The sequence below is a fragment of the Cyphomyrmex costatus genome, unplaced genomic scaffold (assembly GCF_001594065.2).
Source record: "Cyphomyrmex costatus isolate MS0001 unplaced genomic scaffold, Ccosl1.0 scaffold75, whole genome shotgun sequence".
In the NCBI taxonomy this organism is placed as follows: Eukaryota; Metazoa; Arthropoda; class Insecta; order Hymenoptera; family Formicidae; genus Cyphomyrmex; species Cyphomyrmex costatus.
In genome coordinates this window covers 694,379-763,912 of record NW_017280322.1, presented here as the reverse complement: position 1 = coordinate 763,912, position 69,534 = coordinate 694,379, and the positions used below count along the sequence as shown (strand labels likewise).

The 69,534-nt window shown below is 31.6% G+C and overlaps 11 protein-coding genes and 1 pseudogene across 16 annotated transcripts; 7 read left to right on the top strand and 5 right to left on the bottom strand.

Moving 5' to 3' along the window:
• Positions 1-3,411: 3,411 nt before the first annotated feature.
• Positions 3,412-11,330, top strand: LOC108780880 (popeye domain-containing protein 3). Of its 2 annotated transcripts, XR_001940912.1 has the most exons (10): positions 3,412-3,845; positions 4,700-4,815; positions 6,787-7,048; positions 7,172-7,539; positions 8,092-8,249; positions 8,363-8,465; positions 8,611-8,751; positions 8,883-9,048; positions 9,675-9,950; positions 10,355-10,424. XR_001940912.1 is itself a non-coding variant. In XM_018548704.1 (9 exons), the coding sequence occupies exons 3-9, from the start codon at positions 6,826-6,828 to the stop codon at positions 10,420-10,422; spliced, it is 1,227 nt and encodes a 408-aa protein (XP_018404206.1). In that variant the 5' UTR covers positions 3,412-3,845; positions 4,700-4,815; positions 6,787-6,825; the 3' UTR covers positions 10,423-11,330. The 2 variants fall into 2 exon arrangements, 1 of the variants encoding a protein (XP_018404206.1); XM_018548704.1 differs by lacking the exon at positions 9,675-9,950 and having other exon boundaries at positions 10,355-11,330.
• LOC108780838 (uncharacterized) lies at positions 5,502-6,242 on the bottom strand (annotated as a pseudogene).
• Positions 11,331-13,381: 2,051 nt separating the features above from the next.
• Positions 13,382-14,934, top strand: hoip (NHP2-like protein 1 hoip). 2 transcript variants are annotated; one of them, XM_018548774.1, is made up of 2 exons: positions 13,382-13,672; positions 14,366-14,934. In XM_018548774.1, the coding sequence occupies exon 2, from the start codon at positions 14,366-14,368 to the stop codon at positions 14,744-14,746; it is 381 nt and encodes a 126-aa protein (XP_018404276.1). In that variant the 5' UTR covers positions 13,382-13,672; the 3' UTR covers positions 14,747-14,934. The 2 variants fall into 2 exon arrangements, with proteins under 2 accessions (XP_018404276.1, XP_018404275.1); XM_018548773.1 differs by lacking the exon at positions 13,382-13,672 and adding an exon at positions 13,729-14,112.
• Positions 14,935-17,083: 2,149 nt separating this feature from the next.
• LOC108780950 (ALG1, chitobiosyldiphosphodolichol beta-mannosyltransferase) lies at positions 17,084-19,387 on the bottom strand. Its single transcript, XM_018548799.1, has 6 exons — positions 19,111-19,387; positions 18,630-18,972; positions 18,359-18,555; positions 18,091-18,264; positions 17,427-17,541; positions 17,084-17,341 (listed from the first exon to the last, which is right to left on the bottom strand). Exons 1-6 carry the CDS (start codon positions 19,385-19,387, stop codon positions 17,122-17,124), a joined length of 1,326 nt encoding a protein of 441 aa, XP_018404301.1. The 3' UTR covers positions 17,084-17,121.
• An 819-nt stretch (positions 19,388-20,206) lies between these two features.
• elg1 (enhanced level of genomic instability 1) lies at positions 20,207-24,853 on the top strand. 2 transcript variants are annotated; one of them, XM_018548717.1, is made up of 7 exons: positions 20,207-20,287; positions 20,562-20,894; positions 20,976-21,496; positions 21,640-21,956; positions 22,170-23,322; positions 23,475-23,889; positions 24,080-24,853. In XM_018548717.1, exons 2-7 carry the CDS (start codon positions 20,595-20,597, stop codon positions 24,842-24,844), a joined length of 3,471 nt encoding a protein of 1,156 aa, XP_018404219.1. In that variant the 5' UTR covers positions 20,207-20,287; positions 20,562-20,594; the 3' UTR covers positions 24,845-24,853. The 2 variants fall into 2 exon arrangements, with proteins under 2 accessions (XP_018404219.1, XP_018404220.1); XM_018548718.1 differs by having other exon boundaries at positions 20,256-20,287; positions 20,513-20,894.
• A 1,580-nt stretch (positions 24,854-26,433) lies between these two features.
• Positions 26,434-29,379, bottom strand: eIF3l (eukaryotic translation initiation factor 3 subunit L). Its single transcript, XM_018548765.1, has 3 exons — positions 29,308-29,379; positions 27,736-29,193; positions 26,434-26,616 (listed from the first exon to the last, which is right to left on the bottom strand). Exons 1-3 carry the CDS (start codon positions 29,326-29,328, stop codon positions 26,482-26,484), a joined length of 1,614 nt encoding a protein of 537 aa, XP_018404267.1. The 5' UTR covers positions 29,329-29,379; the 3' UTR covers positions 26,434-26,481.
• Positions 29,380-29,678: 299 nt separating this feature from the next.
• Positions 29,679-31,638, top strand: LOC108780916 (developmentally-regulated GTP-binding protein 2). The gene is made up of 5 exons (XM_018548755.1): positions 29,679-29,875; positions 30,037-30,344; positions 30,437-30,867; positions 30,954-31,155; positions 31,312-31,638. Exons 1-5 carry the CDS (start codon positions 29,812-29,814, stop codon positions 31,396-31,398), a joined length of 1,092 nt encoding a protein of 363 aa, XP_018404257.1. The 5' UTR covers positions 29,679-29,811; the 3' UTR covers positions 31,399-31,638.
• Positions 31,639-35,736: 4,098 nt separating this feature from the next.
• Positions 35,737-47,210, top strand: LOC108780909 (eisosome protein SEG2). Its single transcript, XM_018548744.1, has 7 exons — positions 35,737-35,758; positions 37,686-38,002; positions 39,086-39,592; positions 45,012-45,286; positions 45,667-45,864; positions 45,942-46,232; positions 46,661-47,210. The coding sequence occupies exons 2-7, from the start codon at positions 37,690-37,692 to the stop codon at positions 46,805-46,807; spliced, it is 1,731 nt and encodes a 576-aa protein (XP_018404246.1). The 5' UTR covers positions 35,737-35,758; positions 37,686-37,689; the 3' UTR covers positions 46,808-47,210.
• A 2,356-nt stretch (positions 47,211-49,566) lies between these two features.
• LOC108781021 (methylglutaconyl-CoA hydratase, mitochondrial) lies at positions 49,567-51,623 on the top strand. The gene is made up of 3 exons (XM_018548884.1): positions 49,567-49,920; positions 50,077-50,876; positions 51,347-51,623. The coding sequence occupies exons 2-3, from the start codon at positions 50,128-50,130 to the stop codon at positions 51,504-51,506; spliced, it is 909 nt and encodes a 302-aa protein (XP_018404386.1). The 5' UTR covers positions 49,567-49,920; positions 50,077-50,127; the 3' UTR covers positions 51,507-51,623.
• Positions 51,624-52,037: 414 nt separating this feature from the next.
• Pmm2 (phosphomannomutase) lies at positions 52,038-54,168 on the bottom strand. Its single transcript, XM_018548885.1, has 5 exons — positions 54,067-54,168; positions 53,538-53,637; positions 53,208-53,402; positions 52,859-53,126; positions 52,038-52,624 (listed from the first exon to the last, which is right to left on the bottom strand). The coding sequence occupies exons 2-5, from the start codon at positions 53,622-53,624 to the stop codon at positions 52,359-52,361; spliced, it is 816 nt and encodes a 271-aa protein (XP_018404387.1). The 5' UTR covers positions 53,625-53,637; positions 54,067-54,168; the 3' UTR covers positions 52,038-52,358.
• A 572-nt stretch (positions 54,169-54,740) lies between these two features.
• Positions 54,741-58,385, top strand: Sgsh (N-sulfoglucosamine sulfohydrolase). The gene is made up of 11 exons (XM_018548654.1): positions 54,741-54,858; positions 55,209-55,338; positions 55,405-55,541; positions 55,613-55,763; positions 55,931-56,169; positions 56,296-56,415; positions 56,513-56,710; positions 56,806-56,975; positions 57,095-57,241; positions 57,338-57,455; positions 58,132-58,385. Exons 1-11 carry the CDS (start codon positions 54,741-54,743, stop codon positions 58,155-58,157), a joined length of 1,554 nt encoding a protein of 517 aa, XP_018404156.1. The 3' UTR covers positions 58,158-58,385.
• Positions 58,386-62,529: 4,144 nt separating this feature from the next.
• Positions 62,530-67,700, bottom strand: LOC108780911 (protein tilB homolog). Of its 3 annotated transcripts, XM_018548747.1 has the most exons (11): positions 67,459-67,700; positions 66,715-66,780; positions 65,331-65,498; positions 65,096-65,249; positions 64,701-64,808; positions 64,396-64,512; positions 64,013-64,120; positions 63,161-63,254; positions 62,976-63,103; positions 62,735-62,827; positions 62,530-62,657 (listed from the first exon to the last, which is right to left on the bottom strand). In XM_018548747.1, the coding sequence occupies exons 1-11, from the start codon at positions 67,536-67,538 to the stop codon at positions 62,547-62,549; spliced, it is 1,227 nt and encodes a 408-aa protein (XP_018404249.1). In that variant the 5' UTR covers positions 67,539-67,700; the 3' UTR covers positions 62,530-62,546. The 3 variants fall into 3 exon arrangements, with proteins under 3 accessions (XP_018404249.1, XP_018404248.1, XP_018404250.1); XM_018548746.1 differs by having other exon boundaries at positions 62,976-63,254; XM_018548748.1 differs by lacking the exon at positions 64,013-64,120.
• Positions 67,701-69,534: the final 1,834 nt, after the last annotated feature.

Genomic DNA, 69,534 nt, shown 5'->3' with positions numbered 1-69,534 from the left:
TATAGAGGTACGGTGACCATACATCCTTTATTGTAAAGTTTCTTTAAAAATATATGATTACCGTATATATATAGGCATATTTAGTTACATAAATAATAAAGCCTTACAAATTTTGATAAATAAATTTTAACAAAAGCTTTAAAATGTACAATATCTATAGGATACCAGCAAACGAAGAAATGAGGAATAAATGGTTACGAATAATCGGTCGTAATCTTTCATATAAAGGAGCCAGAGTTTGTAGTGATCATTTTACAGAAAACGATTATCATGACATAAATCCTTATACAAAAATCAAAAGATTAAAGAATACTGCTGTTCCTTCTTTGACCCTACAAAAAAAGTGAGACAAGATTCTTTAATTAAGACTAATATGTATATATATATATATTGAGAGTTCAAATAATTTTTAATAATAAATCTATAAATTATTTTATACATTTCTATTTAGAATAGATACAAAGAGGACATTATTATCGTACCAAAACATTGATGTAAATTTTTATAATAATTCTGAAATTCTTTTTGAAAATGAAAACAATATTGCACTTTACAATTCAGAAAATCATAGAACTAATGCAAGCAATTATAATATTGATACCAAAGAAAGGTCAGTATACACATAAGTTTGAAGATACATGGGATCTATCATTTTAGAACAGATTCTTGTGATAAAAGCACTTTTGATGGTTAGCTATTAGAGAATAGACATGCAAATCAATTGTCATGTCTATATATAATAGTGTATTTTACTGGCTGCACTAGTGTGCATTAGACGAGAGCAGTGTGTATCACTTAGCGTTTTGGTACATAGGGAGATGATGCACACTGTTTTATTAGGAAACCTAGTGCTGAATTCTTGTACTTGAATGCAAAAATTTTACACGAGCTTCAAGAGGCAGTATCGGTTTAGTGCAATATGGTAGCACGGCAGAAAGTTGAAAATGCTTCCAAAGTTTGCGTTTAAACTACTTGATTTGCTGTCTTTATCATTATCTAGTAGTAATGATGAAGATGAATATTTTGAAACTTCACTAAAATTTGTAAAATTGAAAACTTTATTGATTTGATGCATATGTGTACAGATAAGGAGTAACACACACAGACACTTTATTATTATTAGTGCATTTATTTTTATTCATATTTATTTTTTTTAACTAGGATGCATCTAACTACAGGTTTTCTATATAATGTACATATATTTATATATATATTTTTTAAGTAGGATGCATCTACTACAGGTTTTCTACATAATGTACATATATTTAAGGAAATAATTTGGTAAACTAATTATTATTTTTTTATCTTTCCGCTTGAAGATGACTCGAACTGAGTCGAAACGTCCAGTTAATCTTTATTATTTCAATTTTTAATTTTTAACTGTTTTATATGTATTATTGTTTTTGTATTTGTAATTTACTTTGGCTCCTTGCCCTTTTATTAATATTTATTTTTATCTTAAGAGCCATTTATTTACATTGTTTTTATTTTTTTTTCAATTCTATAAGAACATAGTCTCAAGAGATTAAATCTAAATATATATAAAATTATTACCAATATGAGCTAATACTAGTTGTTTGTGTGAATTATAAGTAACTTTTATTGTATGATTAAAAATCATACAATAATACAAATAAATATTTCGACCTTTTGTTTAAGTCCTCGTCAGTATGATCAAAATATCAAAATTTGAAAAATAATCTAAGTCATGAGAACACAATGTACATGTTGAGTGAGATTGAACCTCGAATTTTTGTAAATTTGATATTCAACAGTAAGAAGAGTGAACCACACAATGCACCGATTGATTTATTAAATTAATTGATTTAATATTGACGAGATGTTAAATCAATTTTGATGGCTCGGTTGTTCGACATGTAATGCGTCATTACATGTCGAATGACCGAGTCAACATTGATTTAACATCTTGCCAATATTAAATCAATCAATTTTACATATTAATCAAAAGGTCGAAACGTTTATTTATATTATTGTATGATTTTTAATAAAGTTATAATTCACGAACAACTAGTGTTGGCTCACATTGGCAATAATTTTACATATATCTAAATTTATTTTTTATGTACATTCGTCTTTATTGTCGACAATCTACACGGGAATAACCACAAAATCCAAAAAGTCATACAAATTCCATAATTCTATTCACTTATCAATTTATTGTATAACTCTGTTTCACTTGGTTAAAAATTTAACGAAAAATATCATAACTGATTTTTTGAAACAAACGCTTAATTCTTCTACCATAGTGAAGTTTACGAGCCATTACGTGGCATTTGAACATGAAGCTGTGTTTAGCTAGGAGTGCAAGAAATTCACATCTTCAGCAACCTCGTGCAGTGGTAGCTGCCAGCTGCCACTGAACGAGTTTGTTCGTGCGCACTCAGTGCGGCCCAGTAAAAAACGTTATAAAATTTAATTAATATTGTATATTAAATTTTTTTTCTCTATTGAATCAATATACAGTTGTATTTAAATTAAAATAGATATATTTTGAAATTTGGTAAAAAAATGAGATAGATAGTCTTAGGTGCAGCGGTAAAGTATAGGTCTATCTTTAATAATGTTTATACTTTCGAATAATATTTTTATTTGCAGTGGAACAAGTAATGAATTAGAATTGACTCAAAATACAAGTGAAGATTTAATTTTTCTCTTAAATTCTGAACAAGAAATGAATGCTACTTGTATCAATAATCAAGAAAAAACTTGTGTTTATTTCGAAAATAATATAAATGATATGAATAAAAAGAGGTAAGACAAACACGAAGGAAAAAAATAATTTTTATTTTATATCTTGCAAATACTGTAAATAAACATTTTTTTAGAGAATTTCCATCATCTAATTTAGGAAATTTTGAAATAAATGAAAAAATTTTAAAATCTTCCAAACACACTACAGAACGCTTCACAAAAACAGATTTTTCATCAGAAGAAAAATGGACAGCGTTTCTAAAATGTATTGCTTACAATAAACATGCAAATAGACTTATGCGACAAAAAAACAAACGCTTGCAAAAGAAGATTTTGGTATTTCAAGATATGTTGCAAGATTTGTTGAGAAAAGTTTAATATTTGAAGTATCTGCTCATTATGACGTTGTATTAAATAAATTACTAAATTTTTTATTATTGCATTAACGTTATTAGTCTTGTATAATTAATTTTGGTGAAATTCCATATTAAAAAAAAAAAAATTAATAAAAATATGAACTGTGTCTTACGACATTTATATATTTCAATCTATGTATAACGATTCATAAAACTAGAGATGGGAGGGGGTATACACGTGCGCCTAGCTTTTACATCAGAGAGAGAAGGCAAACTTTTTCTCTCTCTCTCTCTCTCTCTCTATATATATATATAATTACATTATGGGTATAGCGCATGATCGTACGCGCAATCTATATTTACTATGCGCTGTGTCGGCTATGTCGTCGCCCTCCCCCATTGCTACCATCCCGTTTTCGCGTTCGCCCCCGCTCCGGTCCGATTGTGGGCTTGCGACCAACGTCGCTCGCAAGGTGCAATCGCCGCATTAGTTGACTGGTTTGACGTTTCCGTCACGAGCGGTGAGAGGTGCGCGATCTAGCACGATCGCAACGGTGACGCGACGCGACGGTACAAGCAAGCGAGTTCGATTTGTTTCGCGTTTATTACGCGCTATCGCCAGTTTCGGCCAGTTTTAGCTGAGCGATTAGGACCGATCCAACGGCATCGATAATTTCCTCGGATTCCCTTTCCTCACGAACGACGGTCGTCACACCATCGTTCGCCCTCTCGTCTGTATGCCTTGCGTACGCCCCCACCGTCGCCGATTTTCCATGAGTAAGTTATTTATTGATTTCGAAAGAGATACTCTTAATAACCAGCGTCACGACAACGGCGACGACGGTGAATTTAGGAGAGTGTATCCACGACAACGACCGAAGTCCGCAAATTCGAACGGCAACTTCTCGTGTCGTCCGGCCGCCGTTTATATATCGCGATTTGTATAATAATCTCGTATAAAATATACGTATCTTCCGTGCACTCGGCGGTCTATCTCGACTTCTCTATTTCGAGTTTCAGAATGGATATTATCCTGAGATCGCGTGTATAACTGAATAAAATGGCAGGCCGAAAAGTACTTGCACACATGTGCATTACAAATGTGCGCCGAACGAAATGGGGAACAGGATCGTGGAAACTGGATTAAATCATTCTCGCGGTGATTTAAATGGTCTCAGTTCACTTTAGTTACTCAAAGAATGAGTATAAATCAATGTTCGAGTATCTATCCCGCCTGAAACTGAAACATTATAATAGACATGCAAGATTAATTGTCTTTTATCTTGTTTGTAGATATTCTGAACAATCCAATCTCTGAGATATAAGTAGTAATAAATTAAAGACTTTGCAGAGTCAGAAAGGATGCCAGTGAGTGATAAAATCTTATAATTTTTACAAACTTGTCATGTTGTCTTCCACTGATAAATCCTTCCATGACAACTGCAAAGGTCTTGTCATTAGTAACAACGATAGATAGTTTTATCTAATTTATTATTTAAGTATGATAGAAATTTAAGAGAGACACAATTATTTCTTATAAGTGATAATTTTATGATATAAATCTCTAGGAAACATTAAATTCTCTTATATTTTTATACGATTGATCAAACATTTACTTGTATGCATTTCAGGTGTTGATATTGTCTTCCCACAGCTGTTGGTGATGCAAATATCCTTCCTTGATTTGAAGTCTGCAAGGTGGTTCTCATCGTCCAGTTCCAATTTTAGCTGAGATTAATACAGAAATGTAAGCAGTAACTAAACATTCACAAATGACAGAGAGCATTTGCTTTTATATTATTTAGAAATAAGTATAGAATGTAGTCATAACAAGCAATTTAATCTGCATCATTAATACAACATGAATGTATAGTATTGAAGAGATTATATAAAACTAAAATATAACTACTATTGCACACATACACACACTCACACGCAAGTATGCATACAATACATATGGACGTATATACGTGAGCAATTTGAAAAGTTTTTTAAGTTAGAAAAAAAAACATTTTTTCGGGAAAGTTTCATTTTATTTGTCAATATAATCTTTTAATTCAATATACTTAGTCCAGCGGTGCTTCAATTTTTTCAAGCCGTCCAAAAAGTACGATGACTGAAACTCTGCAAAATAGACGTTTGTGGCGGTGATGACCTCCTCATTCGACGCGAATTTCTTTCCTCCGAGCCAAATCTTCAGGTTTGGGAACAAAAAGAAGTCGCATCAGGCCAAATCTGGAGAGTATGGTGGATGAGGCAGCAATTCGTATCGTAATATTCGATCAATTTTGCGGTAGCGATTGCGTATGAATGGGACGGTGCGTGATGGAATAACACTTTTTTCTTGGCCAAATGAGCGTTTTTCCTTCAATTCTTTATCGAAACGGCTCAGCAAGTCGACGTAGTAATTTTCCGTAATCGCTTTTCCTCTTTCTAAGTAGTCGATATGGATGATACCTTTAGAATCCCAAAAATGGTGGCCATGACCTTCCCAGCCGATGGAATTGACTTTGCTTTCTTTGGTTCACCAGACAAAGTCCATTGCTTCGATTGTTGTTTTGTTTCGGGTATGTATAATGGTAAATCCCATATTTCGTCTACGGTTACATATCGACGAAACAATTCTCGTGAATTGCGCTTAAACAGATCCAAACACTCCTTAGAGATGGCCATACGCACGCGTTTATTCTCCACCGTAAGCAAACGCGGCATCCATCGCGACATCAGCTTTCTCATGCTCAATATTTTATGCAGGATATGAAATACCCGTTCTTCTGAGATGCCTTATACCATCTCTACTATCTCACTCAATTTCAAACGGCGATCACTCATAACAATATTTATTGACCATTTCTTCGTTGGTAGCAGTTTTCGGGCGTCCACTGCGTCGTTCATCATCGGTGTTGATACGATCACGTTTAAATTCGTTTACCCAAAAACTGATGGTTGGTAATTAAAGAGTAGATGTGCTATGAACCTCCTGCAACTCTGCTTGAATCTGCGTAGCTGGTTTTTCTTTCAAAAAATAGTGTTTTATCACTGCACGAAACTCCTTTTTATCCATTGTTGAAAAAATGTTTGATTTGCTTTGTTTGACTGCTCGTAACTAATGATTAATGGACGTAATTGTCTGATTTGACAGCAACCATAAAAGATGATGTACTTTTTGGCCATTATGTCTTTTTTGCGATACGCACGCGCTATCTTTGTGTGACTTAAGAAACTTTTCAAGTATTGCCCACATATATTTAAAATTTATTATATCATTAATTTATGACTTAATTAAATGTTGTGTTACTTGAATATATATACAATGTGCAAAAGTGTAATTTTTATTTGTATTTTAGATGAATGTTATTATGTGTGGATAATACATGTACATACATAGATAATATAAAAAATATAAGATAATCAAAAGGCTCAGTTGAATAAATCACAAAAATAAAACAAGATGCCAATGTGAACCGACACAAGTTCTTGGAGATTACAATTTATTAGAAATAAATAAAATGTATACGTTTCGACCTATGGTTAAGGTCCTCCTCAGTACAAAATAATATAAAACTTGGATCGAAGCATATACGTTTTATTTATTTCTGATAAATTGTAAAAAAAGTGCACTCCAAGAACTTGTGTCGGCTTACATTGGCATTTTGTTTTATTTTTATAGATAATATAATTTACAATAAATATACCAATAGATTTGCATGTTATATAGAGCGAAACAAATACAGTCCAGCTTGGTGGTAATGCGGGGATGTGGATCTGCTTCGACCCAATAGGAAGCCGAATAGGCTGGGGTACTTACATTTCGTTCGTTATATTATTGTATTGGACCTCTATTACCATTGATGCCAGCCTAACGAATGCAGCGGCGTCCAATGTCCCTCGTAATACCGTCACGTCGGATATATCGATACCAGCGTCGGCACACCACGAGAACGACGAATGCAGGAATGTGACCACTGACAATAGAGAGGGTATGTCTGTCAATTTATCACAGTGAGATCATAGTGTGTAAATCGAAGAATAAGTTCTTTCAGATTGTGATCATTTATTAATTTATTTGATCGATGAAATATATAGTTTTCATGTTTATATAGGTACTGGACTGTCAGTGGTCAGCCATGGATCCGGTTATCCTCATTCGCCGATAGTGCCTCCAACCTTTCTGAACGGAGCTCTTACCTGCCAACCCTATCAAGGAATTTACGTGAATCACATCTACTTTCAACTCGCAAATGCCTTCTTCCTATTGTCACACCTTGCACCAAGCGGCATACATGGTGTACTTTATTTAAGGTGCACTCTACTCGTGGGTTGTGCCTTTCTTGCTTTGTGGGGCTGGACAATAGCTTGCTGGTTGGATGCTGCTCTGTGGAATGCTCTGTTTGTTGCCATCAATTTCGTCCATGTATGCACGCTTCTTTACAAGCTCAGGCCTATCAAGTTTACAAGGGAAATTGAAGAGGTAAGTGAAGATCAAATAGAAAACAATGATTCGTGAGGAAGTATTAATTATTTACGAAATTAATAGAGAAAAAACGATAGTATATTTTTTTACATTTAACATTAAGTATATTATGAAAACATGCTCATTTATCTTTATTTTTTAGAATTATTATTATACATTTCTTATATATAGGTGTGTTCTTGAAAAACAGTATAGTTAGGTTAAATCACAGTACAGTGATTTCTGTGTAATTTGCTTTTATTTGACTGTAGCATTTACATCGCACACAAAAAATTTTGATTTTTATACTGTCATTATAATAATATTTATTGTTACAAAAATGACATTTTGTTTACTCCCTGTCAAAATCAAGTGATGTATGACATAAAATTTATGTTTTATTTAATAGAATCTATTATTCTTCTTGAACATTAGCAATTAATAAAACAATTAATATATTTACAGTACAACAGATAAAGTTTTGTTTGAAATCTTTGATATGTACTTATTTAAAACATTCACTTAAAATCTTAGAATATAAATATTTTACAGTTGTCTTCCTTTATGTAGGTATACGTTGCAGTATTCCAGCCATTACGGGTGTCACGTCATCAATTCAGAAAAGTATTAAATTGTATGAAGATCATTCGCCAGTTGAAATATCAAGAAGTTTATGCACAAGAAAAAGTGACCAAAGTTGATTCTTTATCGTTGGTGTTGTCGGGAAAGTAAGAATGCATTTCTTAAATTCTTTAGATTTATTCATTGTGTGTTTTATATATATAATATGTATAAAAGCTCTATTTACTTACTAAAATTATTTTTTTCTCGGTCTTTACAGACTAGTTGTATCACAAAATGGAAGAGCATTGCATATCGTCTTCCCACATCAGTTCCTGGATTCTCCAGAATGGTTTGGTGTCTCGACAGATGAATACTTCCAGGTAAATTGTTATTTATAGTCGATATTTTTCATATTAGCGAATTTTCTTATTATAATCAGTTCTTATACAATATCTTTTTCTTATCAATTTGATTTCATAATTTCAATATGTCAGATATGTTTGATATTATTTTAAATTTACTTAGGTGTCTATAACAGCTATGGAAGAATCAAGGATATTATTATGGCATAGGGACAAACTAAAATTAAGCATAATTAGCGATCAATTCCTGCAGGCAGTGTTTGATCACATTTTGGGCAGAGATGTAGTTAAAAAATTGATGCAGGTATATTCTTTTTTAAAAGTCTTGATAATGTAGAATGTTTATTATGGTTTGTGAAGTTATAAAATTATTATCTATTGAAGCTTAATAAAAAAATTTCAATATGTGTGTCTTATCATATTTATTTGTAATAGGTGAGTGAAACGATGGCTGCTAGCAGTCATCAGCAGCAGAATGGACAGATAATTGGTCTGGGTGGTATTGGAGCCTTAGAAAATGACGCTGAGACAAAACTTTTTGTTGTTAAAAAGACTGGTGATAGTCAAGGAATTACTGCTCTCATCAGTCGTCAACTTCAAGGTACGTATACATTTCTTTCAATTTTTATTTTTGTTAATATTGAAGAATTCAACTAAAACACTGTGTACAAAATTGATTTTTTGTATTTTAACTTTTATTAGTATTCTAACATTCTAATATTGAGATAATTTTTTTTCTTAAAACAAAAGAAATTGTATATCTGTATCTTGTTTATTTTTTAGAAATTTTTGTCAATCCCTTTCTATGTATAATTAGTAAAATGCACATTTTCTACATTAATCAGGCATGCGCATGTTTTATATGTATCCAGTTTTTTCACTTTTTTAATATTATTCTTATGTTTTTAACACATTCATGATACTATAATTTTATAGTAAATTTTTGTTTATTACATATATTTTATAACTTGTCATGTTAAAATTTTTGTGAACATTTTATACAAATGATAGCTCTTTACATAGTATGTACATGTACATTTACATATCATGATTTGACATCTTTAAAATATACAATATATTTTTTACTTTAAAGTAATATAGTTTTGATACATAATGTCTTGTTATATTTGTCAAGATTTAGTAATATGTCATAGATATTTGTATTCATTTATATGCACTTTTTTTTTTATGATTTTGCATCAACTTTTGATTTTGCTTTGGAAATAGAAGAAAGAATGCCGCTGCTGTACACGAATCAAGAAGTATTGAATAATACCCTTCACCATACGAACCATCTACGTGTGCCACCCTGTACATTTCTCCCGCACCCTATATCGAACAACGTTCAGACTTCGCTGTAATGTCCTTACCTACCGATCGTACAACACTAGCACAAAAATCGTATGTGACGTACATGTATGTTCCTGCAATGGATGCATATATATTACACAAATGTCGCAGAATAATTCCATTAATTGTTCTTCCTGGATATTGTATCAAAAGGTGAGTTTCTTTATGTTTTCGAAAATTCTTGTACACGATAAATCCAAGTACACCGTAAAGTAGTACACCCATAAACAAGATACGTTAAGCACATTTGTTTTAGAAAATATGTTTAATTCTGAAAAATTTTGATAATTGAAAGGAGAATGGTATATATTTCGATTCTTGCGTAATTCTTATCTTCTTTCATATTTGTAACTGATTTGAAAATATTATAAAACCATATATTTTTACTTCTAATATTCCATACCTATCTCTACAACTTTATTATAAAGAAGAAAATATAATTATAATATATAATACGTGTGTGATAATTCAAATATGTTTATTTAAAAATTTGTTTATTTATCTGTATCTTTTATATTATGATTAAAAATTATTTAAAAATTGCTCTTAATTTACAGCGGCAGGAGATCCGAATGCTTGGAGATTGGGAAGAATCGAAGAGACTGATCACGAAACACCCGTTTAATGAAATGATTGTTAAATCGATGTCATCCTCGACAGTCAATATAACGCAACACCGGTGTTTTTACATAATGCAATTACAGGAAGCTGATATTTATTGTGACTAAATAATGTGCATATTGAAACTGCGTAGAAAAAATCGAACTTTCTCTTGCCAATTATTAATTTTCCCAGTGGCTAGTCAACCGATATTAAGAGAAAATTCCATTGTTTTGTAGCGTATGATAAATTCAATTCTAGTTTATAAAGCAACTAATCAATAAGTTTATGCTTCCAGTGTATTTGTTGGGTATGCTTGAACATATTAAATTTAAGAGTGGCTATATATTTATTATTTACTCCATTAAAATATTTTGGTATGTGTTCTATGATGAATGAATAATGGATTAAGACTTTACAAGTATGCAAGTGTAATGAAATGAGGGTGACATATTCACAGCGGCGTAACTTCTGTTAATGCGGGGTCTGTGATGTCGTAATGGGACTTGATAAAAGTGTTAGGAAGGCCTAGAGAAACTGATTCTTTCCCATACCCGGAAATAGTGCCTTTTTACTTACACTTCCTTTCTTAATGTTTTCATGGAGAAAATGTGTACAATATACTATATGCGCCATATAACTTATATATTTATTCAATATATCTCGTAGAGTTCTCCAAATGTCGCTGTTTTACATGTTTGAAGATCCATGTTGTGATACTGTTAAGCAATCGATGTTCACGAGTCAAAGAGGCACAAGAAGTTACGCCATTATTAACGCATTGAATATTACGAAGTATAATATAAAGAACATTGTTGCGAAATTTATATCGCTACACTGCTGCTAGAGACGCCGAATCGCGTATACAACTTTCGATACTTAACATAAAAAATTATTACGAATTGCTACAGAATAATATTATAATTACGAACACAATGCATTGATAAACTTAACATCAAGTTAATTTTTTTGTTATTATTTTACTTACAACAGTGCGTATCGTTGTTTTATATAATTAGATAAGTGAAAGTAAAAAAAGTACTTTAAGATTAATATATTACGTAAAATAAATCGAAGGAAAATTGTTAAAAAAAGAAAACGTCAATAATGATCGAGATAAAACAAATACAATAATCGGAACAATGAGACTTCAAATAAAGGTCTCGCTTTTAACAGTCAAAATATTTCGGTAATCAAACTATCGAATAAATAAACACTTTGGAAACAATTTTTGTTTAATCTTTAGAAATATTACATTGAGAAATAGAAAATTGTTGAAAGATATCGAGATTAAGCTCACTTAAAGTTGTAATACATACTTTAAGAAGACTTTTTATATATAAAGTCATAGAGTTCTGAATAATACACGTACATATTCTATTTCGGATATTACCGACAGTTTATCACATGATGTAACAATTGTTCTATATTATAACACACGTATATTGCATATCCGTAATTCCGATAACGATATTTTGAACTGAAAATATTTTATGTAGCGAAGCGAAATACCGAAATGTAGGAATGCCTTTTGATATGTATAAACATGAAATATGCAGGACCATCAGAATTAGTATTTTTTGCATATGATCCATATATGTATAAATAGACAAGTATTTACTTTCTATGTGAATATGAATTATATGTTATTGAATCTTTGTTGTTTATTATCTCTTATTGTTATTATTTTTGTACGTGAAATTGTTTTTAGTACATAGTTAGAAATAAGAGCAGAGAGTGGCTGATGAGAGTTTGAGAAATTTTAATCATATTGGATACAATAAGAATGCGGATAAAATGGCAGCGTGAATAAAGGAAGTTAGTTTTAAAAATCGAAGTAATTTTATTACATTTCTTTGTTCCATTCTTCTTCCTTTCTCTCTTATATTAATATTGCACACAAGAGATATATTGATATATCTTTTGCAATATAAGAATAATTAAAAGATCAAATAAGGAGCAAACTAGGGTACATACATCATGATGCCAAACAAACGTTTACGAGTGAGTTTTTCAATTTATCGATTGATCAATCGCATTATGCGCAAATGCAGCGTCTGCGAAACAAAGTTTTAACTGTGATTGATGAATTAAAAAACTCGCTCTAATACTGCGTTATAAAATGCAAATTGATGCGAATGACAAAATGTTGAAAAAATACGCGATTCATTTTTTTAAATAAATTCTCTCGCTATTTTTCACAAATTCTAAAATTTAAATTTAATGTCTCCGTAAGTTTCCTACAAGGATAATGTTACCTTATATTTAAATTAATTATTCTAATATATAATAAATAAAAGAAATAGTAAACATTTTCCTCCTAACAGAAGAACGTGTGTTCTTTTTGTCACACACGATTGAAAAGAATGCAAGTAATTGTAACAATTAACCTATAAAAATATTTATTCGAATTAAGATTTGGAATTTTAATATTTTTTTATTATTTTGGTGTCACACACACGGTAACATAATCAAACGAAATTAAATAAAATTTCACAAAAATAAATAACGCTTACGCATTAATAAGTATTTTTGAGACATTTTATTTTCCAAAAGTCCTCGGAACCTTGGTATTACCGCAAAAAGGTCTCTAGAAAAGCGATCGTTATGATCAACCGCTTGCGCAGTGACCACTATAATACTAATTTTAGTCTATTTCGGAAAAACTTAGTTGATAATCCCTCCATATACTTGCGGGTATTCACATCAGGGGATTTCTCACATCTCATTTATATGACTGTCCAAAAACTAATTCCAAAGCCCTTTATCTGCGGCGGGCTGTCGATCGCGTCTCGGATGAGGAGGACCGTCACATTAGATTTTTGCAAGCTATCTCTAGTCCTTCAGATACTATTTGTCGCTTGATTCTAACTTTCAGCAATGCCTGCAATCATGGTGCAATAAATGCTTCTAATCTCAAACTCGGCGCCTTTTCGCGACTTCTGCGCAGACGCATTTTCCTGCCCCCTCCTCATCCTCCCGTCCTAGCGGAGTATATTGCTCTGCTCTGCTCCGTTCGGCAGTTTCGGCCGTTTCGGCACTTTCTCGCGAAATTACTGAGAGATTACTTGATGCGAGCATTTGCTCCATCTTTGGTGTCGTATCGCACTGCTTCCATTTCAGTGAAAGTCAGGGGCGTCAAAAGTTTCATGCATAAAATTCGGAATAAAAGTTTTTGGACGTGATCTGGTCGCGCATCGTCCTCCTATTCAATATCTTAAATTATCATTAATTAAAGAAGAAGAAGAAGAGAAAGCTCGACTGGCGATTATACAGTGAGTAATTTCGCAATATTTGTCTTTTATCACAAAGCGTGCTACTCACGGAGTATTAGGAAGGAGTATCGACTCTGCAATTTACTGTAAGCACCGCAGCGGTAAGAAATTCGTGGCGCTTCTATCGCTGAGAACCCGTTTCTTCCGGTTGTGGAGGTGGAACCATGTCCACATGTGTGTGGTACATGGGAGTATTGCGACTCATTTTCACTTAATATTCAATAAAACATGGTGAAAAAGTGCTGTGCAATAATAAATTGTAAAAATAGACAAACTAGTTCCAATAATATTTGCGCTAACGGAAGACGGTCGGGTCCTCAACTACACAACGCCTCCTATCGGTGAAAACAAATTGAGGATCGTTTTTAGAACGAAAAAGCTAAGGAGTCGATAGTGTCGATACTCTTTCCTAATACTCCGTAGTGCTACTGTTGTTTGAGGTTAGTTTTCCCACGTGGAAATATCGCGAGTTGTTTGTATATTTGAGAACATTTTCCAGTAAGGCACACACACAGTGAATCATTACATTCTTGTTGTTGTTAAACAAGGATAAAATAATTCACTGTATTATACAGTGTCCTTTCTGGAAAATAAATCTTTATATTAGCCAATATTAGCGGCCACAGACTTCTGTTATATGAGCCTTAAAAAATTTGTATACATTCACATACATAAGTGTGATTTCTTTTTCAGATGGATGAAGTATCGCCAAAGGCATATCCACTAGCGGATGCATCGCTAACTATAAAAATATTGAATTTGGTACAGCAAGCATTGAGCTATGGTCAACTAAAGAAGGGTGCAAACGAGGCTACAAAGTCCTTGAATCGTGGCCTGTCTGAGTTTATAGTGATGGCTGCAGATACCCAACCATTGGAGATCCTGCTCCATTTACCATTATTGTGCGAAGATAAGAATGTACCCTATGTTTTCGTACGGAGCAAACAGGCCCTAGGACGAGCTTGTGGAGTTTCAAGACCAGTGGTAGCCTGTTCAGTATTGGTCAATGAAGGCTCACAATTAAAACCACAGATCAAGGCCATACAACAAGAGATTGAGAGGCTTTTAATCTAGATGACATCTATCTATTTGTTAATTTTAATACCTCATTATTAGTGACACATAACGTAAAATCTTTATTGCTACTATACTATTTATAAAAAAAAAAAATATTCAATCTTTTACGTACGGAATTTTTTGTATACAAAATAAACTTAAAGCATTAATAAAAAGTCGAACAAAACAAGTTTGTGTTTTTTCTATATAATGTGTTTTATTTTAATCGCCCCAGGCAAATATTTCGAAAAATATGGAAAATACGAAAAAATGTTTTAGATAAAAGTTGTATGGTTTCGAGGGAGACATAAGATTATGATATTAATTTGACCTTAAATAATTGTATGAAGGTTACATAAAGATCACTTTTAATTTCTTATATAGAACACCCCATTCTTCATTTTATTTTCTTATAGCTTTATCTCAAAAGAGAGAGCTTTCTAAAACACTATAATAAAATATTTTTTATTAAGTACTTTTCAAATTATAATGCTTGAAAGTGTCCAATGGATGGCTAAAACCTCTTGAATGCTGTTCAGGATCATGATCAGGATAACATTTGTCAAGATCAAGGTCACTGGAGGTTGTAAACTCTTATTTTCATTTTTGCACTAAAAATTTATTTTTATACGTAAAAATGAAAATAAGAATTACTACCTCCAGTGACTTTGACCTAGAGTGTTAAACATTAGACAAATGTTATTCAGGGGGTCAATCACGTAACTTTTTCTCTAGGGCGGAAACGTGAAAACTTTTATGAATGTATGTATGATCATATACACACATACATGCAAAAAATTTTCACTTTTCACATTTCCGCCCTAGGGGAAAAAGTACGTGATTGACCCCCAGACCATGATCTTGAACAACATTCAACAGGTCCATTTTAGCCGTCCATTAAACATGTTGGGTAATGCTAATGCCGGCACATACGTGACTTTCAAACCTCATAACTCGAAAAGTACGTCATGAAAAAATATTTAATTATAGTGTTTCGGAAAGCTCTTGAGATATATATAAACTATAAGAAAATAAAATGCAAAATGAAGCGTTCTATTTAAGAAATTAAAAGTGGCCTTTATGTGACCGTCATACAATTATTCAAGGTCAAATTAATGGCACCGTCATATGTCCCCCTCGAAACCATACAACCTTTGTCTGAAACAATTTTTCGTATCTTCCATATTTTTCGAGATATTTGTCTCTCTCTCTCTAGAGCGATTAAAATAAAACACACTATATATACATATTACAAAAATGAAAACTCCAAATATAATTGAACAATTTAATCATTGTAGGAGTATTGTACTGAGGATCAAAAAATATGATTCTTTTTTGAAGTAAATAGGTGTAAATTATCTCATACCTATCAACTTAGAGATAACTTATCTACATCTATCTACTCCAAAATAGGACCTCATTTTTGCTCCAAAGTTAACATTAATATATTAATGTAGAAAAAACAGTTATCATACATTTAAGAGTGTGATCTATTTAACGCTACAAATGCTTTAAAGCATTGTCTGATTAATCTATTTGTAAAATTTTTTTTAATTTTAATCAATAATGCAACGTCAAATGAATCGCACCGTAAAGCTGGAGCAAAAACTTTAGCATAAAACATGTAAGAGACTCAACCAAGCAGAATATAAAATGAAGAACTTTGATTAGTTGATTTTCTTATACCTACAGCGTTATACAAAAAATCTGTGCTTCTTAAGTGTTCACACTAAACTAATTCTTATTAATTTAATTTTGCACAGTCTGAAGAATGTAACTGTGTTGCTGACCTCACTGTAACAGAGAAATTATGTAACGAATTACTAACATTGATTCGACAAATGTATTACACGGAGAGAAATATGTTATTCATCGGATTAACAGACGTGATAAGCTCGATGGAACGAAATTTAGTGGAATTTATTGTACTTGCTGAAAATTCAACTCATTTGATGGCACCATTGAACTTTCTCACACGTTTGACAAAATTAGCGGAGATAAAAGATTACAAGATACCTTACATTTATGCATGTAAGAAGGAACAACTTGGTCGAGCATGTTGTATATCTACCGGTATAAGTGTTATTGCGATCAAGATTGGATCTTCTTATTTCTCAGAGAAAATTGAAGATATCAAACATACAATAATGAAAATAACATCAAGAAAATTAACTGTAACTTTATAATGTTCTTGGTTCACTACTTTTGAAAAAAAATAAAAATGTTAAAATCAAATATAATTTTATAACATTAATGATCTACATTTTTACAAATAAAAATCTTATACTTATTATACATTATAAAACGTAATCAAATATTCTTATATATTAATGTAATAAATAATTATCACTTCCAGTTTATGCTGAAAATACAATGGAACAATACAATTAAAGTCACTTTTGAAAACAAGGCAACACATTGAGCTTCCAATTACTGTGCCAATCATTATCATTTTGCTGAGATGTAAACATGTTCTCTTGAAATTTTTCACGTAATTGTTGTTGTGCCTTATTTTCGGGGAAATCTTGAAACCACATCTTCAATTGTTCAGCCAAATCCTTTTCATCCGTGAACACCAAACTATTCTCATTGTGTTTTACTAATTCGGATAAGCTAAACAATAAAATACATTTTTTCTCTTAGTAAACAGACTGAATATATATAATAATTTTAATAATTATATTAACCATATTAATACCAATTAAAATCATATGCGCAAACTGGTAAACGGCAGCCAAACATGTCAACAACTTTCATTGGTAAATCTAATCCACTTGATGAGATATGAAGACACACACCTAAGTCTGCACTAGCTGTTTTAAAAATAAAAAGTACTTAAAGTAATTCTATATAAATATTTGATAAAAAATGATTATTGTATTATATTAATTCTGTCAGTCTATTCAAAACTATAAGATCATATCATTTAACTTGTGATAGTACTATGGTAGTTTACTAAAGATTGCGTTGTAAGTCTGAAAAAAAATTTCGGCGTACATTTAAGAGTCTACATATGTAGTATATAAATTCACACGTAATATATAGAAACAACCGACATTTAGTTTGACCGTTATGGCAGGTTCTCATCAGTATATTTATTAGTTTAAACTTTCATGTCCAATAAAATTTGATATCATATCATTTAAGTTATTATGATTAAAAAGTTTTGAAGACAAAAAATGTTCACATACATTAACACTCATATTAATCAGATAGAGTTATAAAATATCAGAGAAAAGTTTTTAAATAAAATATTAATAAGAAAATAAATTTTATTTTGAATCAAATAGATCCGAACAGCAAGGTTGAAAAATGTCATTTTTTATTAGCAACAATATATAGAGATATGAAATGTGTAATACCTAATATTTTGGGATAATCCTCATTCTCAAGCCATGGCATCTTTATTTCAACATGCTTCCATTTTTTTAAATTAATGATAGCCATATAAAAATCCTTCAATGGTCCTTTACCTGTTATTGCACAAATCAAATCTGGCAAATTTAACTCACTATTTTCACATGCGTTCTCATATTCTAAAAAAATATAAATATGAAAAAAACATTACAAATTTAATTTTTTTAAATTATTGTAAAAGATTGCCAAATCTATCCTTAATAGAACATATACCTTGTAATGCATTTAGTAAAACTGAGAAATCTTCATCTTCAGTCCAACTAGTACTAGATACAATAAAACCTGATCTTCTAGGTAAATAAGGTACTGATATATTATATTTTTCAGCTAATTTTTGCAGAAACTCATTCTTCTCTAAAAAAGTTATTGGATGGAATTTATCTATTGGTCTATCATATAAGACCTTTGCTCTGTAATAAAAGAACTTATCGAATAAACAATTTGTTTTAAAATATAATATATAAATATAATAACTAATGCTTACTGGATAGTCCATTTGCTTTCTAAATCTTCCTTCATTGCTTTGCTGACACAGAAATTATGATTTGCTCTGCAACCAAACATCGTCTCAATATTTTTTGCTAATCTAACCAAGATATGGCTTTCTCCCAAGCTCAATGCCATGACTGAATGGGTGTAATTATGCCAATCAATCGTAAATTGTGCTTCTGTGAGAAGACAATAAAACCAGCATACTGGAATGGTTGGTATTGCAGGTGGATTTTGTGTTATTATTGAATCTGATAGACGTTTACGAAGTAACAACCATAAAAGATTAACCGTTTGCCATATCACTTTTACTATATAACAAAAAAGACGTGGCAATTCTGAAATAATAACAAGAATGCAATTGTTACGAAAATCTATAAACAAATACAAAAATATAGAGAAACAGATTAGAAAGTGAATGATATAAAATGTATCATAAGGAAATCTGTGAAAAGATGACAATATCCAATTCGTACTATTATGCAACTCAGAAGGAGGCGGTCGCAGGTAGTGGATCTGCACGCGCGCATTCTCGCTGATCTCCTTCATTGGTGGCGAACCAGGATAACCTACAACGTCCACGATGAAACCTTCCCGGGCGAAGGAAATCGCATGATATTGCATTCGTGGACTTCTGCCAATGTCACCAAAAACCAACACGCAAACATTATTGCCGGATTTTAATTTGTTCAGGCAGAATTTGCGCACAACGAAAAGAATCAGCGGGAATAGCAACAATAATAGCATCAACATTTCGAATATTTCGATTTCTTCTTTTTTTCTTTTATAGAGAAAATCTAAGAGGGGGTACAGCCATTAGAAGCGAACCTATCAGACAGGGGCAACATAAAAACTTAATATTACTAAAGCCTATGGCGAGAAACACACACTTTTGCATAATGCATAAAGCATGTGCATAAGGAATTTCATTGGCCCATTTCCTTAAGCGGGGAGCACAGACTTTTGCATAACGCATAAAGCATGTGCATAAGGAATTTCATTGGCCCATTTTCTTATGCATGAGTCAATGGACCAATCAAATTCTTTATGTATATGGTTTATGCGTTATGCAAAAGTCTGTGCTCCCCGCTTTATGCATGAGTCAATGAACCAATCAAATTCTTTATGTATATGGTTTATGCGTTAAGGTACAATTTCATGCTGACGCTTGACGCTTATTTTTAGCGTCAAAACAGATCACGTGATACAAATTGACGAATATTAAGCATCAATTTTGATCACATGATCTGTTTTGACGCTAAAAATAAGCGTCAAGCAAGCGTCAGCATGGAATTGTACCTTTATGCAAAAGTCTGTGCTCCCTTTTTGGGCTTTATGCGTTATGCAAAAGTGTGTGCTGCGGCCTTAAGAAAAAGATAGCCATCTACTGGAATAAATGCAAATTATGGAATTTCTTAATGAGTTTTGGAACATAGTATTTAGGTCTGTTCTTTTTAATTGAATTTTTGCACTAGTTCATCTTTCTTCCTTTTCTCTCCAGAAGAAGAGAAAAGGAAAAAAGATGAACTGGTGCAAAAGTTGAGCTAAAAAGAACAAGCCTATTAATAAAAAGACTTAAAAGATATGTTAAAAAGGCGGGAAGCCGTGATCATGTCGTGTCATGCAAACATGCGATTGATATTGTGTTGCACTGTATGACCCAAAAACGAACAATATAAATATTTTATGTATTTTACTCGAAATTGCAACGCGAAAGTAATATTTTCACGAGTTTTGTCGTTTATTAGTCGACACCGTGCATGTGCATATCATTTTCGTCATTGATGTGCATACCGAATCATTTCGTTTTTAACGTCCGTTAATTTTTCATCATTGGAATATTTCCACTACTTTCGAGAACTTTTGCGGAAATCGAAGAAAGAGAAGAACAATGGTATTACGTTCTTAACGGATCGAGAAATTACAGATAAAACAGGAAAAAGGATACTGAGGTCAAAGTATGAAAGACATCAAGCAATATTTTGACAATGGCAAGAATATCGTTGATAAGGAGACCGATACTGATCTAGACAATGTGAAAGAGGAGGATCAAGAAGAAATTATTGCAACAGGTAAACGTAAGCGTGTGAGGATCCGGATATCAAGTGTTGGTTCTTCAAGCAGAATGTGTGACATAATTGAGACTAAGAGCAATTTAATCGACAAAACACCTAGTCCATTCAACGGCGAGATAAACAACGGTCAAAAGACTTTGCAAAGTGGAACGTCAAAATCAGATGTAAAGCGTCATCTTAAGAAGGTATTTTTTTTAATCTTAAGAAGAATTACAGTTGAGATGTCAGTTTATTGATAAATTTCTACGTTTTTTCTTATTTTTAAGCATTCAAAATCCACTGTGGAAATAAATCAAAATCAGTCTGAAGAAACAAGGAATATCTCGCAAGAACAAAAATTAAATGAACAGATTATTGTGAATTTGGCTAGTTCTCTTAACAATAGTATTAATTGTAATGATGAGACCGATTTAAACGAAGAATTTTATGATGGAATTGGTTCTCAACGGAGAGAATCAAATGCTTTTCAGGTTCTGATGAGTCGTAGTAAACCAATACAGTATAAATCACCACCAGAAGAATCTATAGACGACAGTGAGAGTAAAGAAAAATCAAAAGAATTCAGATCCAGATGCAAAGATAAGCTCATAGCTTTAGCTGATAAAAGAGGATTTTCGAAAAAGAAAATAGCTGAAATTGAAGAGGGTGAAAAAATAGAAAAGAATATTGAAAATCGTATAAGGTTTTTTAAAGGCGAGAGTAAAAGTAACATACATAAAAAGGATAACAGTTTTGAATTATCAATAAAGACTAATAAACAATCTGGAAACTTGCTAAATTATTTTAGGTAGTATCTAAATATTATAATTATCTGTTTAATTATATATAATATTATAACCTATATATTATACTGTTAAATTATACTAATAATTAAATTATAACCTATATATTATACTGTTAAATTATACTATTGGTATTTTTATCATACAGCAAATTACCCCTGGGATTGACAAGTGAGGATGCAAAATGTGTATCTACTTTTATTGTAAAAGCAGATGTACATAGAACTGATAACTCTGATACTGAACCTGTGTGTGTGAGGGACCTTAAATTAAATAAAAAAGATCCTAACAAGAAATGTTCAAAGTCAGAATTAGATCTTTCTACAATGAATGATATTCACGTCATAGAGTCTGAGAATTTATTTTCTCTACAAAAGGTCAAACAAGATGAACAGAAAAGAGAAAAACCTCGTTGGTCCTTGCGCATAAAGTTACATTCTTCTAAAAATAACGATTCCTTATATGGTAACATAATTATCATTAATATATATACATTAATGTACATGTATTATATATTTCATATGTATGATGAAAAGCGTAATTGAGTCTCCCAATGTTAATTGGTTGATGGCAATGATTATTTTTTCACACTTTGATCGCTGATTTTAATACTCTTTTGAACAAGCATCTACCTTTAAAATAACACTGTAAAATTAACGTTGATCATTTTATTTGCAGATACCGATGATGAATTGTTTTTACCAAGAAGCAAATCAAAGTTGAGTAGGTCGAATAAATCTGAAAAGCCTGTGAATGTAGAAAATAATGAAGTCTGTATGAAGAATCATAATCGACGTCTTAAAATAAAAGAGGAAAACAAGGAAAAAAAAGAATTAATTATAAAAGATAGCAACATTCCAAACATTATCAAAGATGCTTCTAATGAAGATACTGATTTTAAAAAATCAAACAGAGCTAATAAAAAAGAACAGGAAATTAATAACATGAGTGAAATATTTATAGTAACTGATGATTCCGAATGCAAGATTACCAACGAAATTAGCAATGAGAATATTCTGAAGAGAAAACCGAATGAAAAGCTGGCACCTTTATTCATTAAACGACGTAAAATAGATTCAGCTGTCACAGCAGCAAGACGTTTATTCCTACAATCGGATATAATTGATGTAGAAAACAAAAATATAGACCATAAAGTAAATAATGGCATATCTGTATTACCATTTCCTACTATCAGTCATGTTACACAATTAGAAGATAAGTTGGACTCAATCAAATCTGAAATAGAACATAAATTTTTGATGAAAATTGAGAAAAAATATTTGTCTTCGATAGATATTAGTAATTATAAATATATTACTAATTGTAGGAAAACATCAAGAACAATTAAAACAATTAAAGAACCCGCGAAAGAAAATGTGGAGCAAGTGCTATCAGAAATCGAGAAGCTTTATCCAGATGTTCGGAGAATGTGGGAGACTATATCAACAATCAAGGGAGATTTAAAAAAAAACTTGCCATCTTCAAAAGGTAGAAAAACACGAGCGCAAGAACAAAAGAGAATGTTAACAGAGAGTGTTGAGACCGAGGAAAAGCAATCGCACAATTGCGCATGGACATACAAATATAAACCGATGAGCGCGCAAGAGATAGTCGGAAATGAAGAAAGTGCGAGTAAGTTAAAGAATTGGTTGAATGGTTGGAGAGCATCTTTAACAAAGGAGAACGATGGCAGTAGTGGTGATGAGTTTTATTCCTCAGATTGTAGTTCCTCATTCAACAATGAAAATAATCAAATTGCTGTTTTATTAGGGCCGCACGGTAGTGGAAAAAGCGCAAGCGTGTATGCGATAGCAGAGGAACTTGGCTATAGGTTGGTAATCACTTCATTCAAAGGAAATGTATACAAAACAATCTTTAAATATATATTAAAATAAATTCAGATACATTTTCTTATTTTAAAGTAAATTGAAGTTTTACTTTTACACGTTATCTTATTTAAAGTAAATTAAATTTTTTTTACAGCGTAATCGAAGTGAATGCATCTTCCAAGCGGACTGGAAAGAAAATCTTAAAAGAATTAGAGGAAGCTACAAAATCACATAGAATTAAAAAAAATAAACATAAATCTCCATTCGAACAAATCACGAATGAAGACAAAACCTCGAAAATATTGCAAAATTCACTAATTCTTCTAGAAGATATTGATCTTGTTTTTGAAGAGGATGAAGGATTCATTTCTGCTGTCTATCAATTAGCATCGAACACTAAACGACCAATTGTTATGACATGTAGAAATACGTGTCCTCATTTAAATAAAATGGCACCACAACAAAACAAAGTTTACTTTCATAAAGTAAGTGGTAACAGAGTGTTTATCTTGCTGGAATTAATTGTGTTGGCAGAAACAAATTACAGGATTCCGCGTAATTGCTTAATGGTAAGTGATCTTTAAATTAAAATATAAATGTATTCTAAAGAAAAGTTTTTTAATGAAAAAGAAATTTGGAAATAATGTATAAAAATGTAAAAGTCATAATGTTAAAAATTTAAATATTCTAATGAAGTTGTACAAATTGTACAATCTTTCACACTCTTCTATTATTAAATCAAGAATTTATTTTATTTAGAAATTACTGCAAGAAGGCGACTTAAGACAGGCATTGCTCCAGTTGCAATATTTAGTATTGTCAGGTCTACCGGTGTTATCAAAACAATCTATGACCATGAAGTCGTTGCTTTGGCAGGACATGCAACGCTATTTGTACAAACCTGCGATTAAGCTAAACAAGAAGCACAAGACAAAGAGGGAGAAAATTACAAATACAAAAAATTCAAAGGATACATATATATTGAACAATTTAGCAGACGATTTGGACGGTTTATCTTTAATGTCATCTTTAATTGATGTTGAAGATACGACATTAGATATGTCAGAGGAGAAGATGCAACCTAATTTATCCTTAGCTGAAAACATGTCTTTTTATTCCGCTTTGCATGATTTGAACGCGGATATAGCGGATTTTATAAACAATCAAATACTGTATAAAGATTTTGATGCAAACGATTGTGTGCAAAATCAAAGTAATATTATTCTGAAAAAACAGTTAAAACAAGGAGTGGATCTAGCGCTATCGCATGTCACATCTACCTGTTTAGATCGACGAATCATGGTGTTAGATTATCTTCCAACCGCGCGAACAATATGCCGAGCAGAGGAATCTCGCTCGACTACAAATTACAAAAGAGGCAATCGATTTTTCCATTATCTGCACAGTCTAAAAGTGCCAAGTGCGTCGATGAAACCTAATATTTTAGCTACTGCATGTAGAATGTTACAAAAGGGGGAAAAGAAAATTGCATCCATGAATATAGAAAACGTTACTGTTGACTGATACTCGAGAGAAAACTATATATATTTTTATATCCGATGATGATTTTGCTGAATTTTAATTTTTCTATAAATTGTAATTAATTTATCGATATTTCAGAGTTTTGATATTTTTATGTTTAATTAGAAAATTATGTATATATAATGTCTTAACATATTTTGTTGCTTGTTTGATATAAAGTATATGTAGTATTATTGTGCTTTTTTCTTTACGATTTTTCTTTCTCTTTTGTAATTGAATTTATTATATTTCAGTAATACAAGCATATTGGTATGTGTAAAAAATTGAATATATAAAAAGTTACATTAAAAATAACTTATAGTAGCAGAGGAAATCTATTCGTAAAAATTGATTTTTCACAGGTTATGTTATATTTAAAACGTATATAATTTTTCAATAACAAAAACTCCTGTACAATTCAAATATAAACTTGGAAAGAAAAGGACACTAGGAGTTAAGCGTAGATAACTACGCAAACGCTGATATATATATATATATTAAGCAAAACTTATTTATTATAATAATTATGCTTATGTTTCTGCTCATTTTTGAGCCTTCTTCAGAAACAATGCAAATTACATAAATAAATTATTAATAAAAAATAATAAAAAGGATCAAGTGATGTTTAATCAAGTGGCATTTAAGTGAGCTCCCCCACAACTAAAAAATAAAATCTGATGTTAATTCCATCTTCCAGAACATATTAATATAAATAATTAAAGAAAAGAAGAGAAAGAGAGTCCTAGTCAGTCTCGCTTGTGCACAGTAGCTGAATCTTAGCATTTGATATTTGTACTTTTGATAATTTCAATTTAATACCGTCATACAATTAAAGTAACTCACTATGTAGTGTGTTTGAGACTGATTGGCCTAAATTATTCTAAAGGCTGGTTTTTGAATATTGAGAATAATGTTTGCGATACGATATCGTTGTGAACGTAGTGAGTCTCCTCACTTCTGGTAGAATAATTGTAATTATAATAAATCTATTTTCGAAATTAACCCAGAATTTTTTAGTTCCAGCATTCATTTTTTCTCTTTTTTCTTTAATCATTTGTTTATTTCCCTTTATATTAATATATTAATATGTTCTGGAAGATGGAATTAACATCAGATTTTATTCTTGGTTGTGGGAGAGCTCACAATGTGTGATTAAACATCACTTGATCCTTTTTATTATTTTTTATTTATAATTTATTTATGTAATTTGCATTGTTCTCTGAAGAAGGCTCAAAAATGAAACATGTAAGTATAATTATAATAAATAAGTTTTGTTTTATATATATCAGCGTTTGTGCGTAAAGTTATCTGCGCTTAACTCCTCTATAGTGCCCTTTTCTTTCCAAGTTTATATTTATATTATATTTTTATTTAGCACTAAATACGATTAATCAATTTTATTTGCTTACTGTAAAAATGCCTAAAAAAATCGTAAAACACTGAATATAAATGTGGATTTTTGTACATTGTGCATTACAATATACTGCCAAACTTATAATTGTATACACTTTATTATAATGGTCACTGGAATATCTATGACAAGTGTTTAATAGAAATAAATATTTATTTCTGAAAATTTTATTCTTTCTCTTTTGCGAATGTACTGTCAAGATGTTTAGTAATTGTGTGATAATATATAGTTAGATTTTTATATGATGCAATTTGCGATTCAATTCTTCAAACTTCAGTATTTTACGAATAAAAAAGTCTCCATAACGATGTGCTACCTTCGTATCGGCGATGTGAACCATGTCATGATCGATATAGAAATCCAACTAAAAGAAAAAGAAACGATTTCTGTGAATATTTTAATATGCATCTCTGTTTCAATAGTTTTTTTTTTATACCTATTTCTGTAGTTTCATCAACTAATGGTAACAATCGAAAAAGTAAATTGAATTGTGCTTTGACTTGTGGTAAGTAAAAAATACATATCAAATTTCTTCAAAATATAACTTATTTTTACTAGGAAAAGTGATGAATTAAAAAAAGCAGAAAAAGTATAAAAACTGTTTAAATATGTTTTATAAATTATAACACGAATACGGAACCTATAACAGTCTAGCTTGGATCTTAATTGTTTATATATAATTTCGCGTGAATTTATACACTGATATATGTAGTCTTTCTAAACTGTGACCCGAACAATTGTTGGTCTTGAAACGCAACTCTAATAAACTTCCGCAGTACTATCACGAATTAAATTAACAATTTAATAATTAATTGATGCTCTTTTTGGCATCTTATATCGATGTTAAACTATATTAAAATCTGAAGATAATTCTTATTGCGAAAAATATCTCGACCGGGAGTCGAACCCGGATCACGCAAGTGACATTTGCGCGTAAAGCAAGCGATCCGGGTTCGACTCCCGACCGAGGTAATATTTTTCGCAATAAGAATTATTATTTTCAGATTTTAATATAGTTTAACATCGATATAAAATACCAAAAAGAGCATCAATTAATTATTAAATTGTTAATTTAATTCGTGATAGTACTGCGGAAGTTTATTAGAAATGCGTTTCAAGACCAACAATTGTTCGGTGCACAGTTTAGGAAGACTACATATATCAGTGTATAAATTCACGCGAAATTATATATAAGCAATTAAGATCCAAGCTAGACTGTTATAAGCTTCATATTCGTATTAGTTATGTTGTTACATTGACAGTTTTTTTAATTGAATATTGTTTATAAATTATATTTTTTAAAAAACAAGATAATCGATAGACTCAGATGAATAAATTCAAAAAAGTGTATAAAATGCCAATATGAGCCGACAGTTATTAGTGTGTATCTTTATATATATAAAATTTATTCGAAATTAATAATAAGACGTAATAATTAAATTTTTTAAATATATAAAATATTCAATACTAATAAAATAACTACCTCAGAACCGGATTGGAATTTTCCGTCTAGCCCTGATGTGCCTTTGGTCCAAACAATATTTTTCATCTTGTGCTTGAAGCATAATAAATGAATCGTTAATGCATTTACTTCCTTGTCGAGATCCCATCCTTCGATATCAGATCTAGTATTTCCCATAAATGTGGCCAATTTACTAAGCGGCAACGTCGTGTAGAGTTTCAAATACGAACGAATGGTCGGCAACATTTTTTGTTGGACCACTTCATCCATAAATACTTGTGTTTGATGTTTGATAGCTTCGCGGACATAGTCTTCATTAGGATTATCTGGATTCGGTGATGTCAGAGATAGAAATTTGGGACATGCAAACACAAAACAATTTTCAAATTCAGTGAGATCACCGTACTGCATCTTGTATATTTTCTCATGGTAATTCTTATCTCGCAGAGCCTGCTGCAGGCCCTCATCTACACACTGTGGATGTAGAACCAGACATATGGCAAGCAGATGATACATCTGTTCAGTCTGCTTGTTGATCTGATCATTCTGATAGCTACGCGTGGCGAATAACTGTTTTGTACGTTGAATGTACAACAGAATACCAGAAAATGTTCTAATCGCATCTGCATAACGGCGCATCATCATATAGGCAAAGCCTACATAGTATGCTGTCGAAATCTGGCAGCCAGGTACATGGGAATATGCACTCTTCTTATAGAGCTCTACATTTTCCAAGACCTTGATGGCCTGATAATAATCACCTAATAAAGAATGCAATCTTAGAAGACCGACGAGCGAGAAATAGCCAAGCATCTTGTACAAAGAGTGCCTACCAAAGGCACCAGCTACAGAATCTGGATCACCACCACTCGCATATACTTCTAATTGGCTTTTTATCTTTGACTTGTCAACCAGATAATGCAAAACATTTAATACACATAGAACATCCCAAATTTTATTATGCGCATTTAGATTCTCAATCTCATCTGGCGTCTTATTAGACAGATTGGCACGATATTGAGCGAAAGACTGAAACTGATAAACGAATTCATCAATGAGTTCCCATAGCCATTGATCAGGCAGTTCTAGTTGCACTGGAGTATCAGGATGCAGAATAAAATTGAAAAGATCACAGTAATTATAGAAGGAGTTAAGACGCTGCTCCAGTGTAGGACCCTGCATGCGTGCATATATGTGACGATAATAAAGCTCCTTGTAAAGAGTAAGAAATACTGCATCATTGTCAACAATGTGGGCAATTGTCGAGGCATCTGGCCATGGCGACTTATCAAATAGCTGTTCCGAGATCTTAGGAAATGTGTTCTCGTATAAATTCTGGATCTCGAAGATCATGCCCTCGTTGATGCAATTGCGCAGAAATACCAAGAAATTGCGCACCACTTCGGGCACTTGCCGGTAGCTCGGTCGATCATACTGATCATGCACATCTGACGGCCCATAGTCATCGTAGGCGTCATACTGAAGAGAAATAAATGCACATTAATTAGATTAAATACGAATAAAAGATGGAATTATGAATATTCTGAGATTTCGATGTTGTGAAATAAAAAATAAGCAAAAGCGGATGTATACCTCGGTATAGTCGTCGTACATTTTCGATAGAAATAATGTAACGAAAGAAAGAAACGTAACCTCTCCTCGACAAGCACGTCACTGAGCGACCACGAGTCAGCGATGTAGTTCACGATTATTTGTGCAGAGGGCTAACCGCTAACTTCCGTTAATTGTGTTCCAAAATTTATCAAAAAATGTCACACCGTGTCATCTGTGTCGCTTGTTGGAAGCATCCGTGATCACGTGATTCTTTTGACGCTGAAAATGAGCGTCGAGCAAGCATGAAAAGGCACCTTTATGCACTATGCTTATGCGCCTATTATGTATATACCTTAGTTTACTTATTACTAAAGTTTATGAACGCCCTTTTTAAACTTTAGTCAGATGATCAGCGCTGTTGTCATTGTCAAGTCAATTCAATTGTCACCAGTTGTTACTAAAAATTATTTTTGTCGTCAGTCGAACCTGTTTGTTGACTTCTTAGTAAATGTAATAATATTGTGAACGAGTTTTAACATCGCGATGGGGATATTAGAAAAGATCTCCGAAATTGAGAAGGAGATTGCTCGCACGCAAAAGAACAAAGGTGAGTATTGAACCGATGTTGTCACGTTGCTTCCTTAACCTATCTTTCCGAATTGTTTCTCAATATTTTTGTAACTGTGACACGTAACTAAATGATAAGACACAAATAGATAAGAAATTTAAATGTAACCCAAAAATTGCATTTGTGAAATTTAATTACAGCTACCGAGTACCATCTGGGCTTACTTAAAGCGAAACTCGCCAAGTACAGGTCCCAGCTTCTAGAACCGACGAAGAAGTCTGAGAAGGGCGAAGGTTTTGATGTGCTGAAATCTGGTGATGCCAGAGTTGCATTAATTGGCTTTCCGTCGGTTGGCAAATCGACCCTACTCAGTACTTTAACTGCCACCCAATCTGAAGCTGCGTCTTATGAATTTACTACCCTGACATGTATCCCCGGTGTCATAGAGTACAAAGGTGCCAATATTCAATTGCTGGATTTACCTGGTATAATCGAAGGAGCAGCACAAGTAAATTATAGAAACTGTCATAATTATCTTACACAAAATTACTTTCACATTATTATGTTAGATAATCTTTTTGAATTGTGTTCTTGAAATAGGGAAAAGGACGAGGGAGGCAAGTCATATCTGTCGCTAGAACGGCAGATTTGGTACTTATGATGTTAGATGCAACCAAGCAAGATGTTCAACGACAATTGTTAGAAAAAGAGTTGGAATCAGTTGGGATAAGACTCAATAAGAAAAAGCCGAATATATATTTTAAAGTAAAGAAAGGTGGTGGCTTAGCCTTTAACTCAACGTGTCCTTTGACAAAAGTAGATGAAAAATTAGTTCAAATGATTCTACATGAATATAAAATCTTCAATGCCGAAGTGCTATTCCGTGAAGATTACAGTGCGGATGAATTGATTGACGTTATTAACGCGAATCGAGTATACTTGCCATGCCTTTATGTATATAATAAGATAGATCAAATATCGATAGAAGAAGTTGATCGAATCGCTAGACAACCTAATAGTGTTGTAGTTAGGTAAGATATAAAACACATTCAAGAATATTTTTTACATTTTTATTTTTGAGTATCTTTTACTATTCATAATTTTAATTTTTTTTCAGTTGTAATATGAAATTGAATCTAGACTTTCTGCTGGAAACGCTATGGGAATACTTAAGTTTGATAAGGGTATACACAAAAAAACCCGGACAACCACCTGATTTTGATGGTGGTTTAATATTAAGGAAAGGAGTGACAGTGGAGCACGTTTGTCATGCAATTCACCGTACTCTTGCCCAACAATTCAAATACGCTCTTGTATGGGTAAGTTACTGGTTATCCATAATTATATACATCAGTATACTATATTTGGATATAATTAACAGTGTAATTAAAAACATAATCTAATATTTTTAAATACGTGCACGTACGCGCGTGCGTGTATGTGCGTGTGTGTGTACATATTACATATTTTTTTAGGGCACAAGTACGAAATATTCACCTCAACGAGTAGGACTACAACATGTGATGCATGATGAGGATGTTGTACAAATAATGAAAAAATAAATTCCGACAAAATTTTTAAAGTTGTTCGTGAAGAAATGTGAATAGCAATATAGGCCTTACTTAGCCTTTCATGTACAACAAAAGTGCGAACAAACTACACTGCACTGATAAACCGTAATATTCCACGGTTTTAGGATGAATGTATTTGAATTACCTATTTTAAGAAGCTTGTATGGTTTGCAGATCTTGTTCCAATAAACTTTGTAAGAACAAATGTAATTCATGTTAATTATTCAAGTACAAGGGAAATATATAGATTTATTATTTATTATACAGGGATAATTTTTAATTAACATATATAATCAGGCTGGATGCGAAAATTCAATTTTTCCAATCGAAGAATTCGGACAGTAATTTGAGCAGCTGTTTTCAATCCTTGCGCACAAATCAATGAATAATGAATGGCGTTCCTGTGGCACGACGACAGTGTGAGGAATGCGTGTGTGAATCGTACCGTCACTTTGTTCTTTATTTTATCTTTTCTTTCTCTCTCTCTCTCTCTCTCTCTCTCCTCACACTCTCTCACTTGTCTCATTTCCCCGTTCTTCGCCCCCTCTTTGCGGACGTGCGTATACGAAAATGCGTTCGCCACTCGCGCGAGACACACATCCTGATTACTAATTCACGTAGCCGCGGACTACTTCTCTGTCTCGTTGTGACACCAAATCCCATATTCCAGCCAGAATGGAGAGTCGGCGAGTCCGAGAACTCGATGATCCACGCGAACGAGCAATTCGCATCATAACGTCGTTACTCACGCACCCACTATTATCTAGGAAATTATCTTGGTGGCGGATTCCGTGCTAGATTCAAATACGTTTTCGCCTTGGCAAAAATTTAATAATGTGCAAGATAATTTTATCTCTTTATACAATTGATATATGTATACAATAATGAAAAAGAATCAGACCTCTCTTAATAGTTTTCTTATAATTTTAAAAAATTTCTTTCGATATCAGTTCATTATAATAGAAGTTTTCTATTGAATATATATGTTCTCAATTTTCTTTTTATTATCAAAATTGTGTGCGTTCGCACTCAGAGGTAAATACTTTAAAATATCAATAAATATCTGGTATTGGATTTATTTTATATTTTAGTTGTATAACTTTCAGAGTAAGATATTTAAATATAGCGATTAAATATAGATGATGATATTCTTAATGTGTAATATCTCTTTACACAAAGATAGTTAATTTTAATTAATTTTTGTATTGTCTAATAGAGATGCGAATGTTTTCTTCAATTACATTATAAAAAATTGTTTATATACATACAACAAATATTTTTTATGATCAACATATTTTTAAATTATAATAATCTCATTCCTTTGATTTTAACCTACCAAATGAACAAAAATTGTTTAATTACGTTAACTTAAAGTAAAAAAAATTTATTAATTTAAAGTACAGATCTATAAATATCACTTAAGGAAATTTCGAAATATCAATTAAGAATCAATAAATGTGTAATAATAAAAATATATTATAATATAGTATGATACATGCAATGCTTTTTTGAGCTTAACACTTAAATGCCAGAAATAGTTAAAAAGTGTATGAAAAGAACAATTGCAGTATTATAGTTACACACACAACACATAATGATCTTGAAATTAATCTTTCTGATATCATTGCAGCTAATCGATGTGCGATGCTATCACGATTAACCCGATTGTGAGTTTATTAAACATCATTATTGTTCGTCTCGTAGATCTACGTTACTCAAGTGCAATCGCGCTCTATTATTGTCTAGCTTTTATAGATTCTCATCATTTATCGTGATAACAATAGAAATAAGATATCGTTCGATATTAACAAAAACTATCGAATGAAGAATAAAAAAAAGGTTTTTCTATATATTCACAGAAAAAAAAAATTTATTTTTTTTTCTGTGAGTATTCATCTTTGAGAGTTATCAGAATTTTTCCAATCAGCAGACGAAATATAATATGATAAACACTCTGAGAACGAGAAAAATTGTTTGTATTAGATCTACGAAGAGTATCGGGAGTAATCTCGACTGTCTCGAGGCGTGAAATCGTTCGGCGTTCCACAAACGTGTCGTATAAAAATCCAACGTCGTCGCTTCGGGCATTAGACAGAGCGGATGCTGGCGGTATATGATCGATCCATCAGTAGCTACTACTATGCCATCCGCAGGAAGAAGTTGCTCGGTATTTACAGTTAGACGATCGACCGGTCCGATGACGATCGAGTGCGTTGCTTTCGCTCCTCGTTTTCGAGGCGAACGTTTCATTTCTGTGATTCTCGTTTTAATCCTTAACACTAGTCAGAATCAAGGTTTTTTTATAATATGGCTGAATATGTTGATTATTATCCGATTAACAAAAAAAAATATCGTTGGAAATCGATCGAGCACTATTTAAAATGTATTTAAAATTTACATGCTAGATTTGTAAAAAAATATTTATAAAAATATGAGAATTTTTTACAGCAAGTATAATCTAATAAAAGATACGAAAAGTTGATTAGGCATTTTATATCAGACTTGATCCTGATAGTTTTTATAAATAGTTTAGTATAGTCTTATTTTTTTTGCAAGAGATTTAGATTTTAGATAATTTTCTAAAATTTATATTAGAATTATATATATAGGTCATAAATATTAAATATTATACTGATTTAAAGCTTTAACCGTAAATGAAATCTTCTTAAAGAAGAGAAGAGTTTACGAGTCTATACACTCTCGCTCTCTGTTCTATATCGCTAGATGGATTTATTAGTTTATGTAAAGTTTATCTTATTAATTGCAAAATATTATAAAATATTAAAGCTATATATACAAATAAATTACGGGTTATGGTTATGAGACATAAAAAGTACAAGTAACTAATCGAGATAAGTAATTATAATGAATCTAGGTAAAATAAAATAAAAATATTATTCATGTAATTAAGATCTTTTTTATAAATTTTAACGTTTTTAACAAACATTCTTTAAGTTAATTACCCATTTTATTTTCGAGTTGTCTTATTATTGATTAATCACAGAGAGCACTCAACTTGTATAATTTCTAGAATGTCAACTTGACATTGAACATTTATTCACATCATCGTAAGAAAGTCCTTTTCGATGGATATGTCCAACACATAAAATACGATTGTTCAATTAATCAGTGTAATCATTTTATATCCGCGATCGTTTGCATTAAACAACGCCAATCATCCATATGCGAAGCAACTGTTGTTAATTAGTCGTTTCAAGAGCGAACGAAATATCCGCAGTGTCGATTTGAGTAATGCATTATTTATGACGAAAGTAGCACATCAAATAAGCAGCGTCATCAAAGGAAATATTATAACATTTCACCAGAAGGAGCGAGAGTGACAATGATCTTTTAATGCGAGCTTGATTTATCTCTGTTTTAAGATAGAGCATTTATAATACTCTTTCTCTCAATATATTCTCATGTAATTATAGTTATCGCAAAATTTTACTTCGAATAATGCTCACTCACGTAATCTTGAAAAGAGAGAATTTAAAAATTAGTAAATTAAAAAATTCTTAGAAATTCTGAAAATCTTAAAATATTAAGATATGAAAATTTTTTTAAGTGTACTTTTTTATCGCTAAGATAATGTAGCTAGTACAGCTTTACTGTAAAACTTATTTACTGTAATATTTGACACAGTTAAATTATTTATAAAGAAATAATTAGAAGTAGAAATGTATAAAATATATTTTAAAATATATAGAATAAAGTTTAACTTGTTATATGATGAGAAAAATAATAATTATATAAAAAATAGAATAGAATCAGACATAAATATTAATGGATATTATATATGGAAAGTAGGAATTAGTGAGAAACATACACGCACATACACATCAATAATAAGAGAAAAGTTAAATAAGAGCTTCCTGTGTATTTCCCTTTCTCTCTCTCTCTCTCTCTCTCTCTTTTTCCTTTTCTTCTTTTTTCTATAGATGAATTGCGAAATTGTAAGATTTATAATGATTTTGACAAGTGTAAAATATACTCGTGTATAAAATTTGCTTACGCATGTCTCAGAAAGGGAGAAAACGTTCGATCGGGCCACGTGGAAAACAGAAGATAGGTGGGTAGGTAGGTAGATAGGTAGGTATGGTGCGAATAAACGCAGGAAGATCACGACGACGACGAGAAGGAGGACGACGAAGGAGTATGAAAGAGGTGGAGGTACGGGTCGGTATAAAAGGGTCGCATCGCGACCGCCTCGTCTGTTTTAACACTCTCACCGGGCCGCTCGGTGGATCGATCGGTGGAAGAACCGGGACGTATACGCGTGTCATCGTCGATCGTCAATCGTCTACCTCGAGAAGACGTAGAAAAGGAGAGTAGAGAAAAAGACAGAGAGGTGAGTTCCCGAGGGATACCGGATACACAGCAAAGTGGAGAAAACAAAGTGCTTACCACCCTTCAGAAGTCGTCGAACTGAATCGGAATGGAGAACGATTTCCGGTAGACGGACCTTCGAACGACCTTGACCGACTCCGTGTTGGTGCCCCATCCCCTTCCTCGTTCTCTCGCCGCTCAATCGAGTTAATCGAAGGCAAGATTTTCTTGAGGGCTAAGTGATACTGTGTGCGACGCTAATATAGTGAGGTAGCTGGTATTCTTCGTGTGACGTATTCGCGTCCGAAGGATTCGTGTGAATTTGGTTCTTTGCCGTTCTTGGTTTCTCATCCGGTTGAGTCTCTTCTGATTCCAACTCGTCGCAGGGTTACTTCCGGGTACCAACGCAGTCGCTATCGGCTCGCGAAGTCTGTATGAAATTATAATGTAAGACATTTTATTTACCTTTTTTTTAATGAAAGGTAATAAAAAAATGATTCAATTACTCTTTTTAAAACTGAAAATAACAGAAAAGTTGTTTATTATGCTTTTCAATTAAAGAATTAGTAGAAAAAAATTTTAAGATATTTTCTAATAAAAATTTAAGATTTATTTAAATTTTTTATTTATTTACTTCTTATTAATTTATTATTAATAACTTGTTTGAAAAAGGGAAAAATTCACTTAACTTCCAGTTTAACTACCCTCTTTTTTTATGTAAAAGTTTTAAAAAATTCTATTCACATATATATTTCTATCGACATCAATATTTTACAATTTTTGCAAAAAAGATCATTCATAAGTTTGCGATAAGATACAGTTTTTTAATGTCATATGCATAAAAAATTATGTTACTGCATAAAAAATTTTTTTTATGTTAATATTTTGTAAGTTAATTATACAGATTGAAAAAGAATTGATTTCTACATTATTCGTCACTTATTTGTATTCTTTGTCGACGCACATCATGTAGTATATTTTTTACTTACGTTTGTCTTATTTCAATCTCTACCTCATACCAATCCTTCCCTCTAGATTCGATCGTGAAATGACTGTAAAACGATACACGAAGATATCATCGATTACTGTTCTTATTCTATTCGTAATACTATTCTCTTACAATGAAGATATCCGGTTTATTGTAATGCAGCTCGTAAATCTCGTCTCGCGATATGCTCGTGCTCCGAAAGTTGAAAACATACGCACTGGAATGTTATATGAGATGCTGACTGCGTTCCGTAAAGCGCATAATATTTTATTTTATCCTCGTTTAACTTAAATAACAAGGATAAAATGATACGTCATGCGCATTATGCGCTTTATGAGAACAGTTTATCCCGCGATGGGGTGACTCGTGCGATTGATCGCCGGTCTGGGCACGGAAAGTATCTCTTGTACAGGCAGAAAAAGACGCGATTCCTTACGGTTAACTTGTATATAGCCCGCCGGGTTACCGTACCCCGCACTTATCGTGCCTAGAATAACGTTCTAACTAGTCGCACGTGTTGCCCGTAACGGGTAACACGAACGAATTATCATCGCCGACGTGCTCCTGTCAATTTATCGGTTACTTCGAGTAAACCTGCCTGGGCAATAAGATGTCCCAGATCGGTCGCACCTTTTGCATTTGTTTAATAAATAGACAAAAGGATTATTACAAGAAAAAGAGAAAGTAGGATCTAATCAATTCTATTTAGTGTCGTTTCTAAAAAAACGCTATCTGGTATTTAAGAGCTGAATAGAAGTGATTTGTAAATAAAAATGTCATTGTGCGTGTAGATAAACATCTAGTTTTTAAACTTTATTTGCAGAAAAATCCATCGTGCAATTTTTATTTTACGTTATTTTCAATTCCAAGTGTTGAAAAAGACGATAATATTTCTAAATAACACCTGTTCTTTAAAAATGTAATAGTAATTCTATTTCCTTCTGTTTACTTCTATTTGCAGAGCCATGAGACTAGCAGCAGTGCTGACGTTGCTGTGCTGTCTGGCGATAGGGGCACTCGCCTCGCCGGTGCCTAAGATTGCTGACAGCAAGGTGTCGACTCAGAATGTTGTTGCGACCGGCAGGCAAGCGCCTGCGGCGCCAGTCGCCACCGACGATGATGATGATGACGACGACGACGACGATGACGACGACGTCGATTTAGATATCGTCGATGATGATGATGATGATGACGATGATGACGATGACGATGATGACGACGACGACGATGAAGATGACGGCGATTATTTGGAGCGTTTCATTGAAGATATACTTGGAGGTGAGGAATCGCACGACACTGCATTGTTTTCCAACATTAACCGTAATATATTTTTCTAAATCTAAATCTTAAATAATCTTAACAAAAGTAACGAATGCATTCGAAAAGATGTAGATTGATGGCTTAAACAAATGAAGATAAAGAAATACCAAGTGGAGTAAATTAAAAAAAAAGTGGGAAGTTAAAGATTCGCAAATATATATACATATAGATATTCTTAATTTCTCTTACTTAATTAATATATTTATTAACAAGCCTACCGTTACATAAACTTGATATTCAAATAGCAGTTTTGCTAAATAAATTATTAAAACTTTTATATACATAAAAAACGGAATATAGGAAGATAACGGAAAATATAACAGAAACTTGATACTAAATATAAGTACTTATTTGGTAAAATTTTCCTAAATGTACAATTATCTACTTGCCAGTAATGTATTTATAAACAGCTTAATTTCTCCCGTACTGAACAATGCATCACGTCTAAACTGTGAGTGTTTCCATCTGAGAGCTGAACAATGCGAATCAATTCTTTCCTTTCTTCGATTTACGCATACGTGTTGTATCAATTTCCTTCCCTTCGAATGTCAGACAATAGAAAATCTTGCAAACTGACACAAACCGTTATGTAAACGCAAAGCTTCGTATTGCCTGAGAATCTTTCTCGCTCACATATGCTTGCGAGTTGTAACGGTACAGGGTACTTTGACTCGTCCAAATTAACATAAATCGACAGCGATCTCGGTTCTGAAAAAAAATTTCTACGCGCTACTTCTTCGCATTGACCTGAATACCAAAAGATAATCTGAGTTCTCTCGATTCCCCGGCTGTCTCTTATATGCTGAGTGCGTTAAAATCACGAATGCGTAAACTTATAAAGACAATAAAATTGTTACCTGTATTTTGTAATATTTTAACGAAGTTGTACATTTTTTCTTAGTACGGGTTTATTGCATTAACTCGAGGAAATTATTCTCGTCGGAAAATATTACTCGCTTGATACATCTCGCTCGACCTAATAAATCATTGCTATAATAAAGCAAATATTTTTATCTACATTGTATCTCTGTCAACTTGCAGGAGAGGATGACGATGATGATGATGACGAGGACGAAGTCGCTTCACCTGCACCTGTTGCATCCGCTGTAACACCAGCTACCCCTGTCAATTCGCCGCAAGTGCCGCTCGCCGTGGCGGCTGATCTAAATCAGGCCAGCGAGGAAGCTGCGGAGGATGCCGCGTCGAGTGAAACGGCCGAGGATGATGCTGGCAGCTACGAGGATGAAGCTGAGAGTCAGGCTGCATCCAACATTCACGAGACAACGTTCGAAGGTGCCGAATCTGTCTCGAATCCGGTATCAGTCCAGGCCGTTGGAGTTTCTCCTGGGGTTGCAGCGGCTGCTCCGACCAGCGACGAGGACGACGACGATGACGATGATGATGACGACGACGATGTAGATCTAGACATCACGGACGATGATGACGATGACGACGATGACGACGACGACGATGATGATGATGATGACGACGATGATGACGACGATGACGTGGATGATATCGCCGACATCGCCGACGCTAGGCACGCACGTGAGTTCAAGAGCAAGAAGGCTAAGAAACATAACGTCAAGCACCCTCGCAAGTCAGGCAGGTCGATCTCTTCCTCTTCTTTATCCTCCTCTTCTTCTTCTTCTTCTTCTACTTCTTCTCCTTCCACCTCCGCATTGAAGAGTGTTTAGACCGAGTTGCCGTGAAAGTCGGGTGATAAGTGCAACGTACCTACGTGATCCCTCGACTTCACGCACTTGTCTTTGCCGCCGCTGTCATTTGACTCTTGGCATGGAAGTTTCTTGGAAAGTAGTTTCGTAAAAGTTGTTGCATATCGATGGCTGTCTGTCACTGATCGATTCTATCGAGCGTTTTTATGTCAGTCTTATACGAGATTGATTATTAGAATGACATACCCGATCGCGAAGCTCGCTCGTGGAACGGAATTTATTTTATTCATTTCGTTTCGTTTTCATATCTCTTTTAAACATAATGATCACGCCTTTGTGAGAGTTTAAGAAAAAAATTGTGTGAATGAAACGAGAAGATCTTACAACCTATATATAAAAGTGCAAGAGAGTACTACACGTACTAATTATGATTTTGCCTTCCATTTTCATATTGTTTCTTAACATTAAAAATATTTTACATATAGCAATATGAGTAATATAATAAATATTTATTTTAATATTTTTATTGGAAATTAATTGATATTATTTTTAATTTCTTAAGTCGACTCGAATTAAACATTGTGAAAACAAGATTATTATTTATGTGTTTAGAAATTTAACAAACTTTTAACATCCAAATAATTTTATTAGTAAATAAATCCTTAATACAATTTATGTATATATATAATTTTTCTTCGATTTCTTTAATTTATACAATTCCTTCTTTTAACGTAAATATTCACAATATTTTTTTAGTTTATGATGAAAAGAGAAAGAAGAACGAAAAGAAATTTGTTACACTATATCCACGTGACAGTTTCTCGATCGGATTGAGAAATTTTTTTCTCAATAAGTTATTAAATGACAAAAAGTCTGCGCTGATAAAATTTCGCGCGAGCAGAAATTTTCTGCTATTTACTTCAGTTTTGTACACTAAACAGTCGTTTGACTTTAAATTATTTCAAGCGTTAGTTATTTATTATATTTATTAACGGGAATATCTCTATTTAATGTTTCTCACGTTACACCGCACCATAGACTGACACGACCGGTCTCTTTATAGTCCTTTGGTTTCTCTCTGATCTTTTAAACATTTTTTAAATATATTTTGTTTAAAACACGCGCTAATTTTTTAGGCGTTTATTATAGATCCTTTCAGAATGCGTTTTTTTAAGTACCTTTTAGTATCTTCTAAATCTTTGTGTTGCATGGAGTAGCATTGAAATGCTTTGGTTTGGTGACCTCACACGTCACGTATTTCCTTCCTTTTTCCAATATTTATGATCCATTTTGCTATCAGTCGAACGAGAGAAAAATATATGATAAAAAAGAGAGAAAAATTGAAAGGAAGAGAACGGAAGGGAAATGCGCGTGCATGAGAGAGAAAGAGAGACCGAAAAATCTAGAAATATCATATAGTCTCATCTATAGGATCAAGAGACATTAAAATCGCCTATATTTAAAAAAAAAACAGAACGAGAAATTGATCTCGTTCTCTGTCTGTCTCTGTTCTGTCGAATTAACAATAAGATGTTTAATCTGGCAGGTAAGTCAAACATCAATGTTCTTTAGTGTAAATATATATATATATATAATCTTAAAAATTATATAGATTTATATTTTATATTGCATTTCTATTAAGTGATAGTTGCGTATCACTTGCCAGATTAAACACATCCGATGACGATGTCTATTGCTCCGCGCGAATCGAGAGATATATTTATTTACGATGTTTCTCTACTCTAAACCAAGACTTGTACAGAGACATTGTCCGTTCTGGATTGCAAAATATAAATAATTTATTATTTTTACAAAGCTATGTGTACCGTCTATTTATTTCATTCACCATTGTCCAGTTACATCAAATTAGTCGTACGTGTTTGTGTCCAGATACACTCGCGATACGCGTGATCCAGGAGGATAAATTCTCTCTGTTTTTCTTCCTTCGACAAATCTCAGATTGCGAATCTCTTTCACTTAAAGCTGGAGATTAGGATAACTTCAATTCGAATCAACTTTCGATGCTGCAAACGTGAGGAAAATCGTCGGATGAACGTAGATCGAGTTGCTTTCGCGTATCGGAATTTATATTTTCTCGATAAAATTATCGATCTCGATCTCCGGCTGAGGAAAGGGCGTGTTCTTCGTCTTCTTGTGACGTGACGTGCAGTAACCCGTCTGGATATTTAAATGCATTCGATAGATAGCGGCACATTTCTCTTTTCCTGCAGATATCTTGTATCAATTCGACCTCACTTGCTTTTTTTTTCTTGTCACACGTTTCTCATGAGACTATAGCTGTTCATACTGTCGCTTCAGCTGTATTTTCTGCCATAGTAGATAATCGCGTATTTGGTGGACGGTTTTGGACGATCGACTGCAACAACGTGTACCTGGACAGTAGCACGACGTTCTTCCATTTGTCCTTTATTCATATTCCTTAACGTACGTTCCTCCCGTACCTTTGTGTACCCCCCAAGTAGATAGTAAAATTAGTAGTTAGTAACTAACTAGTAGTTGATAAGAAAAGTAGCTGATAACCAAATGAAAAGATTTGATTCAGCGGCACACTCTGCAAATGTCTTTTTTTTTTTATTAAAGCGCTTTTCTTTTTGTTATTCATAGATCTATTCTTAGTTTCTACCTTATAAACAGTTTGCTTTTGTTCGATTTGTCCTACATATATATATCAACTATACCTTTAATAGTTCTACTTTAATTTTTCTATCTTTCACTAGTTCTTATTACAATAAACGATACTGTGCACTTACAATACATTTAAACATTTCTGAACATTTATATTGTATATAAGTTGATTATCAATCGCAAATATCATTATCATGTTTTGAAACATTTAGTCTTCAATTAACTTGGGGTAAAACTAGAAAGGAAGTAACAGGAACAAAATCGTTCGACTTGATGCTTATCGAGCAAATCGCCGCCATCAGTTTATGAACAGAGATTCTTAATTAACCGTCGCGCGCCACATCCAATTAACTTTCTACATGAGTGTCGGGTTAAATCCAACAAAGGTGTGACCGCATTGAAATTTTTTCCCGGCTTTCACCGGGAGTAGCCGGTCGAAATAAGAAACGAGGTCACCGACCCGGAGAACGCGTAAGCGATATATCGGAAGAGCCTCCTCCGACTGTGACCCTGACCCATAGTCGAAGCCGATGTCCTTCGGTATCTGTCACGTGACATGCTTAAATCGTGAATTAATATACGGTCGCTTTTAATCTTTCCGTGTGCTTTTCTACGTGCATACGTAGGTCCGATTGACCCGTTTCGTTCTTCAAGAAGGAGAGATGCTTGAAGACAATTATTTGTTTATGTCTTACACAAAATTAATGATGTGTCTTTCTGAAATATCTGATTGCAGTGGATGAAATATTATATTGTCGTTTGAGTAATTGCAAATATGTAAGGTAAGATAAGATATTGATATAAGAGTTGATATCTTTTGTTTTGAGTAATTACTGCAGCAAACCATTGTTGCTTCAATGTTTAACGTTAAATTATAATTACTTCAAAAAATATAAATAACACATGCACGAAAATAAATATAAAAGAATCGGAAAATGGTCTAGATAGAGAATATAATAAAGATCTAGATAAAAAATAAAGATCGAGATCATAATCATGAGTCATGTAAGAAATACTATTTACTTTTATTCCAATAGATATATACATAATAAGATGATGAATATATTAAGTAATCACAAACATTTTTGAGCGATGTAATACATTTCGTGTAGCGTCTTCGTATTATAATTAAAAAGTATATTATCTAAAGAACAAGTTTAAATAAAAAGTTTCATTGTGTATGTGTGTCTCGTATAATATGTTTGTTATTTGGTTTCGCTAAATTTTTTATTAATCTAAATGAAAATTTTTTATTAATGTTTCAATAAGCATTTAATTTATAACGATAAAATTTGGATCATGTGCATATATCAAACGTTTTATTGTATCAAGTAATTTTTGTTTTGAAATCATTAAGTACCTCTTGAAGAAAATCTCGGGTCAGTCGCGTCAAAAAATATTCCTCTAAAATACACCAAAGATTCTCGAGAAGCTATTATCATGTACGTGTTAGTCCGGATCTACAATAGAGTTTTAAGTCTTAAGCTCATAGTTCTCTTCGAATTCGACTGTAATTGCTTAAGTCTTAAAACACGTATTGTAGATCCGGGGTTATCGAAAGACTCCGATCGGGCTTCGACCAAGATCTCGACATTCAATGCCTCCGTCTGTGCCAGAAGTAGACGGCCTTGATAATATTGCCCGTGGCATGAGATTTTCATCGCGGCGCGGCGTGGCACGGCGTCGTGACGTCCGAAAGAAAGTCGTGCTTACGTGCTGCAGGAGGTGCAATGACCGGGGGAGAGTTTTTAGGTAGGCAGCAGTCGGATGGACCTGCGCGGCTAGATAGGTCTGTAGGTGAGTTATGTAGCGAAAAAGGAGGTCATGGCCTAGATCGGGGACCAGTTTGGCCGCGCCGAAGGATTCCGATATACCGTTAACATTGTCGTTGCTTTAAGTAGGCTCCTCCTCGATCAGCAAACGTCGACTTCCTTCCAAGGTAACCAGCGGGGAGAGGAATGCGTTTCCCTTCATTAAAACTCAGAGACGGTACGTCGAGCTGCGGAAGGCAACGTCGAACACAGTCCCACCCTGGTCGATGACCCGGACGAGACGAAATGACCTTACGAAAAGTGGTCTCAAGGACGCAATCGAAGCTTATTTCTAAAGTCACTCTTTTTCCCTTTCTGTTTCTCAAATTAGAAATTTTTATAGTCTCTCTTTGAATTCATAACGAGCGATTTTTGACAACTTTGGCGGTTTGCCACTTGTAAACTGATGGCTTTTGGAGATGAATAGAGATTGCCAAGTGATAATGTTTGGGCTGGTAGCGATGATGATGGCACAAAATTTGTAAAATTATAAAATTAATATTTAGTAAATTCATATAGGACATATAATAGTATTCTATTATACAATATGTATATATAAAATTTGTACAGATCCATAGTCAGTCATCTGATCACACACACTCACACACACCCCGCTACAGAAATTAGTTAAAAGACTTGTAAGATTTAAAATAGTTAATTATATTTTAAATAAATAAGTATAATATATTTTTCATGTGATAAAATGTCGCAGCATGAATAATTTCAGAATGCGATGTTTTAATGTTAAAGATAGCATTTCCATATGAATTTTCGCGAAGAATATCCAAAAAAGTATAGAAATTGACTGATGCAATTTCTATCAATGATCTATAGGTGCCATGGACTCCGAATCGAGTGGTCACGTGCCAGCCATTTATGTGGCAAAATATAATCGGTTCGTCGACAATATTCTCGGCAAGATCAACAACATTTTGCGGGCCAATTATGAACCGGTGACTGTAAAACTAACAAATTCAAATTCAAGCTCCAAAAAAAATAAAAACAAGACTAAGAGGAAGGGCATCAAGAATGGTACTAAGAAGAGCGCTTCAAGGCCGATCGACACATCCGCTGTTACTGCAAACAGTGATAATGAAAATGGCGTCGAGGTATGATTTCAAGCGTTCTCTTTCCAATGATTCAAATAATTTTTATTATTGCAAAACCGAATTTATATAATATCGAATTTTAATGGCAATATTGAGACACATTAATAGTTTACTAAAAATAGAAAACTTCACCAATTAAATTTTTTAAGAATCTAATTAAATAATAAAACTTTATTTAAAAATTTAAAAGAATAAAATAGCTGATAAATTTCTGGAATCTTATTAAAAATAAAAACTAAGTTTAAAGTCATTGAAGAATCTATCATGTCTTCATCTGTAAATTTATTTATATGTTCAAAGATTCTATATGCATTTTTAATAAATATGTTCAGTACATATTTTTGTATACGTATATATGTATATAAAATTTATATTTACAGAAAGTCACTCAGATTGAATCTGTAACGCAAACAAACGGAACGGAGAAAGAACCGATTTCACTGGAATCTCCTGCAGAAATTAGCATGAGATCTAATAATAGACACACGACTAACAAGAGCAATAAAAACTCTAACAAGAATCGCAAACGAACGAAGAACAGGACGAAAAATCAAAGCAGCAACAAGAACAAAAACAACGTAAACGTTATATCTTTTTTATTACTACATCTGAATGGATAAAATGAGTATTTAATGAGCTTTCTTGTGATTTTTAGACCAAGTCTAAGAGCAAACCAAAAGCGAGAGCCACTCTGTATGGATTGGCATCCTTGCAGAGGACGGGCGATGTATCGGTGAATATGATGAGTGATCACACAACAATTAAGACCAAGTTCAGCCTGGGACCGTTGGTGCTGAAGGTCGAGAAAGAGTTTGGCAGGGCCGCGAAAAAAGAGCTGAGGAGCGCAACCGCTACTACGGCCGAGATGTCTGGCAAATTGAGCCTCCGTGTGTTACACGGCGGTGCGGCGACGTTGCATTCTATTCGAGTTTTGCAACCTAAACAGGTACATCGACAGAGAGAAAAAACAAGTTATAACGCATGAATATCACGGAACTCGAATGTTAAATCAATAAGCAGATTAAATAATAAATTATTCATATATACAAATATAAGGTATTTTTAGAATATGTTAACAAGAAATCTCTCTCTCTCTCTTTCTTTTATATTAGAATATACTCATTGTATAGAATTGCTATAATTAATAAGGCTTTTTTATAACAATTTATTCTGTACGAATATTTTTTGCATTTAATTCAATATTACGATTGTTACAACTCGACGTGAAATTTGATCTCAGATTTGAAACGGAGATTGATGTAATGAAACAGTTAAGAACGACAATAAACAGCTACTCCTTCGTTTGCTTAAAGTTAGTTTGTATTCATATTTGTATTCAATAAATCAAATATTTCTTTCTTTTTTTTAAATCAGGTTCGAGTGGAAAGCCAAGACGATCATGACCGAACGCGAGAGTTTGTGTGGAAGAGATCGTCGCATATCGCGCATTTGGTGTCGCAAAAACTTTCTTCGGCCACCAGGTCAATGCTTCGACCGCCGCCTGTTTCACCTGCAGCTTAAAGTACATACGATACTCCTGCCGCTCCTTGATCCAACTGAAACTACCAATAACCACCAATCGAAGTGAGAGTCGATCCATGAAAAATCCTCATTGAAGATCGAATGCAATATGATGCGTATCGCGTTTTACGGAATATACTCGTATATATTATAAAGTCTGTCGAGCCGCAAAAGCTGCGCGATGCGACTCTTTGACGGATTTATTAATCATTTTTTTGACTTGCGAGAGAAAGTAACGTTGGAAACGCATGCATGGTGTCCCACTTGCACTACGTTACTTTTTTTGATGACAAATCGTTGGGTCAATTCGGAATCAATTTTTCCTCAAGAGCAATATCAATGCATCAATAGTTTTTAAGTAATAATTAAAAATAAGAATTTTTTGATAAACTAAGCTGTAAAAAACATGACAAAATTATATTCGATTAACATATTTTAATTAATTCTATATTCTATGCTAAAGATAAAAAACAATCATCGATAACAATCCTTCCTTTTCTAAGGAGAAATCGATTCCAAAAGGATTCAGAAACGATACGGCAGAAGAGGAATATCTCTTATATCATGTTCGAGTTTCATGTTGGACGAATTTTGGACGTACTTTATTTATTATTTATTTATTTATTTGTCATATAGTTTGTAATTTATCTTCAGAAAGTCTGATATGTATGTATTCTAGGAATGCGGTTAAATGTCGGAACACATAAGTATAGATGCAATATAATTTGAGATAGGACATTCTGTTTAAATAAATGTAAACAGATATCTATTGCCAGAGTATTAGAATACAGAATGTATACTATAATATACACCAAAAGTATGTTTATTTTTATGTGTTAATTCTTATTCCTTAATTTTTAAGTTCCTTACTTTGCAAGTGAAAAAAGATTTCGTTACATTTATATTAATTTTAAACTAATATACATACATTAATATTAATGTATATCGTTACATTACTGATTTAACATAAATACCATGATAATGCTCAGTTTACTTAATTTTTACTGCAATTTAACGTACATTATTGTTTAATATCAATATATATTAATATTAACAAGGATTATGCAAATTTATGTGAAACATTTTAAACATGCATTATGCAAAATACAAAGATATTCAATAAATTTGTAATTATATACACGTACATAAAATAGGAAATACTCTGTATTATATGTACTTTGTAGTATATATGTATGTTTTAGGTAAGACATGTGCTTTGAATGCAAATATATAAAAATCAAATAATCTTTAAATAATTTTTAAATCAAGAGCATTTATCTATGTGTGTGTCAACGCATATTAAATTAGCAATATAATGATATACATTACATCGCGATGGAGAATTTCTCAACTTTCATCATCAAGGGAAATTTTATCACGTCAATTCTCATTGTAATGAGATTGCACCGTTATCATTAACATGCAAATATTGCAATAAGAAAAATGCGTTTATTATCTTTGTTGACATCGCAATGATTTTTCTTATTGCTGCATTTATGACTTATTTAAATGTTAAAAATAGACACATTTTCTACTTTATTCAAGTGTGAAATTTTTTTTTAACAATATATACGCGACTCTATTTGCAGTAGCAAGAAGGAATTTCTACATCGATAAAATTCCTGCTAAGTTAGCGTGGCAGCGTCGTCGCTACCAGAAATAAACACAGATTTACATACAAATGTTTTCCTCAGAATGTATTACGGCGATACATTTTGTAAATATACGATTCTCGACTGGTTGCACACGTGTAATTTATCTACTGCAGTATCACTGTATAGGTCTAATACGGTTCCGTTCAGTATCATTATATACATAATTAGTTTCATAATCTGTCATCGAGAATTTATACATGTTATATTTCCAAAATACACTCATACTCATATAGAAGTCAATTGTACTCTTCGAATATAACAATAAAATTAAATTACCGCGCGATAATATCAATGGTGTGAAAACTGCGTTTAAAATGACTCTTTTGAGTAAATATTACCATATACCATATACTATATAACTGAATTAATTGCGTATAAGATTACTTTCGAGCATTGCAACGCTCTTACAATTTTCCAAGAGAGAAAAAGTTTCTTTTTACAAAACAATACAAAACTAAGAAGGGCAAAGAGCCAAATAATTATTTCCTTGATGGTATAATGGCCCTGATATTCATATAATAAGTACAATTTATTGGCACAGTATAATTGGCCTAAAAAAATAGTGGCTGATTGTATATATTTCCGACGTTCTACTATAGCTAATAAATAATTTCTACTAGGAAACGTATTCGAGACGCGTAAATGTATATGGAAGTATCCGCAATGTGTTGAGTCCTAATTGAGACCACGAATTATATAATTAAGCCCAAATGACTATGCGGGCGGAGGAGAGAAAAGAAAGACTCGCCAGAGAGGATCAAGTGGCATCCTCTTTAGGTCTGTTTTCTGTGGCTGAACTAGTGAACTTTTAGAACTTAAAGTGAGATGTTTGATATTTTTTCTCAGTGCAGGAACAGGAAACAGACCATTTCTCTCGAATCTGTCAGAGATCGCGCAGCGCGCATTGTGCGCACGCGCGATGGATCCGGCACTGACACGTGCGACTGTTGATGTTGCTTTCGTTTACTTCGCATTGGTGGAAAGCAAACAGTCGTGTCCGCGACTTGGACGCGGTTGTGTTCGAACGTGGAGGGATTTTCTCGGTCACAGCGGCTCGTCCCCACGCTGCGTCTCGCTCGATCTCTTTTCTCGGTCCATCCCTACCACTTGTGTCGCCGCTGGTCACCGCCGCTATACTGTTGTAATGCCGTACAGCCGCTGTGACCGGGGTCCGTAAAGTCCAAAGAGCCGCGCGGCGTAGAACGGTGCAGAGCGAGGCCGGGTGATATTTCTCGGCACGATCCGTCCGCGGGAAACAACACGCCGCGGCACTCGAAAAAAAAAATTGTGCGCGATCCCACATAATCCCACTCTGTCGCGTGCGCGCTCGCGCGCCTCTCGATGCTCCCGTTGCTGCCACATCGTAATCCCGAAATAGGATCAAGGATAACGACGTCATAAATTTTTTCACGTCTACGGCGTCGTACGAGAGTCGAGGAACCGGTCAGTTACATTCGAGTAAGTTCTCTTGGAAGATTATCATATTCACTTAAATACTATGTAAAAAGTTACATAGTAGCGTTGTATATAATATTTAATAGATGATACAAAATGAGAGATTATAAAGAGAGATAATTGAATTTCGATAAGATATACAAATATACCTTATTCCAGATTCACAGTTTTTTTTAAAGGAAATACATCTTTTATTCGGCTTAACGCGAAATGGTTTCGTTAGTGGCAAGCGTCAGAGCTACCAGCTCTCTTTATCATTTTTGCGCTTGTGCCACAAGGACATTGACTACGAGCGCGATGCCAAGTCCTAAGGACGAGGCGAAAGAAGTGATCGTCAGTTACTTGGATGGCAAAGATAATGGTATTGCTGTATTAGGATTAAACAGGCCTGCCGCTCGTAATTCTTTCGGAAAGACCTTGATCTCTCAGTTGAATGAAGCGCTGGCCTCCATCAGGCAAAACAACAAGCTGAGAGTGCTGATAGTACGCAGTTTGGTCCCAAAAGTATTTTGCGCTGGAGCAGACCTGCGGGAGAGATTTAAAATGGACAATTCGGAGGTGTTGCGATTCGTGTCCACCCTGAGAGATCTCATGACCGACGTGGAGACCCTGCCAACGCCGGTGATATCGGCCATCGATGGGGCAGCTTTGGGCGGAGGATTGGAACTCGCGTTAGCCAGCGATATCAGGGTCGCTTCGTCTGAAGCGAAGATGGGCCTCGTCGAGACTAAACTAGCCATAATCCCAGGTGCCGGCGGAACGCAAAGACTTCCGAGGATAATTGGAACAGCCAAGGCTAAAGAATTGATCTATACCGCACGAATTCTGGACGGTGAGCAGGCGCAGCAGATCGGTCTCGTCAACGAAGTGGTTCCGCAAAACAAGATCGGCGATGCAGCTTACCAAATGGCTCTTACAATCGCGAGAGAAATTTTACCGAACGGTCCTATTGGTGTTAGGTAAGTCGTTGATATAAAAGAATGTAATTATTCAGTGTAATATAAGAACCTATTTTAAAAATATAAATTATAAAGATAAATAAGAAGAATAAATAAAAGTAAAATAAAAATATGAAAAATGAAAACATTAGTTATATAAGAAAAGAACAATAGAATAAAATGAACAAAACAGTATAATTAGAAAACAAAAAAATAAAATACTTTAAAATAATATGCCAACCTGTGAATTATTATTATTATTATTATGATTCATAAGAAACAGGTATTTAAACGTAAAGTTGCTTACTCAGAACCGTTGATACGATCATCACTCATGTATTATATAATACACATCACACCATATACGTTTATCTTCTTGTGCTTATCGTGCGCGAGTATATGTATTTCTTTGACTTGTATTCTATTTATATTTTTCACATTTGCTGTCAATATTATAAAAACTTTTAATCTTATGATATAATATCATTTAGATTGGCGAAAGTGGCGATATCTAAAGGTATGGAGATTTCTCTGGAAGACGGTATGGAGATCGAGGAACAATGCTACAGCAAGCTTGTGAATACGAAGGATAGAATCGAAGGACTCGCTGCTTTCGCAGCGAAGCGCGTACCTATCTACCAAGGAGCGTAAAAATTCGCGATGCCATAACAAATGCTTGATTCACAAATGGAAATACATTTTATATACGTTTTATATCCCAAACTATACATATTAACATCTGCTAAGTGATCGCACGCATATGTATATACATACAATTAAGTTTAATATATATATATATATATATATATATATATATTCCTAATATTTTTTACAGAAATGCATTTACGCGCATTATAAAACAGAAGTTACCTAAAATGGTAAGAAATTAATACCAAAAGATTATGCAAATTACAACAATAGCTGTTGCAGCATTAACAATCTTGTTCATTTCCATATGCTAATAAAAGGCATTTATGCTTTGTCAACAGCGGAAAAAAACATTCTACGTCACACTGTTGTCTTCCAATGAATACCGTAATGTTTTTCTATTAACGTTATTATCGTTTAATTTAGTTTTAATATATTGTATATGTACATATAGATGTGTAAATGTAATCGTACGTAGTCGTGTATGTACAAGATATGAAAATAGAATTTGCTCTAAACAAAAAATAAACTATATTTATAATGCCAATAATATTTTTATTGAACATTTATGACTTGTGTGTATATCAAGGTCGTAAAACTATCAGAAAAGAGCATATGTACAAATTTTTAAGTGTGCATGAGAACAGTTGTGCTTAGAATTGGTACTGAAGAAATTTTACTTGGAAACTATAAGTTTTACAAATTACCTTCCATCATCAAGAATGTAACAATTAATGAAAAATAAAGAATGAAATATATTATAAAATGAATCTATTGTACAATAACATTATATCAATTAGACTGATATAAATATATATCAATCTAGAAAATTACTATGTTATCAGGCCTTAAATATTATATGCATTGCAACGGAACATTGAGCTGTTCTTTCTCCCTGTTCTCTTTTATGAGAGTCAAAAGGACATTTAATTGGTTCATGGTGTCTTTGGGACAAGTGACACGGTGTCCTATTGTCAAATCGCTCTCATAAATCTCATAATCGTTCCCACCTTCGGCTGTTTTGTCACCAAAGAAGTGTATTTCGTCATATCCCTGAATATGACGCAAGCAATATGTTTTATCCCAACCAATAGGATAAACATCAAAAGATATCTGTCCCCCTTGGAAAAAATAAAGAAATTTACTTGCTATAAAATTTGCTATAATACATTAATTTATATGATTTGTCAGAAGTATACAAAATATTTATAGTAATAAAATATAAACAATTAATATTTTGAGATATAATTTAATAAATATTAATTTATTATTTAAAAATTGTATATACTACACACTATACATATATCGATTTTCATTAATTGTATACAATTATTTTCATATAATATGTCACTTACCGATACTATAAGTCAAACCCAAATCAGGAAATTCCTTTTTCAGAACTTGTATAAATTTTTCTCGGATATGATGTTCATTGTCATATTCATAAAATTGTTCACGTTCTTTTTTGCTGCAATTACGTCCTACTGGTGTAACGTTTATCATACCTGTACGGAATTCGATAAATGTTCCACGCTTGAATGGCAGTTTCAGCTCGGATATATATCGCAAGACAAAATTTATAAAATCTTGCAGAGAATCCTCCCCGAGCATATCTTGAATTGACTAAAATTTGTTGTATGTGTGTTAAAAGAAATGACATTTAATTGATTGTTGCTTTTAACACTACTGAGCTTTATTATTTACTTGTGAAGGCAAAGCTTTGCCATTCTTGAAGGCGATAACACCATTTTCGGCGAAGACATATTCATATTTTTCAAAGAGGTTTCCACCACCTAGTTGTTCTTGAATCTTGTTTAAATCAGAACCTCCTATCACTGCAATGTCAAACTCTTTCTTTACAGTTTCTAGAAGAAACTTTTCAATGGTAGGACTAATTGGCTATAGAACACAAAAAAAAATTTTTTAATCAACAGTAGATAAAGACTGAGGATAAATATAATGATAGCATAGTAATATCTAAAAAGAAATATAATATTGTTACACACACAAAAATAGGTTTTTTGTAAAATATACCTGCCGTGGTTTAGTGAGTGTGCCATCCACATCAAACAAGCAAATAATCTTCTTCGACATGATGTAATCCTTATCTCTTTTAAGCATTCGTTTAAGTTCTCTAAAATACATTATTATTTTATGTATATAGGAATATTCATAATTAATATATTATAAACTGATTAAAATAAATAAACACATTTTACATTAAACAAGACCAAAACAAGAATGCTTTAATTATTATGTTAGATAATTATAGATTAACATTCTTTTATCACAAATAATCTGTTTCGATATGAAGAGTATCGAAGAATAGGATATTTTAAATCACATGCCGAATTAAAGACAGGTTAATAATTGATTCATTTTCCCCATTTTACTTAGTAAAACATAAATTAGAGAGTAATAGACTACAAATCATTTTCAACCATAATTCAGTCGATCTTAATATTATATATATTTGCAACGAAGTACATGTTCACAATAATTCAATTAATTAAATATAAAGGATATGAGAAAAATTTACAAGAAAAATGAGCGTAAATGTAACCTATCCTAAAAGCAAAGACACTTTATCCATGTAAACGGAATCGTTTTGGAGAGACTCGAAGCCTCCCGAAATAATGCTGAAATGCTTGACATATGTGATAAGATCAACGGCATTTTGCTCGATGACAAGAAGTTATATGTTCGAAACAAAAAATACAACAAAAATATAATTTAAAAAAATATATATAACGAAGCATATATACGTGGCCGGTTTGACGTGTCGGCGTTGGTATTGTCATTACAGTGTTGCCAGATATTGGAAACAGTTTGTACCAATACTACCAATTAAATGATAAAAAATATACTAGACCGGAGCAGAGGGTATTTTCAATAATTTTCAAGCGCGCGTTTCTTCAATCGCACTTTTGTATTGTTGATACTTGAAACGGAATAATTGTATCTTTGACTGTATGTACATACATTACATATATATATATTGTATATATGCACCCTGATTACATAAATATTATATATATATATATATATGCTGCTCGGCAAGACACTACGTGGACAGATAATCGATCCCTTATCACATACTTATCGCGAAAGAATAGAAAATTTTTGATCGTTCGTATTGGCACTATTGGCAATACTTGCGTGTATGTACGTCACGTGTGCACGCACACACACACACACACACTAAACACATAAGTGCATCTGTATCACGTAAGTGCGATGTCGTGGAGCTGCTGTTTGAATAAATTGTTATGTTTTTTGGGCATTATCTTATCGCGATTACCTAACATAAATGGAAAAACTGATACAGCTAAAACAAATGTACTTCTATTGCTGGGTAATTTACATAAAGTATTTTTTAATACATATATTTTGTAAATGTAATCCGCGAGTATTTTTTATCAAACAACTGAAATAAATTAATTTTAAATAAATTCAAATATCTTTTTTAAAAATATATAAATTTATTAGAATTAAAATTATATATTTTTAAATATAAGAGATTATATATATATAATGAACAAAAAATATATAAACTTTTTAGTATCTTTGAATATATAAACTTCTTCGGTTAGAAAAAAATAGGTACATTTACAATTTTACAGTTCATTTTTGTTAAGTTCATTTTAATCCATAATCTAAAATTTATATTATGTGAAATATAATAGCTTATTTATTAATCTGTAGCCGATGATGCTGGATTTGAAATGCGATCATACCTGAATAAAATATGTCAGACTCCTAATTTGGATAAATTAGCAAAAGAAAGTCTATTATTCAATAATGCATATACATCAGTCAGTAGTTGTTCACCAAGGTATTTTTATTATATCCAAATTGAATTTAATTAATAAAGATATAAATCTGAATTATGTATTTGTAGCCGTTCCACAATATTAACTGGATTACCAAGTCATCAAAATGGAATGTATGGTCTTCATCATGGGATTCATCATTTTAATTCTTTTGATAATATTCAAAGTTTGCCAAAAATATTAAAGAGAAACAATATACGGACAGGTAACAATTAATAGATTTCTAATATTGTATTATAAATTATGTTATCATAATTTGAATATATTTTTGTGTAGGAATTATTGGCAAGAAACATGTAGGTCCGAGTAACGTTTATCCATTTGATTTTGCACATACAGAAGAAAATAATTCTATTCTTCAAGTAGGTCGCAATATTACTTATATAAAATTACTAGTCCGTGAATTTCTCTCACAAAATAAAACACAGTAAGTAATATTTTATATACAGTGCTTGTATAATATAATTTCATTTTTATTATTTTTATAGGAACGCTAATTTTTATAAAAGTGTAATAAAATTCATGCAAAAATTATATTACAAATTTTCATCATATATTATTCTGCATTTTCTTAATTATGTTAAAATTTTGCAGACCCTTTTTTCTATATATCGCCTTTCATGATCCTCATCGCTGTGGACATACTCATCCAGAATATGGCAATTTTTGTGAAAAATTTGGTAATGGTGATGTCGGAATGGGTACAATTCCCGATTGGAATCCAATATATTATCAATGGGAACAAGTTAAAGTGCCCTACTATGTACAAAATACCGAAGCTGCTCGAAGAGATATCGCTGCTCAATATATAACAATATCTCGTTTGGATCAAGGTCTTTCTAGTTACTTGAGAAATGCTCAAATATACGTTTCTAATATGTTACAACAGACAAACTGTTATATTTTTATATATTATATTATATGTATATAATAGTATTTAAAAAAATATAATTTTTTAGGTGTTGGCCTTGTTCTTAAAGAATTGGAAAATGCAGGATTCAAAGATAATACATTGGTAATTTATACATCTGATAATGGCATACCTTTCCCGAACGGTCGTACAAATCTATACGATCCAGGTTCGTATAATTACATTTAAGGTATCGAAAATTAGCAGACATTTAAGAACGTTAGTATTTTAAAAACACGATTAAATATTTTCAAAAAAATTTGAAGGTATGGCTGAACCCATGATGATGTCATCACCAATTCATGGCCATAGGAAAAATAGCGTAACTTACAGTATGACATCTTTATTAGATATAGTACCGACAATTTTAGATTGGTTCAATGTAACTTACTTGAATGAAGATTCCAATGAAGTATCTTCTGTGCAACTTACTGGAAAATCACTTTTACCATTACTTCTCGAAGGTATATACAATAAATACGTCTATTGAATGCAATACATATATGTTGTTCTCCATCAGAGAGATCATACTGTAAAATAAACGATATTTCGTTTATAGAACCTATAGAAAATAATACAGCAATCTTTGCTAGTCAAACACATCATGAAGTTACCATGTATTATCCTATGCGTGCAATTAGAACTAAACGTCACAAACTTATACACAATATCAATTATAAGATGCCATTTCCTATTGATCAGGACTTTTACATATCTCCGACGTTCCAGGTAATCTGAAAAAAAGAATATCTAAAAGATATTATCTTTTTTTTTTTAAATTAGTTGAAATTGTTTTAGAATAAATTATTAATATTCAAAAGTAATTTATCATTATATTATAAATGCAGGACATTTTAAATAGGACAATAAATCATCAATCTCTACCATGGTACAAAACATTAAAGAAATATTATCAAAGATCAGAATGGGAATTATATGATTTAAAATATGATCCAGAGGAATTGAATAATATAGTTTCAAAAGCGTCTGGAAAGGTACCATAAACTTATATTTTTTTTATATATTAAATACATTTCTTGACTAAATATAATAAATACATTTCAATGTTTTATGTATATTCTAAATTTCAGGACATATTTGTTGAGCTTCAAAAACGATTGTTCAATTGGTTAGAGACAACAAAGGATCCATGGTTGTGCGCACCCGATGGTGTTCTAGAGAATATTGGACAAAATAGTAACTCTCAATGTATGCCCCTGAACAATTTAAATATTTGAAACTTCCTGATATATATATATATATATATATGTATATCACCTGTTTTCATTTTTATAATTTTATATTCTAACGTGCATGTCAATAGTAATAATAAGTATTAAATATAAGCTATAATAATAAAGTGTGTTTTTTAAATGATAAATATTTTATATTTGATGAATAATAAGTACTGTTTGAGTATTCAGTACAGTATATACAAATAACAATGTTCAATACTCATTTATAAATTATAATAAAAAGAAATGTTGAAAAATTAAATATTATAATGTAAAACCAGCTTTTTACGGTTTAATTACAATTTACTAACCTTTTGTATTTAGAAATTTAACTTTCTAAGGTATTTAAGATGATAAAGTAGCTCTTGACATTGAGGTGTTCTTTGATTCTCTTTCACGATACTTTGTAAGCATTTCATTTAATTGATGGACATAAGCCGATGATTTGTTGATGGATTTTACCACTGTCCTCAGTTCTGTCGCTATTTCGTTCATCTAAAAATGAATAATTAAATGTGTCTTTTATTTTCAAATGCATTACAGAATAAACAAATACATATCCATGTACGTTAATATTTATGTAAATACGAGGAAATCTCACATATTGTTTATAGTTTAAATATCTATTATATTTTTGATTGTTATTATAGATTTGTTTGATTTGAATCATAAATAAAAGACACAAAGCGAGGCCACCCAACACGACGAGGGAATTTGAATTCTGGAGTCCACGTAAAACGAGCATTACACTTGTTGAGGTTAGAAAATGAATCAATAAAGTACAAACAATCGTTATATAATATTAAATTAAGCATAAGTCGAGACGTTAATCGTTCAAGCAAAACATTCTCTTATAAAGTGACAACGTATCAATTATTCTGGTTATTCGTATTTTTACGTTCATTTTCACAAGCAATGTCGAGTGAATTCGTATCGACAATGCAAAACATATAATTACAGATTACTCGTGATTTGACAGAATAACCTCAAGTGATAACTTTCTCTTTTTTTCTTATTGCAATAAATAAGAATATTTATATTTTCTGAAAGAAAACAGATATCTCTCTCCCTCTCTGTAATTACAATAAATTAAAAGTCAATAATTGTATATACTTTATATTGTTTATCTTTTATTATTACTATATTAACATCTACAGTTATAGGATAAAAAGTATACGGAAACAATTTTTTTTTTCAAATTATATATTTCTTTTTAATATTACACTGTATCATTTATATTTGGTTAACATATAAATTTTTACAGATATATTGTTACTTTATTTACAAGCGACAGTTTTACTTAACTGATCGAAACAAATTTTATTAAACATTTGAGACATAGAAAATATAATATAAATTATATTGAGTCATTAAAAACAATTTCAATATCAAAATCAAATTGACAGTCAAAGCATTATTAATTAACATTAGACTTGGTCATAAAATTATGTATAATGCTAACAGTTGTATAAAAATTAATGAAAAGAAAAAAAGCTTATGCTTGACTAATATCTGTACATTTTTTTAAATATTAATAGTATAAAACGTTAAACAAATTATATAACGTTTTTATTCTAGGAAATTATATTTGCAAATAAAAATCAAATAATTGTCAAAACTGTCTTTTAGTATACTTAAATATTCCAATTGATATATGTGATGATGAATAATCATTCACAATTATTTTTTATTAACAATCGGCGAATACTTAATTGGTATCCTCATATTTTTCAGTTCCTTCAGTTCCTTGCGACGCAATTTGGATTGTAGGCTTTTAATTCGATATCGCAATTCTTTTTCTTTTTCAGTCGCTCTTGATGATGTTTGCGTACCTACACTCTGGTAATATGTAAAAAATGTACAATAAACAAATAAATATAAAACCTTAACAAATAATAAATTTCGTTTATAATGAAAATTTACAAACCTTTGTTTGAGGAGTGGTTTGTATTGCTTTGTCTGTTTCATTTAATACTGACGATATAAGAAATGTTTCATGCAATTTCGAATAACAATGATCGTGAGAATTATTATTGCTATTTACACTTTCCAATACAACATTTTGATATTTTGGATATAATTTTTCCACTTTTGCAATCATTTTTTTCTATAAAGCAACAAAAAACTTACATAAAACTTTGCTATGTGCTTGTAAAATAAAAAAGTTACTTTAATTACAATATTTACAAATTGAGCTATATCCTGTGGAAATATAGTAGGAACTGCATTCTTTCGTAAGAACCGTTTACCAGAAATACATTCGTATTGAGATTCTTCAAAATGAATGCTGCATATTCGAGAATGTTTTGAAATTTGATTATTTATTGGCACAATTTGTAACCATTCCTTTAACAAATCCTCATTTTTCAAAGGGAAACTAAAAAAATATACGAAACAAGAAAATTAAAGGTTATGTTTGAAAATTATACGTATATATATTTGAGGTTATATAAGTTTATGTAATGATAATCTACCTGAAAAACGATAAATCAACATCTGGCCGCCACGATGCATTGCATCCTTGAACACAACAATTTTTCACCATTTTTTATTATTAAACACAGGAAATACAGAAAACAATGCATTCACTGAGCGTCTTATGCGATTTGTGTGACATAGCACCACGTAGCATCCAGTAGTACCCAAGGATTCATCGAAATTAATGATCTCTCTGTTTACTTGTAATAATAAGAGATGATAAGATGATGAAATTTACAAAAAACGGATAATCGTCAGGAAATATTCGTAGAGTATATATATTAATATTTTTATATAGACAATCTCATTCTTATGAAAAATTACAAATCTATTTACAAATTATTAATTATTTTAATGAAATATAAATAATTCAATATAAGTGTTTTCTATAAAAAAAAGGGATAGAGGAAATTAAGTCAACACCAAATGATTACATATGAATAGTGTTAATATAATGTTTAACTTTTTAAACAATAAAATGTTTAATTAATATGTATGGAGAATATTAACAGAGGTATTAATTTCAAAGTCAATTTGTACATACAATAACACAATGTTTCAATATTGTTATAATTCGAGAATTAAAATTTTTCTTTACATAAATTTTTAAATAACATCAAATATATATATATATATTTAATGTATACAAATTTATATATATATATATATATATATAAATACACACATATGTATCTATAATTATTTGTACACATTAAATCAATATTGTTCATAAATAATAAAATAAGTGGACGGTTCTAGATAACAAAAACCATTATGTTTTACGTTATTATAAAATGTTTTAAGTCTAATTAGCATCAGTTATTGGCTTAATCGATAGAATTAATAGAATTGGTACTGTTTGCAGAAGAAATATAATTTCTTATTTTCTCTCTTTCTGCTTGTATCTATCAGCAGATGATAAGCACTTCTTTTAAAAAATATGTCCTTATATACTTATTTGTCAGTAAAGTTAATTTATGTATAATATACATTCTTATAATTATTTTGCTTATTATTCTATTAAGTACAATTTTATGTGTGATCTTATATGTATATATGTACATACATGTATACATACATACATATATACATATATATACTTATGTACATGTATAATAAAACTATTTCTTCTTCGTAATATTATTAAAAAAATTAATGTACATCTCCGCAATCAGATAATATAAAGTAAAAAATAATACAAGAAAATGATATTTAGGAATATAATTTTTCGCTTTTGTATGTACATTTATAAGCTTTTGATGACAAAAATCTAATATATGCAGATGTTTTAATTATAAATCATGAGATTATATTCAAACGATGTACATTTAAGTTTTTATAGATTTATACTTTCTGTGTAGAAAATCACCTCCTACCTACATATACATTCATTTTTATTCATATTTTATTTTATCGTAAAAATTGTTTTTTTTTTTAAATATCGATCTTTAAACAAGCTTGTCATTTTGATCCAAATAACTTTTTTCACTACATAAAAACTCCAAATATTTTTCTACTGAGAAAATATTTAATAGAGCTTTATTATATATAATAATTAATCTTTGATTTTATCTTATACATGATTTTATCTTATTACAGATATTTATATAACATATATTTAACAAATTTATCTCAATAAAACTGTTGAAAAAACTTAACGGTTGTTAAATAAATTATTCATACATCAATCGTCAGATTTGTTTGTTGGAATAAAAATTTCATTTGTCTAATATTTCGTATTGACAGAAATGACGATTGCAACATGTTATTAAATGTACACATAATATATAATGATAAATTACAATGTTTCTTCAGTCCTTGCAGAAATATATATCACAAACGTTTGAAAGATTTTACATACACTTAAACTTTTCCTCCGAAATGATGAGAACAATCTTTGATCTTAAAGTCTTGTATTACTGTGTTATTAACTTTTTCATTTCTTTTTCTTTTTTATCGACAAGATTATTTCTGATTGCATTTACAGAAAATTTAGATTATTGTTAAATTTTCAGTGTATTTACAAATTATACGTCCATGTTCCTTTTGCTGATTGAATATAACGAAGTGGTGTAACTGTATTTCTAACATCAGGACTTTTTGATCTTCTAACACAATCTTGACTTAAAACTCTACATCCCTGACTCAAAATGACATTGTTATAATTACCACGAGGAATACTGTCACTACTCGCTACGCGTCTTACATCATTACTTTTTCCCTCATAGCAATTTCTCGACGGTGAATTGTCCAATACGGAATTTTTGATTTTATACATGGATTGATTATTTCCGAGTAATCTTAGAGTTGGATCAATCGATACTACTTTCAGGCTGTGTGTTGAGCAAACTTTTTCGGCACATTCATTTCGTCGAATTTGACATTTATCATTATTTTCTTCAAGTAACTGATGGTCAAGTATATGATGTTCATCATTGTTGTAATTCCCATCATTATCGACATATTGGCTCAAAGTTATTGTGGAATCAAGTGAATCGGAGAATTCTGGGCTGGGAACAGAAGACATGTTGCCAATATGGGAGCAAGCGACCGTCCCCTGTGGATTTTGGGGACGGTGTCAGAAACATCATTCTTCTAATTCATCCATTCGATTTCTAACAGCCATTTCTACCACTTCCAGACTTGGATAATCCAACTCTTTAACCAAGCATAATACAGCAGACAATATATTTGAATTCTAAAAGGAAAATACATGTTATAGAAAATACTTCAAATTTTATCACGCATACTTTAAAACAATGCCATAAAACATACTCTTGTTACTGGCCGCCTGTGATAGTGAAATTGATGTCTGCATTTATCTTTTTCAGGATGTCTTATCCAACCTGGTATTTGATTTGTATCTTCCTGTAAATAGTATTAAAACATATAAATTTTAATATTAAATATTATATACACATATTTTATTATATATAATTATTATATACATATTTTTTTAATTTTGTAAATTATATATATATGTATATATATAAAATAATATATATATATAATTAACCTTTTCATTATGATGAGCTATCATCATCCTTCTTGTTTGAGGTGTTGGAGGAGTTTGAGGCAAATCTTCATCTTCTAACCTTGATTTTTTATCGTAATTATAGTTATTTTTGTCATTACGTTTGTCATCTGCAAATTTATTGACAAAGTATTGCGTACGTTGCATTGGCGTTGGTGTATACATACATTGAGATACTTCATTTCCGCTATATTCAGAGTCTGCTTGTCTCTCATCGTAATCTTCGTTATGTCGATGTACTACTGGACGTTCATCATAATCCTAAAACATTATTTTCTGTAAAATAATTGCTAACGATGTACACTATATTTAAAAGAAAATCGTTTTACATTTTAGTTGTAAAATTTTTATCTTACATTATTGAAATAAACTTTAATAAATAAAAAATAAACTTTTTTTATTTATTCTAAATATATGTAATAAATATATTGTATGTAATATAATGTGGTATAATCAGATATTATAGATAATATTTGAGTTCAAATTTTTGCATATTTAATAGATTTTTATATTTGTCCTATTTAATAAAATTATTTATACATATTTTTATATTTTATCACAATTACAACAAATTATTATTCTATAAGTTACAAACTCTGTTCTGTGATTTCCAATCTCGTATTAATTGTATCCTTTTCAAACATAAGTATAATCAGAAAAGATGTGTAAATCTTAGATTTTATTTCATAAATTAGTATTAAATTTTGTATTTCAATTTTATTTTGGAAGAACAATATGAAAATATATGTATTAAAAAATATGTTAGTTGTTAAGACAATTAAGAAAAAAAAAAGGAAAATTAACTATCACCAAACATCTCCTAAGCTGAGTCATACAAAATAACATGTAGCCAGAAAATATTTAAAATTCGAGTATTTATCTGATAATGATTGCTAAACAAACGTTAATATGGTACTATTGCTGATATACAATATTATGAAATATATTCGTTTATATTATGGATAATGTAATGACAAAATTTGCAAATATATTAAAAAATGGGCTGTACTTCGATGTACCTTGGATTTTTCAAGAGTGTTAGTAGTCACAGTCTCACTGTTGTTTCGTGACTCTGCACACAAAGTGTCATCTTTGCTCTGACTTTTTGATTGTCCATCATTTTGTAGCTGTTAGTATAACCAAGCGATAAAATAGACTTTAAGTTATAATTACGCTTAAAATCTAATTCTTTTAGTTTAATTGTGGTTAATATGATCAATAATTTATCAAAATAATGGATTAATTACATATTTTTACTCTAATATAAAAATATTGCGTTTAAAATATAATTAAATAATTAAAATGATTTTTCAGCACAATTATATGTAGTTAGTTATTAATAGTTATTTGCTTTTAAATTGTTAAACAGTTTTGCTTCTATTTTATGAGATGCATGACTGACCTCATATGCATATTGATTATTTTGTGAGTAATGATGTGACGATGACGCATTATAATTTGCGTTTCTTCTATCAGGATCGTATTCTTTATGCGTAGGTAGCGGTTCATCAAAGATTTTCTAAAAAATAATTTTACATGTATACATACATATACATATATATTACATATATATAACATAGAATACCAATCACTAAAATCATTTGGTAACTCACAATATTAATTATTAAAGAATAGAGGTATGTATATATAAAATGATTTTAGTGATTAGTGAAGAAAATCAATTAGAATGTATTAATTTGTTATTACCTGATATTGGCATTCACTAGAAGAACTGTACATTCTTGGTATCATTGGAACTGGACCATTAGAAGATTGTTCCAATTCATTATCTTCAATGTATTCATTTGTAATATCCTAATTTAGTTATAAATGTTATTTAGCATTTTAATGATTGTTAAAAATGCACTTAAAAAAAAATGCACATAATTTTTCAAATTAATACATCTGTTATCAATATTTGTATATGAATTTTAATAACAATTAAATGTAAGCTATTAATCTTAATACAAAAAGCAAAGTATAAAAAATGATTATTGATGAAATAATATGAATATTAATTGCATATAAGAAATATTTGAGTATTTTATCATTTTGTTATCATAATCATAATATTTTTGTTATGTTGTTTGAAATGTTTTTACCTCTGGACTTAATACATCAGATTGTGGAGAAGCACCAAGAGGATGTATTAAAGGTCGACCTATTGTCTTTGCAGTATGCAGTTCTTCAGGTAATACTATTTTATCATCTAATCTCTCAAGATTTGGCAAAGCTCGAAGTACAGATAACCGATATCTATTAAAATAGGATTATAATGATGCGTCATAAAATTCCCATAGTTTTTATTTTTAACTGTATCTATTATTAAATATTTACCCTTTCGTTTTTACACATGGATTTTCATCAAACCACAAATTTCGTAAATGAGGTAATCTTTGAAGATAGCAAATTTCATTTAAATCTTTGATGTTATTTCGTCTTATAAATAAATCTTGAAGCTTGTGGCAATATTGAAAATCAGCAAGTGTATTAATGTTATTTACGCTAAAAATAAATATAAATGCAATTATTATACATTTTTATTTCAACTAGGGAAAAAAAGAGAAGAAAATTTAACCTTTAAATTAAACAGTTTTAAATTAATACATATTCTATTTTAAATAACAAAAAAATTTTAATATTTAACGACAATTTGCATATAATAGTTTGTACAAAACAATTTTGTTAACTCATCAATTTTATTTCATACGTGTGAATTGTATGTTTGTGTTATATATATATATATATAAAACATAAAATAAATTAATACGAATCATATATAAATATTAATCAAGTTTGATTGATATAAAAGAAATCTATGTTATAGTATTTACTTTTGTTTTTGTTAACATTATATAAGAAACAATTATTAGTGATTTTTAATGATTTTAAAATAAAAATTACATGCCTAAAAATTACACCTTATAATTATAATTGTTGCAAACAGTAAATGTATAAGTAAAACAGACTTTTTATAAAATTAATGAAAACATTGTAACACTGCAATTATCGAAATAAAAAGTTGCACAGGACACATACATATTTTTTTCACACATATATTTAATATATATATTTTTAAAGTTATTCTCTATATAAAGGGAAGAAAATGATGTATATATATTATCTTTTCCATATTTTACAAAAGGGTTTATCTTATACTATACCCTGTAATTAATATATAAACAAATAAAAAAATCTTAATTCTTTTTTTAAAGTAGATTTTAGATATTGATCTTTATATTTGCTCATTTTTCAATATTTTTCATATGAAAATCACAATGAATTCAAATCGTGTGTGGGCAGAACAACTCGTGAAGTTGTGGGTTGTGACCATGAGTTTAATATAATCATGTCCAAAGTAGGAATACATTGCAGTCTCTATGTTTTCGTAAGATGAAAAATATCTTAGATCATGATCATCAATAGAATGGAGGTTACATTTCTGTGTAATAAACCATTTATTATTAAGCATTTAATTCATTTTAACACACAATGCTTTTTCGATTTTTTATTACACACAATAGATTATTTATATTCCAAATTAATAAATTTCATTACTTTTACTAGAATATATAAATTGTTGAATGGTTCTTATATATATATTTTGACATCTTTAGTTTTAAAATGTTGTGTATTTGAAAAAAAGAAAGAATAGAGATCATTAGTCAGATGCTGCTAAAATTTAATTATCATTTTACTATTTCATCAATTCTTAACTCACCTCAATGATAACACTTCCACATTTTTCAATTTTCTTAAGATACTGACATCTGTTAATTCTGTTCCCCTATATAAAAAATATATTAATTTAATTCAATCTAAAGAGAGAAAAATATTGCATAATAATTTACTTTTTACACAGTCATTCCAAAATAGACGACCAAACTTCACAAAAGCATCTTTATTTAAAGATAAAAAAAATAAATGTTAGAAATGTTCATTTTCAGAATTACATATATTTTTTTATTGCAACAAATTAAATAAAAGCAAGGTTATTGACACAAGATAAAAAATGTATAGATTACAGTTTTTTTAAATAAGTCATATTTGTTCAGTGAGAGTCAATTATTTAAAACCCCATAATATTCTACTTGCACATTTTGTTTATAAAAATATTCCTAAAACTGATTTATGTACTTTTATATTATTCTGTACATATGCATTTGAATATAGACAAGATTGTAACTAGGCGTAGATAGAGAATTCGTCTATGTATATTTCCACGTATTCTTTCACATGCCAGAGTTGCGAATAGCAATTAGTTACGCTCGGGTGATCATAATTCTCTTTTTTCCCATGATATGGTGGAAAAATTTGATAACCTTGTCGCGCGCATGATTTTGTTCGCGTGTGACCAAATCAAAGCGTATTTAATTGCTCCGAAATAATCGAGGCACCGTAATTAAATTATGTGACGTTATATACGGTTATGTCGTTCAAGCAATCTGTCGATATAAATACTCACCAGCAATTGAGTTTCTTTATGGCGGAAAAATCAGACATTCGCGTGCGAGCCACGACCATCTCTTCGGTCAGTTTCACCATTTTATCATTCGCGTTAGGACGTTATTATACAAGCAAAAATCGATGTGCAATCATCCGAGGAGAAATTCGATGCAATTAATTCACGATTGAAATCGTGTACGAGATCACAGTAAATTTTCTAAACTTTCCGAACAATACGCACTAACCGATCGCCATGATACCTTACTGTCAACTACTACTCAGCTGCTGCTGCTAGCTGCGAAGTAGGCTGCAAACGCTTTCACTGATCGCTCACTTCTCACCGTACTCAGACTCTAGTTTATGCGCACCTTAGTCCAGATCTACAATAGATGTTTTAAGCCTTAAGGTGATGCTGGAGTCCTGTTTTATCATTACTTATTTTGTTAGTTAAAGACTCGTAATTGCATTTACGGATGGAAAAATCCTTCTGCATAACTAAAGTATCGACAAAAACGGAGGATGCTAGCTACATTTCAATACGAAAAACGGAAAAAAATTACAAATTTACAGTTTCGTTATCGGCAATTTACCATTTTTGCAGTTCAATGAAAATATCTATTCTGTAAATTCAGTGTTGTTTATTCACGTAATACGCCGGGTGATGAGACCTCATTTAGTCCATACAAGCAGTAAAACTTGTTTATCAAGGAAATATGTTCGTCAGGTGACACATCTACGAGTTGAAAAAAATGTAAGTTTTTAACTTTTTTTTCGATTTTAGCGTATCACATAACTAATTTTGTGTCTATATTAATCCTGTAGAGGGATTTCTCATTCCGTTCAGTCGTTTCGGAGATTTTCTTAAGACTGTAAGTATCCACAATTTCGTGGGTCCAGCATCCCCCCTTAAAGCCGTAAGAAATTTACCAATTTAAGTTATAATCCACACAAACTTGCATAACCGCATAAACGTATGCATAATGAAAATTATCCAATCACATTTTACGTGCATCTCTATAAAGGAAATGCGATTGGATAATTTTCTTTATGCATGCGTTTATGCAGCTATGTGGATATAGCTTTTATGACGTGTTTATCCGGCAGTGATGCCAACCTGAGTAAAGAGGGACGCGCACACAGGCAGAAGGTAAAACGTGTGTGCTTCGACTGCTCTGAGACAAATTTCGAGACTGATCATGTTGGCGGGCGTTTGTTTCAGACTTCTCGCGCGCCTTTTTCTCATTGTGAGTGCATATACGAGTTATTATATTATTGCCGAAATAACCGAATTGTACGACTCTCGTTACCTCGTAATGGACAGCAGCGGATTACCGATTTTAAAACTGCAGAACGGTCTTGTTGAGCAAGTGCCAGTGACTGGTGCCGGTGTAAATCGGAGTAAATTTAAATTTTGACACTACAGATATGCGCGAAACTTAATTCTTACTCGAATTAACGACAATTTCGGACGAAAGCGTAGTGCGTGGTATCTTTGTTCCTTTCGAAAGTGAATCGTTCCAAGGAGAATGAAACAATCAAAATAATGTCAATTTATAACGTTACATTGACCGAATTGAGTCATTTTTGATCATGATAAAAATCTCGGTCTCGGATGATAAAATAAAAAGGATGACATTAAAAAATAAGTCAATATAAAGTTTTCCTGTTGTATTGGATAGAGAAACTTGCAATGTTAATAACCAGCAGCACCACTTTCATGATGCAACCAGAATTGATACAAATAACGTTATCACTTTACAAGATTTGCGTATTTTTAAAATAATTTTTATATTTTTGAACTTTGAAGATGACCTAAGCGAGGTCGAAACGTCATTTTGTTTTTCAAATTCTTTAATAATAATTATCCTTTTATAATGTTTATATGTAGTTACTATTATTACATTCTCTGTTATGTGGTTAGATATATATATGTTTTTGGCTCCGTTAATTTTTATTTATTGAACCATAATATCTACATTATTCAATATAAAGTCATTTTTAAGTTATTTGAGAACGAGATTTTTATCATGATCAAAAAATGACTAAATTCTGTCAATATTTAAATTTAACTGTTGACGAACATTTCATTATTGAC

Coding starts and splice junctions, on each gene's coding strand:
- LOC108780880 (XM_018548704.1), top strand. CDS start 6,826: ATGTGGATCTGCTTCGACCCAATAGGAAGCCGAATAGGCTGGGGTACT. Junction 7,049..7,171: donor GACCACTGACAATAGAGAGG/GTATGTCTGTCA, acceptor ATGTTTATATAG/GTACTGGACTGTCAGTGGTC. Junction 8,466..8,610: donor CGACAGATGAATACTTCCAG/GTAAATTGTTAT, acceptor AAATTTACTTAG/GTGTCTATAACAGCTATGGA.
- eIF3l (XM_018548765.1), bottom strand. CDS start 29,328: ATGTACGACGACTATACCGAG. Junction 29,194..29,307: donor TGTACGACGACTATACCGAG/GTATACATCCGC, acceptor ATTTCTCTTCAG/TATGACGCCTACGATGACTA. Junction 26,617..27,735: donor AATTCCAATCCGGTTCTGAG/GTAGTTATTTTA, acceptor TTTTTCTTTTAG/TTGGATTTCTATATCGATCA.
- hoip (XM_018548774.1), top strand. CDS start 14,366: ATGGATGAAGTATCGCCAAAGGCATATCCACTAGCGGATGCATCGCTA.
- LOC108781021 (XM_018548884.1), top strand. CDS start 50,128: ATGGTTTCGTTAGTGGCAAGCGTCAGAGCTACCAGCTCTCTTTATCAT. Junction 50,877..51,346: donor AACGGTCCTATTGGTGTTAG/GTAAGTCGTTGA, acceptor AATATCATTTAG/ATTGGCGAAAGTGGCGATAT.
- LOC108780950 (XM_018548799.1), bottom strand. CDS start 19,387: ATGTTGATGCTATTATTGTTGCTATTCCCGCTGATTCTTTTCGTTGTG. Junction 18,265..18,358: donor TTTACTAAATGCATTACAAG/GTATATGTTCTA, acceptor ATATTTTTTTAG/AATATGAGAACGCATGTGAA. Junction 17,342..17,426: donor TGCGCATATGATTTTAATTG/GTATTAATATGG, acceptor TTTATTGTTTAG/CTTATCCGAATTAGTAAAAC.
- Sgsh (XM_018548654.1), top strand. CDS start 54,741: ATGTCGTGGAGCTGCTGTTTGAATAAATTGTTATGTTTTTTGGGCATT. Junction 55,542..55,612: donor GAGAAACAATATACGGACAG/GTAACAATTAAT, acceptor ATTTTTGTGTAG/GAATTATTGGCAAGAAACAT. Junction 55,764..55,930: donor CTCTCACAAAATAAAACACA/GTAAGTAATATT, acceptor AAAATTTTGCAG/ACCCTTTTTTCTATATATCG.
- elg1 (XM_018548717.1), top strand. CDS start 20,595: ATGAAAGACATCAAGCAATATTTTGACAATGGCAAGAATATCGTTGAT. Junction 20,895..20,975: donor TAAAGCGTCATCTTAAGAAG/GTATTTTTTTTA, acceptor CTTATTTTTAAG/CATTCAAAATCCACTGTGGA. Junction 21,497..21,639: donor AACTTGCTAAATTATTTTAG/GTAGTATCTAAA, acceptor TTTATCATACAG/CAAATTACCCCTGGGATTGA.
- LOC108780909 (XM_018548744.1), top strand. CDS start 37,690: ATGAGACTAGCAGCAGTGCTGACGTTGCTGTGCTGTCTGGCGATAGGG. Junction 45,287..45,666: donor ATAATGAAAATGGCGTCGAG/GTATGATTTCAA, acceptor TTATATTTACAG/AAAGTCACTCAGATTGAATC. Junction 46,233..46,660: donor GAGTTTTGCAACCTAAACAG/GTACATCGACAG, acceptor TTTTTAAATCAG/GTTCGAGTGGAAAGCCAAGA.
- LOC108780916 (XM_018548755.1), top strand. CDS start 29,812: ATGGGGATATTAGAAAAGATCTCCGAAATTGAGAAGGAGATTGCTCGC. Junction 30,868..30,953: donor CCTAATAGTGTTGTAGTTAG/GTAAGATATAAA, acceptor ATTTTTTTTCAG/TTGTAATATGAAATTGAATC. Junction 31,156..31,311: donor TCAAATACGCTCTTGTATGG/GTAAGTTACTGG, acceptor ATATTTTTTTAG/GGCACAAGTACGAAATATTC.
- Pmm2 (XM_018548885.1), bottom strand. CDS start 53,624: ATGCTTAAAAGAGATAAGGATTACATCATGTCGAAGAAGATTATTTGC. Junction 53,127..53,207: donor GCAAAGCTTTGCCTTCACAA/GTAAATAATAAA, acceptor AACAAATTTTAG/TCAATTCAAGATATGCTCGG. Junction 52,625..52,858: donor GGGTTTGACTTATAGTATCG/GTAAGTGACATA, acceptor ATTTTTTCCAAG/GGGGACAGATATCTTTTGAT.
- LOC108780911 (XM_018548746.1), bottom strand. CDS start 67,538: ATGGTGAAACTGACCGAAGAGATGGTCGTGGCTCGCACGCGAATGTCT. Junction 64,809..65,095: donor CTGATGTATTAAGTCCAGAG/GTAAAAACATTT, acceptor TAACTAAATTAG/GATATTACAAATGAATACAT. Junction 62,658..62,734: donor ACAGGCGGCCAGTAACAAGA/GTATGTTTTATG, acceptor TTTTCCTTTTAG/AATTCAAATATATTGTCTGC.